The 72,089-nt window shown below is 39.2% G+C and overlaps 2 protein-coding genes across 2 annotated transcripts; both read right to left on the reverse strand.

Moving 5' to 3' along the window:
• Window positions 1–7,337: 7,337 nt before the first annotated feature.
• Window positions 7,338–12,026, reverse strand: LOC149847749 (putative cinnamyl alcohol dehydrogenase). Its single transcript, XM_089998622.1, has 5 exons — window positions 11,846–12,026; window positions 11,533–11,646; window positions 11,196–11,423; window positions 9,483–9,922; window positions 7,338–7,866 (listed from the first exon to the last, which is right to left on the reverse strand). Exons 1-5 carry the CDS (start codon window positions 11,932–11,934, stop codon window positions 7,670–7,672), a joined length of 1,068 nt encoding a protein of 355 aa, XP_089854748.1. The 5' UTR covers window positions 11,935–12,026; the 3' UTR covers window positions 7,338–7,669.
• Window positions 12,027–17,770: 5,744 nt separating this feature from the next.
• On the reverse strand, window positions 17,771–24,231 carry LOC149847750 (Pseudouridine synthase family protein). The gene is made up of 10 exons (XM_090002163.1): window positions 23,872–24,231; window positions 22,826–22,906; window positions 22,593–22,730; window positions 22,457–22,504; window positions 22,284–22,364; window positions 19,980–20,093; window positions 19,786–19,887; window positions 19,106–19,217; window positions 18,247–18,293; window positions 17,771–18,155 (listed from the first exon to the last, which is right to left on the reverse strand). Exons 1-10 carry the CDS (start codon window positions 24,229–24,231, stop codon window positions 17,802–17,804), a joined length of 1,437 nt encoding a protein of 478 aa, XP_089858289.1. The 3' UTR covers window positions 17,771–17,801.
• Between the last annotated feature and the right edge of the window lie 47,858 nt (window positions 24,232–72,089).

The raw sequence follows: 72,089 nt of genomic DNA on the forward strand, positions 1-72,089 counted from the left end.
AAGCGAAAGTAATATAATAAATTAATGAAACAAAAAATAAAAAAATTAGGTATCCCACGAAAGAGAAACACATGGAAAACCTGAGGGAAAATGCATGAGAAATGGTTTTCCATAGTATGGGAAACGTGAGGGAATAACTCATTGGAAGCGCAGTTTCTAAAGGATGGAAAACATGTTTCCAATGATTTTTTTTTGGAGTTTTCCAAACATTTTTGGAAACGCGGTGTTACACAGTGTTTCCTGATTTTTTAAATGGTTTCTTGGGAAATGTGTTTCCCGCTCTCTTGTAGCGTTTCCGGTAGCCCTGAGTTTTACACTGGAACAGGACCATGGTTAGCATGGCATCTCTAGGGCTCATAATGGAACCTCTAAACCGTAATGGTGGTTTCTCCTCGAAAAACAAAATGGATGAGTAGATCAAGTTTGTTGCCGCGAAGCTGAAGTTGTGTGTGCTCCTTGGTGGGCAAGGGAGACCAGGGGTTTTACACCAAATGAACTTAGTGAATGAGACAAATTTTCTCTGGATAACACAGAAAAGATACTCTCAAGGTGTTTGTTTCTTGTTCGTGGACTCCGAATCGAGCCTCACTTAACATTCCCGGAACACCTAGTTCTATTGGAGGTACACCACACCTATCACTGTTTACATTTAATTTAGAAATTACCAAGAAAGGAAAAGTAACCGAGGTGGTATCTCATGTGGGTCCTGTGTCAAGCTGAAGGCCCAGGATCGAATCCCTCTGCCACAAGAGGCGGTTGTTGTTTTGGTAGAGGTGCTCCTAACCCCAGCTTGCCTTAAAAAAAAAAAGGAAAAGTATATTGCAAATTTGTTAAAAACTTTTGTATGGTGTGGCAAATGAAAAAAATAAAAATTTAGCAGGCAATAATATCTCTTGAGAATTGGAACTTTTCATATTTCTCACATATTTATCAGCAACATAAATATATTTTAAAGTAAAAATAGTGCAGAAAAGGAAATAAAATATAAAACATGAAATATATAAATGTCATTTTATCCCAAGATATTGCCGATAGAAACATACATATTGCGATAAAATTGCAAAATTTTCAAAGAAAAAATAACGATATTTCTTTTTGTTTTTCACTATCCCATCTCCCATATACTTTCATTAACCCTAGCACATAATGTAATAGAATGTGGACAACTTCAGAAATCAATGGTCTAGATTGATTCATTTATATAACATTACGTACTGGATATATTTACCAGTTTTATTTGAGCTTAAACGAGCCTACTTGAGTTTTTATTCATGCTTGGAGCCCGCTTGTTTAATGAATCAAGTCCAGCATTAAACTCGAGCTTGGTTTGTTTACCTTTTTTTTTTGTCGAAAGAAACTCGGCTTGTCTAATTGAACGAGCGAGCCTGAGCTGGTCGAAAGTGAGCCGAGGTCGAGCCCTTGGTCTCATTGTGCACCCTAGACTTGGGCTGTTTGAGCTTGGCTCAGTACGTTATAGACTAGGCTTGAGCTTGGATCCCGCATGTTGAGGCCAATGTCGTGTATGAATAATTCAAACTTGAGTGACTATGGTCATTGTTGACCCATAGTAAGGAATGTGATTTATTACAATAAATATGTGTTTGATTGAGCGGACAAATAGTCTTTTTGGCTGAAAAAGGTGAGTAAAATATTTTCCATATTTAAAAAAAATTTGTGAAAATTTCTATGGCTCTATACGAATTAGCTGTTTTTGATCTCTCTCATCCTATTCTACATTCAATGGGGCGACAAGGTTTGTTCCTTATATCCTTCATAACTCGTTTATGAATAGCCAATTCATAGATGGGTTGGAGTATTATTGGAAGAACTATAACCAATCTCGGTATTTGGAGTTACTAAAGTGGTGCTGGGTGTACATTGTGTTTTTTGGCTTGTGCTTCTTGGCAGCTATCTGGCATTGGATGTGATAGGTTCCAGGATGGATGGTCCCTATCTTAAAACCGAAAACCATCCGCTAGAGGCCAGTTTCGCAAATTGCGAACCGTGAACCACCCACCTGTTTCATGGATCCAACCAAGAACCGAACCATTGATCTAGTTTGGTTCCGGTTGGATCTCGGTTACGATCTTAATGCTTACCCAATTTTCAGCAAAGAAGTTATGTTTTACCTTTTTTGTAAATGGGACTATAACCATAACATTCCGAAACATCTTGAAATGAAACATTTTTTGTAAATGGAACATCCTAAAATCATAACATATACACCATAATATTTTGAAACTTCACAAAGATCAGGCCACAGGTACACAAAGGCCTTGAGCCTGTTTATAAATGAAGTCCAGGGGGAACATCCTGAAATCTATTACCTTGTCCTCAAAGTCACAAACAAACAGAAAATTCCACAGAAAAAAGGAGAAAAATCTACTGAATGTCTATGTGAGGTGAGTAAGAGAAGCACTAAGCTCTGTGACATGAAGCCATGGGCTGAGAGAAGGAGGCTGCAGCGAAGGTTGAGGAGTTGAGGGTAGGGTTTTTTCATTTTGGTTTGGGCTGCTTTTCTTTTGGACTGAAAAGATGGGCCTTCGGGCAAATGATTTCATTTTCAAAAATATAAGTTCATATTATATATAGGACCGGTTTGGTTGGGCTGGTTGGGTGGTTCTCACCCGAAATCAGAAACTGAATCGGTACCCGTTGGTTTTGAAAAATTAGAACCAAGAACTGAACCATACCCATCGGTTACCATCCAAAATTAATCGGTTGGGTACGGTCCAGTCCGGGTTGGTTGGATCGTGGTTTTTTTGCTCACCCCTAATATGATGTATTGGGATCTAAACGTACAAGAAAACCTTTTTTGGATTTGCCCAAGATCTTTAGAATTTATTTATTTTTATCTGAGGTAACCTGCTTTGGGTTTGGTGCATTTAATATAACAGGTTTGTATGGTCATGGAATATGGGTAACAGAAAAAGTACATGTAAGTAGGGGTGGCAATTGGGTTGGGTTGGCGGGTCAACATACCTCAACACGAACCCGACCCGTTTATTAAACGGGTCGGCTGTGGCAAACACGAACCCGACCCATTTATTAGATAGATAACCCGACACAACATGGTTAACCCGTTTAATAAATGGGTCGGGTCGGGTAAACGGGTTGGCAGGTTAGCGGGCGGGTTGATGGGCCGGGTTCAGGGTTTTACATTGAAAAGTTTACGGGTTAGCAGGCGGGTTGGCGGGCCGGGTTCAGGTAAACAGGTTGACCCACCCACCTAACCCGTTTATTAAATGGGTTGGCGGGTTGGCATACCCCTAACACGAACCCAACCCGTTTAATAAACGGGTTAGGCGGGTTGACCCGTTTATGACATGAACCCATTAAAGCCAAACCCGAACCCGGCTAAGAAGCGGGTTGGCGGGTAGTGTCAGAAATTGCCACCCCTGCATGTAAGTCCTTCATAGGGCACAAAGGGTTTTGATCCTAAGGTGATGTGACCCACAAAAATGAGACAAATAGTCCAGCGGGATTATTTTTCAGTGCAACCAACACGCCTAAGTGATGCTAAGCTTATTGAGTATCAAGATAAGGTGAGAGTTGGTCAATTTTTTTGACCAACTTCAGATAACTATTAATGACTACAATATTGCTACATATTAGCTTAAACAAGGGATTATGATGCAATGAACTATATAAATTATCATTTATTATTTTTTAATAAACTATAGGTATACATTTTTTTTTTCTAAAGCTTTATTTATACAAGTTTAGCAATATGTACTCTATTCGAGTAAAGAAGGAGCTTTAGCAGTTCTCTAGTTGAATTAAGAGGAAATATAGTTGAATAGTTCATTAATTTGGCCAAGACCCTAAATTTCTAAACATCATGCCACTCTTGGTCCTTAGATTCGAGTAAGAAGGCAAGTGATCCTAATATGTGAAGATTCATGTGATTGAGATAGCATGACTTTTTAAGATTGGGGGTCGCCCGTGTGGCTAGTGGGGTGGTTGTGAAGGCATTGAGATGAAGGTGCCAGATCAAACCCTGCTGGTGCATAAGATTGGGGTAGCCCGCATGGCTAGTGGGGTGGTTGTGAGGGCACTGAGATGAAGGCACGCTTTCAGAGGTGGGCCACGTAAGGCAGAGATGGTTGTGGACCTGTGGTGGGTTTTCCTTGCTTTGGCTAGGGTTCCCCGTAGTGCATTTGATAGTGCATTCGAGACAAATAATCAAGCCCCTAGGGGGGTCTGGTAGGGATGGCAGTGGACCAGGGGAAATGGGGCCCTGGCCCGCCTCACCTCGTTTGGACCGGGGATAGAGGTTAAAATCAAAACCCGTGTGGAGATAAAGGCGAGGATGGACTTACGCTTTCCTCCGCCCCTCCCTGTCCCGTCCACGATCCCCATCTTGCTCCACCACACCCCATCCTTGATCCTTCTTTATAGATGGCAGTGGATGGGCCCCTGCCCCGCCTTGCCCCGTTTGGACCGAGGATGAAGGACATGAAACGGGGATGGAGGATAAAATTAAAATCCGTGCCGGGATAGAGGGTAGGATTTTGAGACAGCATGGGGGTGGAGACCTTGTCCCCTCCCCCCACCGCAGTCCACAGCCATCCTTAGGGTCTGACTATTTATTCTCATATTTTTAGAATACATGTAAAAAAAAATAACAAGCCTAACATGAACACAAGTCCAGGCTTGGTCGTTGAGCTCGATTAAGCGCGATAAGGCTCACATAAGATTATATATATATATATATATATTTGCAAAATAAAACCTAAAATTCATTGCCTCCAAGAGCTGAGTCTGGACAATGATGTTCAAGCTCAGTTCTGGGGTCGAGCCGAACTTCAACATATGCATTTTGAAGTGAGCCGGGTTTGAACAGCCTAGGCTCGGTTCATGTGCATGCCGAAAAAAGGAGTACGCGTGTTCAGTTACTAATAAATTAAATTTAAAAAGAATGGTTATGAAATTTTGACATTTCTAAATATGCAACATTTTGATTCTGTTTTTGAAAATACCAAAAACTTTTGGGAGCCGATGTCAGAGGAGTTGATGGATGTACAAAATGAAAGATTTTCTTGGAAGTGGTTTTCAAGAGAGTTGTGGATTCCTCAATTGTTTGGAAGCAGTAGCAAAGGATTCAGACCTTCAACTCCTGCTTCTTTGACTGTTTGCAGACCAACTTGATGTAACATGGAATTTGAAACAGTCAAGAATATGGATATAGTCGGATAAAAAACTAATGGATAAAAATTCAGATCCAGTTCATGGCATGTGAATCTCACAATAGAATCACAAAAAAATAAAAGTAACAGTGATGTTTGTGATTATGGTCCGACTCATCTCGGGTTAAGCTGAAGCTGGCCATTATCTACCATCCACCATTCCGTAGGAGATGCAATCCAATCAGGATCCAAGCATGGAAGCACAATCAACGAGGGCTCTGTTTGTCTGGTAAGAGCAGCTAGTGCACGTCACCCGTTTGGACCGGGAGGAAACGGCCCTTTCTCAGCCCGTATGAACCGAGAATGGAGAAAATGAAATGGGGATGGAGGTTAAAATCAAAATTCGTGCCGAGATAGAGGTGGGGATGGACTTATGCTTTCTCTCGTCCCCGATCCCCTTTAGGAAACCTTCCTTCTTCTTTAGGGATGACAGTGGACCGAGGGAAAATGGAGCCCTGCCCCTCCTCGCCCCATTTGGATCGAGGATGGAGGATATGAAACAAGGATGAAGACGGGGATGGAGGTTAAAATCAAAAGCTGTGCAGAGATGGAAGGCAGATTTTTGAGATGGGGGCGGGGGTGAAGACCTTATCTCCGGCAGGGGTCCACTGCCATAAATAATCCTCTATTTGGAAGGATTCCAGTGGATAGATGAATCCCTTCTAATGTTCTCCTGTTTTCAGAATCAAACTCCCTAACGGCTCTCTCCTTTATTAGGAAGCCAGTCTCATGATGGCTACATTTTTTATTTAAAGGCAAGCTAGGGTTAGGCGGACCCCTACCAGAAGCACAGCTGCCCTATGTGGCAGAGGGATTCGATCCTATGCCTTCAGCTTGACACATGGGATACCATCTTGATGGCTACTTGCCATTTGGCTATTAATTAGCTATATAACATGTAGACTCATACAAATCCTTTTTACCAAAGAAAATGTGTCATTTGATTCTTTCTGGTCACATTGAAAAAGATAATTATACTTAGTTGGAGTAGACGTCATATGTTTTTTGTTTTTGGTTATTATTTAAGGATGCTAGAAAGTTAAAGTTGAGTGGGATTAATTAATTTTTATTTCTTTCTTAATTCTATTTAGTAGATTTTTGAGCAATTTATTTTTTATTAAAGGTGAATATACCAGTTTTGAGGAAAACCAAGTAAATTTTGAATTGGGTCTTAATTTCTATGAATTAGATCAGATCTAACTCTTCTCCATGGTAATGGAGCTCATGCTGCACCAAATTGTTCTCCAAACATTATACGGATTAAGGAGGAGTTTGAATACATGAATCCTTGAGGGATTTGATGATGCTTCCAAACAATGGAGGAAGTTTGGAACTCTCTTGAAAACCATTTCCTTTGAAGCGCGAATGGATACGCGGAAAGATGAGAATAAATGAAGACTAAATTAGATTATTTTTTAAATGATACTTTATTGTAATGAACTCTTATTTTTATGCATACTTTCAGACTTATTTTAGAATACTTGTGATTGTAGTGGGTTTAATTAATATTAATATTTAATTTAAAAATTAATTTTTAAAAAGAAAAAGTCAAAGATGCAATTAAATATGATTTTAGTATTTTCTACATTCTTTGCTACTTAAATACCATGCTACGGGTTCTCAAACATGGTGAGGAGTTATGCTTTCAAACAAAAGTTCACAACTACTTCCCCCGACTTCATTTACCTCCGTTCCCAAATAGAGCCCAAGAGAAGTTGGGTTTCATCAAACTACTGTAACTGCCACAGACACCCACCGATTTCCTCAGGTACCATCCTCCCAAATGCAGCCTTCAAGATTTTATTTGGTTTTTAAAATAACACTCTTACTTGTGACTATGGGAAATTTTTCTTGAGTAGCCAATAGTACAAGAATTTGCCCAAATAAAAATAAATATCTTTTTTTTTTTTGAAAGGCAAGCTGGGGTTAAGCGGGCCCCTACCAGAACAACAGCTGCCACATGTGACAGTAGGGATTCGATCCTGAGTCTTCAAGTTGACACAGGATCCCACTTACCGCATGGGATACCACCACGGTGGTAAACAAATATCTTTCTTTGCTTGGAGAGTTCTCCAAGAGTACAATATTGGGTGCCCCACTTGTTCACAAAGAAAAAAAGTACACCAAACCAAACACTCTATGAACAGATGATCCCAAAGACATGTATTATACTCATTTCACATGAAACGTATTATAATAAGAACAAAGCAACGTGGCTTGGAACTTTGAATACCGCCACACCGACCTTTTATAAGAGAACTTTGGACACCAAGAAACACAGTACACTACATACACTTTTAAACTCTCCCACCATACTGCAAATAAAGCAAAAGAAAGAGGCAGGGTTAAGCAGACCCCCTACCGGTTATAAACTATACCATTGGGATTTGAACTTGCAACGTCTCAACACAAGGTGACGTTCACTAGCTGCTCCTACCAGACAAGCAGAGCCCCCGTTGGTCAAATTTGATGTTGTACAGTCAAAGGTTGCTAGCAGCAACGTCTATGACGAACCTGTACCTTACATCGTTCCTCTCCAACCTCTCCATTGCCTTGTTCACGTAGTCCATCTTTACGATCTCGTTGATGGAAGTCACCCCTTTCTCTGCACACAACTCCAGCAACTCTTGTGTCTCTTCCATGCTCCCTATGAAGCTTCCCGTGATTGCCCTCCTAGCTGACGTTTTACACCAGAAATTATTATTATTATTATTATTATTATTATTATTATTATTATTATTATTATTATTATTATTATTGTTATTGGTTAGGCTAAGAGAAGACTCCCACACCACAAATTGATAGACATCTTGGATTGGGAAAACCAGAAGTCCCTCTTAATTACTCACCAGGGAGTAATGCTTCCTATTGGTTTTGAATCGTGGTCGTCTCATGTCAGGTGACAAACCACAGTTGCCCTTAGTCAAAAAAAGGCAGTACCCTTGCCAAAGAGAGTGAGAACAAAAAAAAAAACCCATCGTAGTCAAAGAAAATGCACCAATTGAGCGTCAGAGTCAAGTTTCAAGTGCCTCTCCCTTTCCATTTCAAATACCTGCTTGAGGTATAAAATCACATTTTTGTCTTTTTTTTTTCTATAACTCGTCTTATATCTATGTTATTTTATGGTCTTTCTCTAAACCAGCCAACAATAAAGGGTTTTTAGTCAAGTCAATGATTTCATGACGAAGCATAACTAGGGGTGTCAATGAGTCTGGTTAGACCCTTACCAAACCCTATATATGAGGTCAGGGTTTGGTGATGAACAAAGAGGCCCCATTAGAATCCAGATCAGACTCAAAGGGTCCGTTTAATATATGAAATCCGGTATGTTTTGTGAAATTTCATACCAAACTCAGGCCTGACTTGAGTTACGACTAAGATCCACAAATTTTCAATGTAAAAAAGACAAAACATATCATTTTAAGGGTCCAGGTCTGGTTGATGTAATCCTTAAAGGATATGGGTATGGTTTATCTTATAGTATGTCTGATTAGACCCGGGTCTGAATCCGATACCAGCACCTGGGTCTGAACTAAACCCGACTAGTTGACATAAATATAAAGGCGAACGGCTAAATGAAAAAAAAAACATTACGTGGCTTTTTACAAATAGCTGATAAGTTAGGCACCTTATGTAAATTACTCTAAAGGAAAAAAGGCATCCATTGTTAAAGTCTAGAAGTTGTTTTTGCTTTTGGACATCTTTGGTCCCTTTTGGATCAACCTTCCAACTACCACCACCATTGAAGACAATTTACTAGTTAACCAACCCTATATGCTTTTTATTTTAGTCCACAAAAAATATCAATAATAGTTTGTCTGGTCTCTCCTTGGTCTTCTAGAAGATAAAAGAAAATGCTTCGACTTGCATCTTGTTTTATTAAAACAAAGTTGTGGGTGCATGTAATTTTCCGAAGGCCTTAAAATGTTTCAGTTATTTCAGATTTATTTTTAATGCCTGCATAAGGTGTAAAATCATGTTTTGTTCTTTTTTGATGAAATAATTCAACTTATGCTTTTCATCAAAGAAATCATTAATTAATGAGGACATTTTAATCACTTCTTTTGGCTAATAACAGATCAACTCACTAATTTCAGGACTAAGAATGTCTTTGAAACATGTATGAAAAAAAAACATGTGATTTTTTGTAAATAAATAAATGATGAGTTAGGTGGTTTTTTGTAAATTAGTATTTCTTTTTTATGACGAAGAACACTTGCTAAAAAACAGGCCACTTAATAGACCCCACCATCTGAACAGAAAAAGAAAGAAAGATGGAAGTATGGAACTTACCCAAAGTAACTGCAGGAGTGATGAATTGCAGGGCACCAGGCACAGCACCAATCAAGATAAGCCTACCATCTACTTTCAAGAGAGAAAGGTATGGCTCAAGTGGGTGCACTGCAGGGATGGTGTCAATGATATAGTCTAGGCTCTCTGCTGCTGCTTGCATCTCGGCTGGGTCTGAGCTCACCAGGTAAGCGTCTGCACCTAGCTGCTGCATTGCCTCTTCCTTCTTCTTCTCGGACGAGCTGATCACAGTCACATGGTGCCCAAATGCCTTGGCTACCTTCACCCCCATATGCCCCACTCCGCCCAAACCAAGAATGCCACCCTTGAACCCACTTTTCCCTAGCCCAAAGTGCTTCAATGGGCTATAAACAGTTACCCCAGCACATAAAAGAGGTGCAACTTGCTCCAGTGGTAGGTTGGCTGGAACACGGACCACAAACCTACACATAGTAAACATAGAAAATGTTGGTGCACTTTCCTCTTATAACCCACTCTTTGGTTAACTGGGAGAAATCCACCAATTTTGAGGTCGCCCCCCGGTAGGTGGGTACTAGCATTTACGTAGCCCCTGTTTCTGGCCCACCAAGAATTGTACATTTCAAGTTGAAGAGATGTCACAAGTTTCATATACACAGAGTGTGTCAAGCCCTTGTTCTATTCCTAATTGAGCTCTGCTCGTATATTTCAAGTTGAAAAAATGGCACGAGTTTGATGCCCATGGAGATGGGATGCAAACAGATCAGATCCGGATCAGTTAAATACATAAGAAAGTAGGATCTGGATCAGGTCAGAACAGCCAAAAATTATAAAAGTGTATACTGGATCCAATCTGTTTGCATCTCTAGTTAAGACTAGGGTGCCAATGAGTCAGGTTTGACTTGAACCCGACCCCTACCAAACCCTATAGGGTCAGGGTTTGGTAACAAATAAGAAGGCCTGTTTAGAATCCGGGTCAGACCCAAAGGGTCTGATTAATATATGGAGACAGGTATGGTTTGTGAGATTTAATACTAGACCCGAGCCTTACCAGAGTTCCTATTAAGATCTGCAAATTTTCAATGTAAAAATGATAAAAACATTATTTTATCGGGTCTGGTCCATGTCTGGTTCATGTAATTCTTATAGGATCCGGGTATGGTTTTTTTTATGGTGGGTCTGATTAGATCTAGGTTCGGACCCGATACCACCATCTTAAGTCAGGTTTGGGTCTGAACCAATTGACACCCCTAGTGAAGACCCATGGAGTGTGTTCCTTGCCCGAAGGTTTACTGAGAGAAAATGCTGACTCTTTCCTAATTTAATAAACGAGTAACCCGACACGACCCGCCAACCCATTTAATAAATGGATTGGGTCGGGTAAACGGGTTTTCAGGTTCGCGGGTCGGGTTGGCGGGTTGACGGATCGGGTTGTCAGGTAGGCAGGTTGGCGGGTCGGGTTGACGGGTCGGGTTGGCGGTCCGGTTGGCGGGTTGACGGGTCAGGCAGACAGGTTGGCGGGTCGGGTTGGCAGGTCGTGTCAGAAATTGCCACCCCTAGCAAAAAGGCATACTCTCTAAGATGAACTTGTGACACCTTTTCAACATGAAATATACGAGCTGACACACCTAACCAGGTGTGTGGAACCATCATGGGCTCCTAAAACCACTTTTTGTGACATATAAAAGAACCAACAAAAAGGAAGAAGGATTTGCGGTCAATGGGTTTGGATCTTACTTTTGCTCCACCACCATGGTGCTAGCAAACCCTCCTTGAGTGGGCTTCCCATCATGGTAAACGTCGTTGTACGTCCAGATTCTCTTGTTGCAATACTGCTCCGTGTTCGTTTGGCACAAAGAGCAAGACCCACAAGACCCAACTATGCACCCTACCCCAACAATTTCTCCAACCTTGAATTTGGTCACCTTGGAACCCACCTCCAAGACCTCACCCACCACTTCATGCCTGTCAAATGAATACCATCATGATTATAGTGCCCTAAAAAGTATGAATTGCATATATATGATGATATGAAAGATAAGAGCCAGAGTGGCTTGCTTTAAGGGAGACATACCCAGGGACCATAGGATAGCTTGAACCATTAAAATCATTCCTGATTTGGTGGAGATCTGTATGGCAGATGCCACAGTAGATTACCTTGAGAAGCACATCTTCTGGGCCTGTGTTTCTGTTGGGTCATCAAAATTTCAGCAAGATTTTTAGATATATATATATATATATATATATATATATATATATATATATATATATATATATATATATATATATATATATATATATATATATATATATATATATATATATATAGAGAGAGAGAGAGAGAGAGAGAGAGAGAGAGAGAGAGAGAGAGAGAGAGAGGGATCTACCTGATGGTGTAGGTAAAGGGAGCAAGTATCCCTGTTGCATCCTTGGCTGCCCATCCAGTGATGGTCCTCCCAGCGTCTGTGATGGCCATGTTATCCTCTTGTTGGTAGAAACAGAGGGGAGAGGGGAGTATGAGGTGAAAATGTATAAAGTAGACAAACCCTGTGGCCCTTCTTTGTGCGGTAGAACTGTTCTTGATGTGAAGGTTTTTATAGAGTAGAATAGGATGGTGGCCCACGTCGGTGTCGTAGAGAAAAAAGAAAGCAAACCTCAAGAGGGTGAGAAATGAAGGGCAAATTCCTCGAGACGGCCAGGTGGAGGTGGAGGTGGAGGTGGGGCTGGGGATGGGGATGGGGGCAGCCAACCCTCATCTTTCAGAGGTGCGGGTCAAGCTTGCCCATCATCCACACAAATCTACCCATGACATCTCTCTCTCTCTCTCTCTCTCTCTCTCTCTCTCTCTCTTTAGACACCTATTACTAAATAAAACATGCTATTAGATTTTTATGAATTTTTAGTATATTTTTCAAAATTCTACGTATCTATATGCTTGTTTTTATAGGAATCACTTTTTGGAACATTTGATTCCTTGATAGGTTTTTATAAGGTTTCAAAAACCAACAGCCCATAATTTTCATAATTTTAGAGGCACTAAATATCCTTTTTTCATCCAAAGTGCAAGTTGATTTCTAGTAAATCAATTGTGCTGAACACATCTATGAGGTCAAAATTTTAAATAAAAAATAAAAAATCTACTATCATGTTTCATTTAATATATATATATATATATATATATATATATATATATATATGAGAGTTACTAGAATATGAGAACTATCAGTGTTGTGAGAGGTACCTGAAGCGTACGCCTCAGAGGCGAGGCGCACGCTCAAGGTACTGAGGCGTTGCTGTGATGCGCCCCTCATCAACCTCCGACCAGTTGTGACCACCGACCACCGGAGTTGCTGTGCTGCAGCTGCTGCTCAGTCTTCTCCGACCACCGGACGACCGGCATATCCCTCGCTTCCGTACCAGCTGGGCGGGTGGTCCTTCTCTTACTGCCTCCCCTCCCACCGCTTCACTTCCATTCCAGTTGTGAGAGGCGTACGCCTCAGTACCTGAGGCGTACGCCTCAGAGGCGAAGCGCAGGCTCAACGCCTCGCTTCGCCTCATCGCATTTAACAACCTTGAGAACTATCATGTGAACCGAGCATTTAACACATTTTTTTTGCAAATCCAATCACATAGATGTGTTGATCATGTATTTTTTTATAAAAAATATAATTATTAGATTATGAATTTTATATATATATATATATATATATATATATATATATAGAGAGAGAGAGAGAGAGAGAGAGAGAGAGAGAGAGAGAGAGAGAGAGAGATCAACATTACCACTCATGAAGATCAATAAAATGTTGAACCCATGAACCGAACAACATAGAAAACAAAAACAAAAATATAGAAAAATATGATTTTATAATATTTGAAAATTTAAGAATTTATAAGCTGTTGATTTTTCAACTCTTAGAAGGACCTGGTTGTCAAGATGGGATGGTCCAAAAGTATGTCCCCACTGATTCATCTGTACAGAACACATCTATATATGGTTAGAAATTAAAAAGAACACAAAAAATTATAATCTAACATACCAACCCATATATATATATATATATATATATATATATATATATATATATATATATATATATATATATATATATATATATATATATATATATATATATATATATATATATATATATATATATATATATGTGTGTGTGTGTGTGTGTGTGTGTGTGCGCCTGTGTGCGCACACCGGGGGGGTTAAAGTTTGCTACAGACATTTGCATATACAAATAACTTACCCAACACTACTTTTTTTTCTTCAAGTCAAGATGAACCCATGGATGTGATCTAAAATGTAATTTTTTTGTTTGAATCAGTTTTTGAATTGCCGAAATCCAACCTCACCCGATATTCTGAAATGCACTGATTTTTCTTAACGTAAAAAGTTTTGGATTAAGAAAACATAAACCATGGGTTTGATGTCTTGTAAATCGATCATGCTGAACACATTTAGAAAACTAGAATGAGTCAAATCACTTGCATCATGAGATTTTGAGTACATTACAGGGACAGTTGTTTGTATTAAAATATATAAGCATATATAGAATCACTATGTTTACCTGAGTATGAATCGAGATTTTCGTGGGTTTGTTTAAAACTTCGCCATAAGGATGCGAACTACACGATCGGTTTTAAGGGGATCTGCCGATTGAAAATCGATGGCTTAGAATTTTCATAAATATTTGAGCATCCAAAAATCATATTTTTTTTTTTGTTAAAAATACGCAATCAGACAATCCGTTCGAATCAAACGGGCTGTGTCGAACACTTCTGTAGAGTTGTCGGATTCACGAAAAAGTGTCATAAATACTTATAGCAGTCTACAAAAAAAATAAAAAAAAAACCATTATAGTTGCAGGATTGGCGCTGGAAACTTAAAGTAGTGCCATTTTTTGGATTAACCAATTAGCACCTTTCTGTTGACTGAAAAATATATTAAAAAGAGGACGTGTTTGGTTCTAACAAGGAACTGTAGCTCATCAAGACATCCTGTTTGTCTTTTTTGTTATACGAAGAGAAAGATGATGGCAACTTGACACATTGGTACGTGTCTGAAAGGTATTCCAATAGTGATCGTCTTCTTTATATTAGATAAGGGTAGTTAGGACTAGGGGTTTCAATGGTTCGGGTTTGACCCGTACCAAACTCTATAAGGTTAGGGTTTGGTGATAAATAAAAAGATCCGATTAGAATTTGGGTCACCTGAAGGGTCCGATTAATATATAGAGCCGGATATGTTTTTAATTTTTAATGTAAAAACACAAAAAATATTATTTTACGGGGTATGATCCAAGTCTAGTTCATATAATCCATATAAGATCCATGGTGAGCCTAATTAGACTTGAGTCTGAACCCAGTACCATCATCTCAAATCAGGTCTGAGTCTGACCAAACCTGACCCATTGACATGCTTAGTTAAGACCTACAATCAATCACTCAATCTCTCTCCCTCTCTAAAGTGGTAGCTGCCTACCCGGTTTTGGGCATGAACTGAATGGACGTGCAGGCACACGTTCCGTGCGCTCAAAAACTCTTTAGCCGTGGTCGCAACCACCAGTAAAGACAGCAAACCACCGCTAAAAGTCCTTGGGACCGCCTACAACACACACACACACACACACACACATATATATATATATATGAGTAATGTATTCGTTAGGTCTCGCTAGGCTCCTTCAAAAATCATAGTTTTAAGTATTTTTTTCACATCTAACACTGTAGATGTGATCTCTCTAACAAATATCGTGAGAAATTGCCTGAAAGTTTAAAACAGTAATTTCTCGTGAGATTTTCAATTCTTGACAAATATTGCGATGTTTACTATTTTAGCAGATATTTATTGTGAGATTTTCAGTTTTAAATGTATTTTATTTATATTTTCCTATAAAAATTATTTATTTATATCTTTTAATTTATTTTTTATTGCCGAGATTTTTCCCAAAAAAAACACAAGATTTATAAAAAAAATTAAAATCTCCTAAGTTTTTGACTCCCAAGATTTTGCCGTTTTTAACTTTTGTCACTATGGATGTGATCTATAGGTTTTGTTTAGTGGAAACAGGCTTTTGGATCTTCGGAATCTGACTTATATATAGTTTTTTTTCGGTGATCCAAAATCAATGTTTATGAAGGTACCAGTTTTTCCTGGCTCATAAAAACATGTTTTTTTATCCACGCGTTGATTCCCATTAAATTGAGCATGGTAAACACATATAACGGTTCAGATCTATCATAAAACACTTAGAACCTATGTAGTAGAGCGAGAAACGAGGCCTAATATGTTCAATATATGAGAACTGTGAAGATATTAGGCCCCGAGATATGATAACTGAAAATATTAGAAAAGGGAGTTTGTTTAGAAAACTAGCTTATCTCGAGAAAAATTCAAGGAAGTCTGCTAGTTAAAAAAGAAAACATAAATATATTGAGAGAGATAGACTGGTTTGAGCCACGAAGTTTGTAAAACTAGAGAAAATGGAATACATATTCAATACATTAATATCGTGAGAATATATTCACTTCATAGAAGTTGATACATAACATATTAAATATTATACACCATTACCACTTCTATGAAGTGAAAATATATCCTCACGATATTAATGTATTGAATATGTATTCCATTTTATCTAGTTTTACAAACCTTCTTGGCCCAAACCAGTCTCTCTCTCAATATATTTATGTTTTCTTTTTTAACTTGCAGAGACTTCCTTGAATTTTTCTCTAGATAAACTTGTTTTCTAAAAAAACTCCCGATATTTTCCTTTGCCGAGAATATCTCAAGAACGAGATTTGTGACTATGCCCCTAAGCACATAAGAGCTTCAAATAGAAGGCGTATGAACTGAATCCTCTTCATTCAGGTAGATGGCTTACTTAAAAGTGGCCCTGAACTCCTCCCACTTCAGGTCTGTTTCAGAAAAATGGTCACATGTTTGGTCGTCTCCATTTGCCATTTAATAGGCTCGACCCAGATGTGGGCGCATCCTTGGACCTGCCCAAGAGGGCGTTATGGTCCCTACCCTCCGGGAAAGCCCTCAGCCTGGACGGTTTTTCGTCTCATTTCTTTAAAGTTTTTTTGGCAAGATTGCGAAAAAGATATATGTGAGATGATTTTTGCGCTCCACCTAAACGGAACTCTTCTCAAATAGTTGAACAAATATCCCACTTCATCCTCGTGCCCAAGGATAATCAAGCACAAGATATCTCCTGCTTCAAGCCCATCTCACTCTTAGGCAGCCCACATAACATCCTTGCAAGTTCTTTTTTTTTTATTTTTGAAAGGCAAGCTGGGGTTAGGCAGACCACTACCAGATATCTCTTAAGCCCCATGTGGCAGAGGGATTCGAACCTGGGCCTTCAGCTTGGCACAGGACCACGCTTACCACATGGGATACCACCTCGGTGGTCCGGCCACCTGTCTTACTATGGTAATATCATCTCTAATCTCTTTTTCTCAGTGTGCTTTCATTCCCAAATGTCATATCCATGATTGTGTTTTTTTGGCAAACGAAAGGGATTCATGAATCTTGCCGCAACTAAAGAGGACGGCAGCTTTGAATGGCATTTCACCAAAGATGGTGAATTCACTATCGTCTCTTGCTATAGAGCTTTAGCCGAGGTCGGCGTTTGCTGGCTGCTGAAATATTGTGTTATTGTACTCTCTTATTTTATCATGTATCTCGATGATCTCTCATCATCGATTATGTAACCTTAGATGTTCATACTAATATACTTTTCTTTATTCCTCAAAAAAATAGACTATGCCCCTAAGAAATATTTCTGTATCTAATCAGATTATTATTGATGCATCCCAAAAGCTTTTAGTGCATTACATTAAGAATTGCAATGAAGGGCAGGGGTCTCCTGCCTCTTCAGCAACATCAACTTATCCAGAAGCTGTGATCCTTCTATGCCTACCAATATACACGGTATCACAGCTCTAACAGCTGTCATTCAAAGTTTGTCCCATCTAATGATCACAGGTGTTTCTCGAATATGGAAAGATAAGCCTCCTGATTGGCTCTCTCTCACTCTCTCTAGGTAATTTTATTTTGGATCTGTTTGCAATTTGATCTATCAGGAAAAGTCCATGCAAGCATGCTACAGGCCCCAACTTTTTCCACCTACCTCTTTTTCTCATGCGTAAATTCATTCAAACCTCCCCTCATCAGAAAGGCATTTCACGGGAATGACAACCTTGCAAGAGTTCTTAGAAACTCATGCAGGTCCCATGAAACTTCATTCCCTTCCATGGGAACCAGAAAAAAAATGGAGATAACAGGCGTGTGAGAGATTGAAAGTTGGATTTCATGAATTGGCTTCAAGAGGACAAGATATCCCAACTTTTCTGCATATGGAAAGGCAGAGGAGCAACAAGATCAAGCTTCTCTACTTTTAGAAGATCAACATGTGCTGATGCCTGTAATGCCTGTAGAACCAGTGCCACATTGGGAAGAATCATCTGCCTGCAATGAAGATGTAGGGCAGGCTGCTCTTCTAGTATGCTTCCTTTCTCAAGGTCAAGACCCAGGGGAGCCCTCTGCATTGGATGTTTCTTGTTCCCTTTTACCTCATCTGGACAAAGCAAAGGCTTCCATTTCTTGTGGGCCCTCCAGCCGTACTTGTAGTCTCCTACTATGGGAGTTCCCAAAGCTTCCGCACAATGTACACGGAGCTGTCATCGAACAAAAATTCTCATCAGAGAGGACAACCGACTAGAAAATATGGAATGAGAACTAGATGGATCTATGGTTTGTGTTCCTCACTTGATGCTTTCTGCCTGTGAGTGGGGAGAGTTCTAACCATGTAAAACCTGAACATATATAAATAACAAAAGAGAAGAATCATTATAGAATTTCATTGGTCTTACAGTGTTCATCCACTACAAACTTTTTGTCCTAAAACTTGGTCTTATGATTAATTGTTTAAGTTAAATTTGAAGGACCAGCAACATATTACATCAGAAGCAAAAATACAGACTTCAGCTGCTTTTTGAACTCCATGCCTTTCATGATAATAGATAGCATGATATGATTAATACAACATTCTACCGCCACCAACTTCATTAGGACACGTAAAACAGCATTCTTAGTGAAGTCAAAAGAAAAGAAGCTATATAATATGTGCTTTCAGAGTTTCAGCAATCACATGATTATATACCATTCCACACATGGTTCCAATAAATGGATGCACTTGCAAGGAAGCATTCTTAGTTGCATCATAGACACACGCATACATGTTCTCACGTGCAAACATACTCACAAGCACATGCCACACATACATATTGAGGCACAGTCAGGATTTTAGAAGGGATTTTCCAATCCTTGGATGCATTAGCATCTTTCATCACCACAGAGGAGCAAACGAAACCAAAAGTTGAACTTACAACATTTTAGGGCCACAGCTGCACAAACACTTAATCAAGCACTAAATTGCCTCACTTTTGATTTCATCCAACACACCCAACTAGTTGCTTTCAAGAACTACAAGAATGCCACTACCCATGTATAAATGAGCACGTGTATGAATGTGTCAAAAGCTCTCCATATACATGAAGGCAAAGGATATATATTAAATCAACAGCATTATGAATAAGATCAATTGACGACAATATTAGCAATATACCATGGCTTGTAGATTTAAGCACTTGATACTCTGTTATTGCATGTTGAGATGACGTGATGTTACCATTGTCAACAATAGTTATTCGTTCAGAATTTCCATTGTCAAGCACCACCTGGAAGCCAAATTGAGCAAATGATTAACAGATTGAAGAAGGCAAGATTAAGTTCCTTCCTTTATAGCATGACATCAACAAAGATATATCGAGGACCAGATTTATTGCCGTTTGTTGCACCGAAAAACAGCTAAGGGCTCTCAATTGTCAACCAGCCCCTCTACACTCGAAAAGAGGGGAAAAGATAATCAAGCCTAGAAAGCATAACATACCAAGCAAGTACCAATGGGTGATTAAGCCAAGCAAGAAAAGGAAGCATAACACATAACCAATAACAAATTTAGCAAGAAACTGACAAAAATGAAAAGAAAAAAACATGAACACTTTCAAATGAACAGCGGAATATATTTGGAGCTTTGAACTCAGCTTTTGCAATGTTCTCAAGTTCTACATCCAGCGTGGAATAGCCAACTAAAGGAATCAGTTACACGAGATACTATGATACAAGTTCAGTACCTAATAGGCCTGAAAAGAACCATCATGCTAAGATGAACTGCGGAAGCATCCATGTCAATTGGAGATAAAATAAAAAGTTAATTGAGCTTAATTCACTAACAAAAGGTTTTACCTTTGCTAGTGGAGCAGATATTATGCCTCTTGTACGTCTTGGAGTCCCAAGGACTAGTGCCCAATACTTCTTTTGCAAGATCCTTTTAATATTTTCAGCATCCTGGACCGTGAATTATGAGCATAAATTGAGTATGACTAATTTGATGAATAAAAAGATTAATCAGTAAATTACGAGAAAATATCTCAGCATACAGTATAAGTGGCTCCAGAAGTTTTTTCACGGAAGATGGAATGCAACAACAAGGCACTTGCTTGTGTCCTACCCATCACTAAAACACCACTACTATCTCTATCAAGTCTGTGGACCTGAAATCACATGATCAGTGTCTATTCAGCAGAAAACATAATGCTACTAATATGCTGACAGAATTGAGGACAATACAAATATGCAGACAGCATGGAGAACAGAAGACGCTTGAATGAAATGATTAAAAAAAGGTACAGTGGAGTTGTTTGGCGTATCCAATGATTAAAGCAAATGTAGATGAAGTACAGTCTTGATTAAGGAGTAAAGGCCAAACATCTTTATGTAAGGCTTTTCACTTTTCTTTAGTAAACCCAGGACTCTAAATCTCTATAAGTTACCATCCCTCACACTCACTGCATATGTAGAGGAATTGCACATGGTCACAAGTCAATATATCAGCAACTTACCGTTTGCCACTCATATTGCATATCGACTATATATAGCTTATATATCATTAAATTATCGACAATCATTAATTTATCAACAACTTGGTTACCCTTAAAATATATAATAAAATCAGTAAATTTGAGGCACTAATTTAATTTCATTAGATGCAACTGTCAATTAATCTTATGTAAATAAAGAATGTTTATATACAAACTCATGTGAACTTAGATGAAGAAAAAAACTGCAAAAGTAGTTTTTTAAAAGGAAATTTTCACTGCAAAAAATGTTCAATTGAAACAAAAATGAAAAATAAAAAACTACTAAAATATTAAAACATAAAGTAAATTTAGATTATACCATGAATTAAATAAATTTAGGGGTGAAACAGAAAGGAATGACACGAGAAAAATTAAAATAATAACAATAAAGAGTGCAACCTGCTAAGATTTGCACAAAATTAAGAAGACTAGACGTCCGACCATGACAACCCCATAAAGTGAAAATAAAAATAAAAAAATATAATAGAGGGAGAATAAAAAATAGTTACTTTCTATAACAATGGATGACAAAATATCAATAAATTGAACAATCAGGAACTCGCCCAAATGAATAACTTAAAATTCAGCTTCTTAGTTCTTCCTAAGCCCATATTGTTTTGGAAGACAAAATCTGGGAAAAAACAAACAAAATAAAGGAAAATATCGTGGTTTTTATTCAAAACTTATCATGATATATCACTATACCTATTTTTTAGCTGTTTTTTGGGAAATTTATAGGTTTTGAAGCAAATGGTGATATATCGCTATATATAGCCTATATTGTTACCGTGTTGCACAATACGTATAGTAAAGTAAATCCTTGTTGTTTCATACAATGTAATGTGTTGAATAGAAAATATGAAAAAGGGATGATAAACAAAAAGCAGAAAATTATGAAATTATAGCAAAACCCTTGATTTTAATTTGTACAATGTGCAAATTTCACTAAAAAGAAAATAAAGCCCCTACAAGAATTGCAGTATGAGCCCCAGAAGACTTGCGGTATGAGAAGTTAGCTGGATGATACATGGATTAAGACTTCACAAATGCAGCATAAACAAAACTAACCCACCACCACCTTTTTAGCTTCACCCCCCATCCTCCCCCCCGCCTCCCAAAAAAAAGCAACCCTCCAAAAGAAAAAAGAACCATGAGCCAATGAGTGTATGGAAATTATTCCAACTTGGAAGACAAAATCTAAATGAACCTAGCTCTTTCCCTTACAGGATAAATTCTTGGTTTATTCATTAGAACAGAAGTATCAGATACGACTAATTCCTTACTGTGCATTTCCCAGATGAAGTTGCAATACAGTTTCACAAGGTTACAAAGATAACATGTTGATAACCATATATGCTAATGGGACCATGAATTGCCATTCCTATTTCAGTCGAAATTGGTTTCATTCTAAACATGTTGACAGGTCATGAACACCGCGCCTCTGCATTGTATTTCTGCACTTGATTTGTGACAGTTAATTGCTTTTTCTTCTTCAGTATAGTATTGTAACTTAACTGTTGACATAGCTTGAAGTTTCATTATTTCCATGTCTTATTCATGTGCTTACACTATACAATAGAGTCCTGACTCATCCGATTCACCGAGTCGACCCGCTGACTCGTGAGTCAAGGATTGGGCGATCCGAGCCCAAGTCATGAGTTTGCCAACTATGGTTCCAACAATTATAACCAAACTCCTAAATAGGCCCCTAGTTATAAATGAAAAACATGCTAGATACTGACACGTTGCAATATTGATATTTCAAAGATATAAAACTAGTATCTAGCCTCTAATCACAACCAAACAAAGGAGAGCCCAGCATACCAGCCGAGGGTTTTCTGAGCAATCATATTTCAATGATGTTGCGGCCAATGTATCCAAGCTTATCTTGATGCCAGTGCCACCCTGAGGAATAGAAACACAACCAAGAAAAACATCAATCAAGGCAAGACAAACAGGCTCATTTGAAGCTGAAGAATGAATAATTCATAACTAACCTGAACAGGCATTCCAGGAGGTTTATTCATGACCAGGATGGCTGAATCCTAGACATGGTGAAAAATATCAGCATGTTTTAACCAGCAAAAGATAAAGTATCTATAAACTATAAACAAAATGCCTTCGCTCCAATACCTTGTATAACTCAAGACTCCGTATGTAATTTATTTCATCCAAACTGCACAAATGATCAGCTTTTGAAATGGGCAAATCTTGATCATTCAGAGGGAGAAAAATCTTATCCCCCAAGTTGAGTTTATCTTTTGCTGATACCTTCGAACAATAAGCATATTACAAGGAAGACCATGTTAATAAAACACAAGAAATCATTGCATATATGAAGAAGTATCCAAATGTGTCGAGCATACCCTTTTAAGGAGAGGTCCACTAGTTCTTGTTTCTTCTTCTTCTGGAAAAGAATCATTAAGACTTACAGATTGTCGTCTGACCTGCAGTAAAGTTGAAAAGCAGAGGTTACATGTTCAGAACAAGAGGAAAATAATTAAAACCTAAAATGAAGAGTCAAAATATAAGCATGAATAAAACATAATGCTTACATGGATGTTTAGATGCACGCATTTATGCAGAAAGCTGGATAAACCAGGATATCAAATTGTGATCCACATGCAATATCCCCATCTATACATTTTTTTCATAGAAAATCCACAATATTTTGAATTTAAAAGAACACCAATCATTGCCACAATGACTGACCAAAATCCTAATCTCCCTCAGTTCCCTCATGCTACAGCAATGAAAGTAAGCCTCAGATTTTCATTAAGAAGGGATTTCTGGTAATGCATCTTGGTTCTCCCAGCTGCACACCCTACCTAAGAAAGAGATCCTGACGATTTCTAGTCCGTCATAACCCAAAGGCTCTACATGAGAACCACTACTACATGTTTCTTCATTCTTCCAAAACTTGTCCTATTACACTTTCTCACGGCCTAAACCGTACCTCCTCAAGCCTCAACATTGATGCTGCTTGATGGTACTCAAAAGCACACGCAATCCGACCACAAAAAATAACAGAAAACGCTCCATCATTTTTTTTAAACGAAAGCACACCTTCTATACTACTAAGTAACATCAGTGATGAAGCCACCACTTTCGTATGCACCACCAAGCTCGTCAATGGAGACGACAACCACACTAACGTCCCATTGTCATTGTCCGAGCATTCAATCACACCCACCAACATAAAAGAAGGGCTAGGACTTGAATTATAAGATACCCATATCATCCTTCATAGCAATTACTATGTTGTTAGTGTTTTAAATCCAATTCAGTTGGTGGGTGCAACAAACTTTTAGCCCATATACAATCTTTCACAGAGAGAGAGAGAGAGAGAGAGAGAGAGAGAGAGAGAGAGAGAGAGAGAGAGAGAGAGAGAGAGAGAGAGAGAGAGAGAGACCCGTCTCAAGCGGAAGAGCTTATGAATGAGGCATTTGGGGAGAGTGGGGTAGCAACGGAGAACCCATTTCAAGGCTGTGGTGGCGGTGGTGGTGGCGGCGGCGGTGATGGTGCTTTCACCCTTTTGCGGAACACCCACCATGGAGGCGAACTCCGCGGAGTAAGGGGGCAAAGCGAACCATTTCGACCGCTTTTTTGCCTCCCCCTCCTCCTCCTTCTTCCTTGAATTACCAGAAGTGGAGTAGGAAGAAGACCCCCACCATCTGTTCTTAATCAACGCGACCACGACGCCGATGGGTGCAACCTCTCTCGTCCCAGACGCTCCATGCCGCCTCAATAGCGGGCCGCCAGCCATCGACATTGTGTGCCCGGCTTGAGAGAGAGAGAGAGACCTATTGTGACAAAAGTTTAAAACGGGAATATAACAAGACTTTTTTATCACGCTTTTACCAAAGCAGGTTATATGTCCCCCCCAACAGGGGCCGGTACTGAGATCTCATGTTCGGGGCTTCCAAATAACGCCACGTATACGATCGAGACCGGCATGGTTTCCGATGACCGTCCGCATCATACTGCATCGTAATTTGGTGCTGCAACAAAGACTTAAGTACCCTTTACTGCCATTCGCTTTATCTTCCTCGAACTGACATAAATGCCCTAATTCTAGAAAACTGAACCGTCGGTTCGTGAAAAGGATAAAACTGCCCTCCATCGTTATCGCGCCAACGAACGTTCCGCAGAGTTTGCGCATATAGCAAGCGTTATGTTGTAGGATTCAAATAGTTCGAAACAATCCATTCTCGCTCTAAGCACTCTACCGGAGATTCTTTGCTTTCATCTGGAGTCGTCGGAGCATCATTTCCCTTTGTTCCAGAGCATCTGTTTCCATCTTACCACTGCTTACTCAACAGTTGGAATATCCAAATTCTCATCGTTTCGGTGAGTTTCGTGTAAGGTTTCTTTCTTCAATCTGAACTTTGCTTCTTATACAACGATTTGTTTCTTATGAACTCAAATATTCCGACGATTTCTAATCATGATGATCGTGTAATGTGTTGTGCAGGTTAACAATGTTTGCGCCTCATCAGATTAGAGATACCCGTCGTTCTATGGGTTGTCTATTAGAGAAGTGATCCGCCAGTCCCATCTATCTAAGGTTTTTAAAAGATACCAAAATATACTTAAGATTGAGAACGATAAAAACAAGGAAAAAGCCTTAGAATCGTATTATGCGGAGGATTATCCATCAGATATCGAGGCTGCGGATCAAAGGAAGAACTCTGAATTACGAAAGATGCAGAACAAGGATGACGAAGAGAAGGCAAAGGCAAGAAATATTGTTGAGAATTTGAAAAGAAGGCTGAGGATTGACGCACGGGCGAGGGAAAAGATGAAGAAGAATGAAGAGGAGTATCAAAGTTATGTTAGCTATTTAGTGGATGAAATTGCAGCACAATGTAAGAGGAGAGACTTGGAGCGCAGTGCAATGTTTAACAAGGCATGGCTACTGAAGAAGGAGGAGGAGAGGCGAAGGCAAATGAATAAGGAGGAGGAAAAGAAGGAACAGAATATTCCTCAGTATGAGGAAAAAAAGGAAAGGCGAATGAGGGAGAAGGAGTTTGAGGAAGCTAAGAAAATGCAAAGGCAGGAGAAGGAGAAGGAGAATGAGGAAAAGAAGGAAAGGCAACGGAAGAAGAAGGAGGAGGCAGAAGAAAAGGAAAGAGAAATGAAGAAGCAGGAGGAAGAATTCCAGGAAAGAAGAAATCAAGAACTGGAAGAGAAAGAAAGGCGGCGGAAGGATAAGGAGGAGGAAGAAAAGGAAAGGGAAAGGAAGAAGCAGGAGGAGGAAGTGCAGGAAAGGTTAAGGAAGAAGCAGGAGGAAGAGGCGAAAAGGGAGAGAGAAATGAAGCAGAAGGATGAGGAGAAAAAGCAGAGAGAAAGGAAGGAGAAGGAGGAAGAGGCAAAAAAGGAGAGAGAAAGGATGCAGGAGGAGAAAAGGGAGAGAGAAAGGAAGCAGAGGAAGGAAGAGGAGAAAAGGGAGAGAGAAATGAACGATAAAAAGGAGGAGGAGAATAGGGAGAGAGAAAGAAAGCAGAAGGAGGAGGAGGAGAAAAGGGCAAGAGAAAGGAAGCAGAGAAAGGAAGAGGAGAAAAGGGAGAGAGAAAGGAAGGAGAAGAAGGAGGAGGAGAATAGGGAGAGAGAAAGAAAGCAGAAGAAGAAGGCAGAGAAAAGGGAGAGAGAAAGGAAGGAGAAGGAGGATGAGAAAAGGAAGGATAGAGAAAGGATGAAGAAGGAGGGCGAGAGAAAGGCATGCGATGGTGGAGCCGGTAAAGATGGAGATTGAAATGCAATTGGAGGCAGTGGACCCACCAGAAAGTCCCAGGTTGGATGGAAAACAGCATAAAATAGCGACCAAGGTAAATATATTCGTTCTGTCTGTGAAGATTTAATAACATGTTTAGCGATTTTGGTATAGCGATTACTGTGTTAGGTATTAATTTGTATAGCGATTACTGTGATAGTCTGTCTGCAACCAATATTATTTATAGCGGTTAGTAAAATAGTATTTATAAGTACAAATGGAACTAAATTATAATTGATAGGAATAATATGTTATTTTGTGTTACAGGGAGTTCACAGGAGAAGTAGAGCACTAGGTGAAAAGCTCGGAGGTCGGTGTCAATGGCCTGTAGTTTTATCGTGGTATGGTCAGCTGAGTGCATATCAGAAGGACCGATTACGAAATATGCACTTCGGTGGCCTTTTGGACCAACAATATTTTGAAACTTGCTGGAATACCATGACCCACCTGGTAAATAAATGGAATGATAAGACGAACACATTCCAGTTTGATTCTTTTGAGATCACCATGACTCGAAAAAAGGGCGGTTTGTGGAGATCGGTATTTTTAAATACTTCGAAAGCAATCATTTAATTTGGCGGCGTCTATCGGAAAAAGGGCGGCATGCGAAACGAAGTATTTTTATTTATTTAAAACGCAATCATTTAATTAGCGGGCTGTTTTCGAAAAAGGGTGGGACATTAAAGGACTTTACCTTTGTATTTGACCAAGGACGGCGTTTCCGTATCTGCGTTGCAAAGGTATCATCGATATCTCCGTTCAGGCATGGCGCCGAAGAAGGGGACAATCGGAGCAGTACGACCAGCCATGACGTCCAAGAAGACGACTACGGGGCCAATACGACCCGGCACGACGCTAAAGATGATGGGAGCACTACGACCGGGCACGGGGGCAACAGAGAGGACGGTGGGAGCAAAACGATCAGGCACGGCGCCAACGGAGAGGACGATGGGAGCAATACGACCAGGCACAACGGCAACGGAGAGGACGATGGGAGCAAAACGGCCAGACACGGCGCTGAAGAAGAACACAACCACATCCACAGTACCAGCATTAGCGCTTAAGACGTATATTTTTTGAAACGCCTGAGCGGTTTAGTGAACATTTGCCTTTTCATGTCGTATTTGGACTATTGTTGTTTACTGTAGACAATAATTTCAATGTCGAATCCTGAATACCACGCTCATGGTGCACACAGTTCAACATCCACAGGCAAGGTTGGGCGGCAATGCCCTGACGAGTGCGTAGATGACATCGAGCAGATGCAAGATGAATTTGCAGTTGGGAACACTATCAGTAATTTTGTAAGTATTTAACCACTATCAATTTCTAGGTCGTTCCGGTTTGTATGTTTTGAAGTTCGTAAATTTGTGCAACCAGACAATGTGTGATTTTGTCCATTACATCCAGAGTAAGCCAACGAGCAATACAATACGCATCATCACCCCTTATTTCATGGTATGGTTGTTCCGCTGTTGTTTTCTTTGTTTTTATTACGTACTCAAGTTTCTTGATGGTTAAATCTTACTATTTCGTGCAACAGATGTACGTCCGGCGAAAGCCATACAACATTGGATTCAAAGATGCAGAACCTTGTTGGAACAACGATGATGAGTGCCTAAACATTTCGAAATTTGGAAAGGTAAGTGAACAAACCTCTTCTCCAAGGTTTAGTCGTAACATCCCCATCACGATATATCTCTGGAATGAGAAATTATTTTTTCGATTCGCATATTTTACTTCCTACACTCTGGCAAAATCCCGACCATTGGGTCCTATACGAAATGAATTTTCTGAAAAAACAACTATGGTGCTACAACTCATTGGACTGCCACAGTGGCGTAGAACGCGACGCTATGCATTTGGTAAGATTGTGGCCATAGATGAATCGTAGCTATTCGAGGTGGATCAGAGTGTAATATATTATCCCTTTATCACAGGCGGGATTCCTTAACGAGGCTGTGGGTGTCGACATTGCCGAGTGGATGTTGCTCTGTGCTGACGATGCTCCTTTACAAAGTAATGGGGTCGATTGTGGCATATTCGTAATGAAGCATATTGAAGCAATATACAATGGAATAGATGTTACTTTCCACGCTGTATAAGCTTTGTATCCGATGTTATTGTTTATTCATGTTATATATTCGTTTCACATTACATGTTTTGTTGCAAGATATTATGCCGGAAATACGCGAAGAAATATGCGAACAATTGATTGAGTTTAAAAAGAACAACAAACAAAATATGTGAAGTGAAACATATCGATTGTTCTGTCTGTATAACCTAAGGAGCTCCGCCATCACCGTTCTCGCCCTCCTCCTCGACAGCAACCCAGTCGGTGCAGTCGCGCTGAGGATGGCCAGCAGAAGCTCCACCACGTCTTTTTCCTCTCCCTAGCGAGGAGGTCTCAGCACAGCCGTCGTTCCGGTGACGGGTGTTCATCTCGTTCCGGTGACGGGTGTTCTACGAAATGTAAATCGTAATCAGAAATAGTTTTGTGTCGTATGCGCATAACCAATGCTGGTAGAAGTTGTTCTTCAGTAATGAAAAATACTGTACGAAGATAGATATTTCTAAAAATCGCATTCAGTGAACGTATCAATAAGAAAGGTTTGTTCTCAGAAATCGCTATATTGCTGAACCTACGGTAAGGTACGCCTAAGGCGATTTCTTGGGACGCGTGTGGACGTACTTTTGGATTTATTTGAGATCGAAAAATTCGGTCCAATCGCATTGATTAATATTTGGAACAGCCCCCACATTGTTCAATTTCATTAATGCGGAGTGCATTTTTACTGAAGATTTGCTTTTGGTGTTTATTCTCAGAAATCGCTGTATTGTTGAACCTACGGTAAGGTACGCCTAAGGCGATTTCTTGGGACGCGTCTGGACGTACTTTTGGATTTATTTGAGATCGAAAAATTCGGTCCAATCGCATTGATTAATATTTGGAATAGCCCCCACATTGTTCAATTTCATTAATGCGGAGTGCATTTTTACTGAAGATTTGCTTTTGGTTTAATGAAACTGACGTATATACTTGAAAACTGACGGAGGGTGATAAAATGTTTCATTAATATTTGATTGACACAACACACACTTCCACTTTGCTTCGCGAATAAGGAACCGACAAATCGATAATTCACACCGACAAATCGATAATTCCTGCGTATAGGTGGCTTTGACGCAGTTGTCGTGTCCATTTATACTTTTTTCATATGTCTGCAAGATCATAATTGAAGGAAACGTCATATGTCTACAAGTTTTCATGGTGGTAGCAGTGTAGTTGACGGTAGACCACTAAGCGTATCGCTTCGTACTATTCGTAAAATACGAAAGCTACATTAATGGCCGTTATTCACAACTTTTTTCATATGCCAGCAATAAAGCGATGTTTAAGCATACAACATTTCATAGCGATGTTGAATATTATCATTTCGAACATTAGAAGTCTTTGTTCATTAAAATACATCGCAGTCTCACTCAGCGACTGTCAACCACACCGGTTGAGCGCACATCTTTTATCAATTGTAAGCCTTTTAGATGCTCGCGAGGCCTCCTTCACTTTCTCCTCTGCAATTAGAAAGGACATCAATTTTTTGCAGAGTTCTTCGCGGAATCCGGGTATATCAACCTGCAAAAACAGATTGTAAAGTAGAAGCAATAGACATGCACTTAATCCCCAATAACAGAGGCGAAAAAATGGCATACAACGTCGAAAAAGGGTTCTTCACCATTGTATATTGCTTCAATGTACTTCATTACAAATACCCTGCAATCAACGTCATTATCTTGTAAAGGAGCATTGTATGTCGTGCGATAGATCCACTCGCTAGCATCGACTCCCAAAATGGCTTTGAGGAAACCGATCTGAGAATAATGCGACCGACAGTAAATTCATGACCCCAGTACACGACTTGTTCCTCACATAGATATTGAAACTTACGAGATGGGAAATGTCTAGCCGTAAACCACTGTCAACTTCCAACGAATTGTAACACCATAGTTGTTTTTCGCGTAAATCCATCACGTATAAGACCCAATGCTTTTCAGATTGCCATAGTGTAGGAATCAATATCTGCAAATAGATCAAAAAATTGATGTTAGCACTTGTTATGCTGTAATATTGCACTCTAGGTTTGTTTGCTTACCTTTTCACTTGACAAAAGGTCTCTGCAGTGATTACCGTTAACCCAATAAGGTATGCCATCTTGAAATCCACTAGAGTATGGCAAACGGCGTAAGATAGTCTGCAAACCCAAACATTGCTAACACTAACGATAACATACGAATCAATTGGAATAAATCAATAACGGAAAACAACATAAAATAAAACCGATATACCATGAAATACGGGCTTACGACGCATACAGTCTGGCTTGGTGCGCTGCTTTTAATATAACTGACGAAATCAGATATAGTCTGTTTGCAGCAAATATGTTGTTGTTAACGGACGTACACATGGCTTACGTATATAGACAACTGCTACTAGTTTCATACTAACAAAATTACTGATCATGTTGTATTGTGCGAATTCACTCTACATTCTGTTGATGTCCTCCAGGAGTGATTGACTAAGTTTTCGCCCAACTTCGTCGGTAGATATTCGACTGAAATGAATGCGGACATTGCAACGAACAATATTGAAATTACATTATACAGTACACAAAACACAAATCGCAAAAAACGACATGAAACAGACGAATTTTGATGAAAATGTAGACGATGTGTAGACAATATACCCATGATTCGCCATTGTTGATCGTGTAGCTATCTTCGTCTGTGTAAGTTTGTATGTTGGAGGACGGATCACCTGGTTTATGAAGAAACCGTCTGTTTGATTGTTGCTGGTTCACGAAGTAGAAGACAAACACAGCTTCTAGTACTCGTGTGACTTTTTATGACCTGAAAGATGTACTGCTCAACCAACATGATCAATGAATACTGTACGACAAATGAAACATTTATTGTTATCCGTTGTAACTGAGTAATTCGACTTCATATTCGCTGCATGGCGATTTGTGGTTATCGTTGAATAGCGATTTGTGCAGCAATACTCGGCCTTTGTAAAGGGTGTTAGTCAACGCCGATTTGCTGTGTTAAACGATACTAGTATAGATTGATAGTGAACGTTTGTTCATAATAACCCCACGGATCTAAAAAAAAACCCACGGGTTGAACCACATATCGATTGTGAGAAATTGTGATGTACCACTCACACTTGCACTTCGACTGTTAAAGCGAACAAAGTTCCCCCTGTACCAGATGAAGAGGTTGACTTACCTCTTAAGAAATGAAGTGAGGAAGAGAAAAGACACATTGAGTAGCCTTTTATTTATAATATATGGATACAACATTTCACAGGATAACAATAATGATTTCAAAAGGCAATTGGAGGTGTCACAGGAATCTCGTGTAGGCAATTAATTTAGTTGTCATGCCTCTTTGCATGCCCCGATCTCCATAATGCCGGATTTGTTTTTGCGTTTATAGTCATTTGTCACTGACGACTTGCGGTCCGTGGTTGGATTTGCTTAAATCGATAGATAGCGATTTTTTGCTTCTGCATGAAGTCGATCGATGACATCACTGTATGGCGATTTGTGGTTATCGTTGATTATCGATATGTGGCATCGCAGCATAGCGATTTGAGGGTATTGTTCGACTGTCGATCTAAGCGCGATGACAAAGGTTGTTCAAGTAAGCTTTTTTGGGGCATTGACCAAGGTTGCGCTTCATTTTATGATCCAAGTAGGCTTTCAACCGCGCAGGTGATAGCATACTTAGATCATAAAATGGAACGCAACCTTGCTCATTGGCCAAAAAAAGCTTACTTGAACAACCTTTGTCATCCCGCTTTGATCGACATTCGAACAATATACTCAAATCACTACGCTGCGATGCCACATATCGCTAATCAACGATAATCACAAATCGCCATACAGTGATGTCATCGATCGACTTCCTGCAGAAGCAAAAAATCGCTATCTATCAATTTAAGCAAATCCAACCATAGACCGCAAGTCGTCAGTGACAAATGACTATAAACGCAAAAACAAATCCGGCATTGTGGAGATCGGGGCATGCAAAGAGGCATGACAACTAAATTAATTGCCTACACGAGATTCCTGTGTCCCATACCTATCTGTCGAATGCATCAGAGCCTGTCATGAAAGAGAAAATATTAGACACTGAATTAAGTTTCACAAGAAATGCATACCTCATCGCAACATTGATTACATACCAAAAGACTTGTAAAACTGTAGCGATCGTTGTCGGAAATCTGGTCGGGAGGAATGTAGGTTTGAACGTTTAGTGGTACTTCGGCATGGTATTGCTGCATGATGGACATTACACGAGTTAGCTATTTGACAAGCTTCTCGCAATGGGAAGCAATATAATGTTTTACATACCTGTTCATTGCAAGGGCCTTGTTGTTTTTTATTACAGGTAGGTTGTTTCTTAATCCTTTTCTTGCCAACCAATTCTACTGCACCCTTTGCCCTCCGACGACTGCGATCAGAGGCAGGTTTTCTTTTGATACCCTTCGCTTCATTAATATGTCCATCATAATCAACAACGTTCACTACTGACTTGTTGAAGATAATGTTTACGCTTCGGTGCAACTTCTCAGAAGTGTCAAGCGAAACATGATTTTGACCTACGCTTTTCGATCCCATTATCTTCGTCTGGTATTCATTCGCTGCAACGGACTTAATGTGAATTAACTCCACATTTTCAAGTAACTCCGTTGCAGCTTTTCTCACACATGCATAGCCTTCTTCACTTCTCGATGCCAAATCAGCAACATGCATGAATGACCTACACAGTTGTTGGTAACAGGAGGCTATGTGGCACTTCTCGTCAACACCAGATTTACTCGCATTGTCCATAACGAGCATTTCAATCTTCGCGCGTCTGGTCCATCTTCGCATTACGTAAGACTCAGGTATTTCTTGTATCTTCTCTTGATTGAGTGCCTTTAATGCATGACAGCATAGAATGCCTTTGAATTCATACATTTTGCATGAACATTCTACCCTTCCGTTGTCAACATTGTACGTGACATGTGCTTCTTGCCTTTCCTGATGCTTTTCGCCCTGACAAAAAATATGGTATTTGTGCATATTCTCGGTTTGCACGAGTCCTTCTATTTTGCAATTCATGGCATGCAACACCTCTTTCTTGATCCATTCAAATACAGTTAGTGTATACAGAGCTGCAGGTCGCATCAATATTTCCATGCCAAAAGTTTGAGGTCGTGTATTGAAGCATTTCATGTCTTGTTCAAGCTCATTTTGTCTTAGACCGTCTACAAATAATTCATATTGTTCCATGAAACGAAACATTGTTAAACATGAATACAGAGTTTTCTTCAGGGTGGCATGCATAAATTCGGCTTTTTGTGTGCTTATCATACCTGCACAAAAGTATTGTCTTCCATATGCCAATGCCCACTTCTCTTTTTCTGCATATAAATTTTGTAACCACAGACAGTCAGTAAGGTCGTATGTCTTAATCATTTTGTCCCAATCTGACTTAAAAGTGACCTCGTCTACGCTATGAAGTACACACCTTGTAAACGTTTTGTCAAACCCTGTATTCTGATTAAATGTGTCCTATGTTCTTTGCTGCATTTTGAAAGATATGCCACAAACATAGGCGATGATGTGCATCTGGCCACACATGAAGCACTGCAGCCGCAATTGCGTGATCACCATCTGTAAGTACAGTTTCAGGATGCTTCCCGTTCATTGCCTGTGTAAATACTCTGAACAACCACTCAAAGCTTTCCTTGGTCTGGTCATACACAAAAGCACCGCCTAATATACAACTCTGTGCGTGATGGTTCACTCCCACAAACTGCGCAAATGGCCACTGTTCAGTATTAATCTTTACTGTAGTATCAAACACAAGCACATCATTGAAGCATTCATAATCTACTCTAGACTTTGAATCTGCCCAAAACATATTCACAGCATATCCATCTTCGTCCACTTGAATTGCACTAAAGAAACCATGTTCATTGCTTAATTTATTCTGTAAGTAGCGAACCAAACAACATATTTCTTCGTTCTTCATGTTATCTGTCCTCTTCCTTCTCAAGTGGTTTCTTAGATCCAAAGGAGTGAATGACACATTTTCGTGACCACCATCTATGCGGGTAAACAAATTGTATGTCTTCCTTGGTGCAATGCCGACGCTATCGGCTATTTCAGCCATTGCAGCATGCGCTACAGTTACTTTACGATGTGACCTTAGCATAGCAGTCATAAATGATGCAGATAAATCATGATTATGATCACTAATTAAAGTACGTACGATAAATTTCTCATTCAGATGTCTTCTCAAAACCAATCTCGCTTGACATCCACATCTTGATTCTGGCATGCTCCTTGTTGGATTTCCCATTGATTTCTTCCAACCTTGCTTGGAACAGACATATGTCTTTCTAACCAAGACACCCTGTGCATTTTTTGACCAAGAAAACCTTCTCACACTGAAGCCAACTTTTAAGGCATAATCATTGTAAAATTTATATGCATCTTCCTCGTTATTAAACTGCATTCCTTCTACAGGAACATAGTCACGTGTAATTCCATGTACATTCCCAGTTCCTACGGTATCAAAATCTACCTCATTATTGAATTGCATTTCTTCTCCTGGAACATTCAAGTCAAGTGTACTTCCGTGTACATTCCCGGGGCCTACACTTTTATTATGTGCACTGTCATCAAAATCTACCTCATTATTGAATTGCATTTCTTCTCCTGAAACATTCAAGTCAAGTGTACTTCTGTGTACATTCCCGGGGCCTACACTTTTATTATGTGCACTGTCATGGTAGTCTAACTCATCTTTGAATTGCATTTCTTCCGCTGGAACATTCAAGTCAAGAGTGGGTCTAATGCCTGCACTCTTCTTTTCATGTGCATTGTTAGTGCAGATGTTCAATACTTCAGTTGCGTCATAAGTATAGATATTCAATTCTCTAGATCTTTCGATGGATTCAGCTACATCGTCTTTATTACAACCTGATGATAAGCTCAACAATGTTTTAAGCAATATATCAATTTGTGTTTTGCAGCAAAATAACAAACAAATCGATATTAACTAACAAAACGGGAGTTTGTTACTAATACAGCGGTTTGAGATACAATGCATACGATGAATGAATGTAGGATACCTGATGAGGTAGAGGCCCTTCCTAGCATCTGCAAACAAGCATTCTTGTCAATAGGTCCCAGCGTCTTACAAATATCGATAAGTTTCCAACCTTCGTAAGAACAAGATCTACCTGCAATAACCAAACAATGCCTTAATGGCACACAAGACGACATGCCTTCTTCATCGATCGCATGATGAGATGAAAAGCTACTCACGCTGCCTTAATGGCACTGGTTGGAATGTTTGTGCATCATTGCTTTCTTCGATAATGCCTAACAACAACGACAAATAAAATAAGACAGTGGAATGTTTTGTAAGCAATATATCAATTTGCGTTAGCAAGCGGCATAACTTTACTACGATTTAATCAGGATGCATATAACAACGGATACCACTAGGGTTAAGCAAGTCAAAGCAACGATTTAATGCATGACAGTATCAAATCAAGTGCAGTTTGATGTTAGCTTATACTGAGCATCGACTTATCGCTTACCATGCCAATAAAATACACATGTCGTACATGCGTGTTGACGATAACGCTCTCATAATATCCACGAGTCTCTAAAGCGAGTTCAATAGAAGTCGTTGAGAGAGCAGCGATATGCATGCGAAAATCGCCCCGCCATTCGTGTAACGATGTGTTTCTGCATCCACATGTTTTCAAAGTCTGTGCACAAATATCTTACAAATACATATTACATGAAATATAATATCTTACACAAATGATATGTATGTATAGCGATTTGTAAGATATTGAAAATCGATGCGGCAGTTCAGCATAATAACTTACAACTCGACGATACAAAACCATACTATCTAAAAGGTCGATAAATATATCGCACAATAAATTACAAATCGATAAGGAAGAACTTGAGCATAATAGCAAACAAATCGATATTAACTAACAAAAATGTATCTCACAAAAACGGGAGTCTGTTACTAATACAGCGGTTTGAGATACAATGCATACGATGAATGAATGTAGGATACCTGATGGGGTAGAGGCCCTTCTTAGCATCTGCAAACAAGCATTCTTGTCAATAGGTCCCAGCGTCTTACAAATATCGATAAGTTTCCAACCTTCGTAAGAACAAGATCTACCTGCAATAACCAAACAATGCCTTAATGGCACACAAGACGACATGCCTTCTTCATCGATCGCATGATGAGATGAAAAGCTACTCACGCTGCCTTAATGGCACTGGAAGGAATGTTTGTGAATCATTGCTTTCTACCATGATGCCTAACGACAGCAAAAATGAAGAGAAGACACTGGAATGTTTTGTAACGCAAGGCAGGCACGAGAAGGCGACAGTGTGTTGTACAACAGGATAAAAAACAAGGCGGAAAGCTAGACTGGAAACGAAGGCAAAGTTTTGGTTGATAATGGGAGCAACTGTTACAGCAGATGACGCAGGAGTTTAATGAATATGGAACGTCTCCACTTTAAATGGTTAACATCAAACTTTCTGGATGGAGGACTTTTTTGTCTTTTTATCGACCCATCGTTTCACAACTTTTGAATGGAGGATATTTTTGTCATTTCCTCGAACCGTCATTTCAGGGCAGGAAAAGCAAGTAAGGGTGATTAAGTCTTTGCAACAGCACCAGAGTCCGATGCAAAGTTATGTCAACATACACGGGAATACGAGCCCCATGTGCATGAATACGTGGTGCTCATTCGATCCCCCGAACACAGACGTGGGATTCAGTGAATCATCGGGGGCGAACATACACCACCCTCGCTTTTACCAGCAAACATCCCCGATAAAGTTACTTAAAATATAAAAAATTAATAAGTTAGTGCACGTCACCTTGTGTTGGAACGTTGCAAGTTCGAATCCCTACGATGTAGTTGTATAAGTGGTAGGGGTACGCCTAACCCCAGCTTTCTCTGTAAAAAAAAAAAAGTTTAGCCGCCTAGAGTTTCAAATATTTAAGGCAAATACGCAACCTTTCGAAAAATCACCCATATGACCTCTTGAGTTGCATTTTTCCTCTAAAAATTACATATTTACCTTTAAATATAGCTACAAAAATAAAGGGATACAAAAGTGAAATGGAATGATTTAACCAAAGAAAGGTTAAAATTGTTATTTTGAAAGTTAGCTAGAATTAGGTGAATAAAAAAGCAACTCAAGCGATCAGAGCAAGTTTTGAAATGGTTAGCGGCATATCTTAAATATTTGAAACCTCTGGTGGCTAAACGTAAATTAGTCATACATTAGTGCCTATATATAAATTATCCTAAATGTAAATCTAGCAATAAAATCATGACATTTTGTGAAAACAAAAATATCGAAATATTTAAAGATGCTGCAATAAGCCAATAACACTTTAAAATGACGAATCAAATTAAGATTTTTTGGGCATATATTCAAAACAATGTAGATATACGTCATAACTAGTTATGGGGAATTGAGATTTTTATTTCTCATGTCAGATTGTTTGAAACGGAGGAATTGTTGAATCATGAAAATAGGAAGAGAATCAAGATTAACCAATTATTTTCAAATCTATGAATTGGATTCCTTCACATAGAGGTGCTAATTGAGAAATCATTCTCTAGCAAGGAGTTGGGTTTCTTTTTCTTTTCTTTTTTTGTCTTTTTTTTTTGAAAGCCTGTAGTAAAAGTGATACAAAACAAGATTGTTCCTCTCAATTCCTTCCATATCCATTTTACTTAGATTCCTAGCTACTCATTTTCATCAATCCTTCCACAATCGAAACAAACCCGTTTTGACTGACTATTTTAAAGAAAAAAGTAGGAGTAGGTAGAGAAACAATCTAGGCTATCTTGACTCGGTTTGGTATAAGCTGGATCGGGCTTCATGAAACAGGGTATGTTAGACAAACACATGACTGCCTTAACTATAGTGATAAACATCAGTTTTTAAAAAAAAATGTGAGAAATGTCCTATCTGATAAAAACGTAATTATTACTAGAAAATCATAAATTTTCTCTCAAAAATTATAATTTTCAAATTTTGAAATTTTTTCTTTTGTAAATTTCAGCTTTTTATTTTTAATTATTTTTTTGCGGATATTTTGCTACAATATGAGAAAAAATTCAATTTCTTTGGAAAAATATGATGGCACTCTTTTACCATTTTAAACATTTGTCGTTAAGGTTTTGACAGTTTGTTATGCTTAATGAATCAAGCTCAATGTGCTCAAATGCCTAACTCAAGTTCTCTGTCGAAAAGAAAATTTTATCACAAATAGCCTTCTAAACTTTTTTTTTTTAAGGCAAAAATAGCCTTCCAACTTGTCAATGACTACGTCTGATGTGTGTTTCTTTGATCTTTGTTTTAGAAACCTGTCTAGTCCTAAAGCCACTAATTGACCATTGTTTAATCAAAACAAAAGGATTAAGGGAGGGTGTTTGTTAACCACCCCCCCCCCCCCCCCCCACACACACACACACTCATGAGAAGCCACTTTTCCTTGGAAGGGACACCAAATAGGGAAAATGCTTTTCCATGAAGAGAGGTGTTGATAGGAAATATGCTTTTTTACATTTTTTTGTGAACCTCACCACATATTTTTGGAGATTTGTGTTCAATGTTTCTTAGGAAAGAGGTCATTTTTCATAGGAAAAGTCACTATGAAACAACACTCCTTAAGGGTATTCAACAAAAAGACATGACATGAGGTATTTTTATCAAAAAAATATATATATAGTTTTATACTTTGTCTACAAAGTATGTTAAGAAAAATATGTCGTATGAACGTAATAATTGACCATAAGGCTGAAGCTGCAGGATTTCAAGTGGGCGAGGAGAGTGATAAAAGGGCTTTAACCTCTTGGGTGTGGGTCATACGTAGGGCTGGCAGTGGACCAGGGCAGGGGTGAGGGACAAGGTCCACCCTCGCCCTGTCTCAAAATCCAAACCTCCATCCTCGCCTCCATCCCCGCACAGGGATGGAATTTTAACCTCCACCCCCGCCTCCATCCCTGTTTCATGTCCTCCATCCCCGGTCCAAACGGGGGCGGGGAAAAGCGTAAGTCCATCTCCACACGGGGGTAGATTTTAACCTTCATCTCTGCCTCCATCCCCGTTTCATGCCTTTCATCCCCGGTTCAAACGGGGCGAGGTGGGGCGGGGCCCCATTGTTCCCCAGTTCACTGCCATCCCTAGTCATAGGACGGGATGTCATTCTTTATTGGGGCCCACCACTTGAATCGGGGTTTCTTCTGGATAAATATACAAAGAAAATTTCTGGATTTTCTTTTACTTTGCTAACAAGGCTTTTCAGAATATGAGAAATTAAGTTGACATGTGTTGGTATTTTGCTTGAACGGCTGTAGTTATGGCAGTGGACCGGGGTAAAACGGGCCCTGCCTTGCCTCGTTTGGATCGTGGGTGGAGGACATGAAATGGGGATGGAGGTTAAAATCAAAATCCGTAGGGGGATGGAGGCAGGGATGGATTTACACTTTCTCCTACCCCGCCCCGTTTTTTTATTTCTGTTAGTAAAATGCTAAAATACTCTTTAGGGATGACACTGGACCAAAAAAAAAAGGAGCCCTGCCTGTATGGCCCCGTTTGGATCGGGGATGAAGAACATGAAACGAGGATGAAGGCGGGGATGAAAGTGAGGATGGCGGTTAAAATCAAAACCTGTGCAGAGATGGAGGCGGGGATGGAAGGCAGAATTTCGAGAAGGGTGGGGATGAAGACCTTGTCCCTTGCCCCCACCCTCGTCCACTGCCATCTCTAAATGGCTGTTTAAAGTAAGATAATATAAGATACTTCAAAAACCTATGCATGTGTTATCAATGGCTAGAATTAGCAAGAATAGGTTCCGTCAAGGCGTGTTATATATTTTTTTCTTTTTTTTTCCTTTTTGTTTTATTTTGAACAATGTTCCGATCCATCTCATGTGTATTCCTGATTGATTTGAAAGTCAGTTTGATGAGTTTATCGGGTGTTATTTTGAGTAAATCTGACCCCATGAAGGGATTGAACATGGTCGATTTGATATGGATCAATTCTTGAATAATGTTTTTTTTAAATGAAAAAATGACTTTTAAAACATAAAATTTTAGTGATTTCACAACCATTGATTTTTTTAATTGCCTAAAAATCTAGCACACAAATTAGATTCCAGTGATTTAAACTGAAGTCACCATGTAGGTCACAACTACAGGTGCTTGCCATAGTGAGACCCAGCCAGGGTGGGTCCGACACTAGATACATTAGGGCATGTTTGATGGTTTGCCCAGGATTGAACCAAAAAGATGGGACACAATACTGTACAAAGTTCAGTATTTGTTTGGACAGTACTTGAATGTTGTGTTCCAAATGTGTTGACAACTTAGATAGTCATGAAAAAAATTAAAATTCAATGCAAACTAACGAAGACTTCACATAATCAATTTTTATGCTTAATTATCATGGTAATGACTTCCTCGCTTAAAACTCAAAAAGAAGAATACTATATAGATTCTTAACATCTGAAAGCAAAATTACTCCAATTTACGACACAAGAAAAAAAAAAAAAACTTCAACAAGAAGCTTGAACTTCAGAGTAGGCAGGCAAACACATGCACGATTCTTCTTCATTCGACTCAAAAAGTTTATTAGAAAAATAAAGTCCAAACGGAGGCTGCTCAAGAGAAAGTTGCATATTTCATTGGAAGTCCATATTTCTCCATATATATATATATTTGTCATTGGAGGCCCTCAGGATGGGTCATGTTTCATTGAAAGCCCTCATCATGTGAAATATAAGGGTTATATTTGCTTTTTATTTGAGACCCTTGGCGATGGCCTCAAATCTCACAGAGGCCAACCGGCCCCGGTAGGGATGACTTGTGAATGTCACCAAGTTAACAGGAGATCAAACCGACGGGGGGACATTCTTTGCTGCAAGAGGAAACACTACAAGAAAAACGGTTTTTGCTGGCGCACAAACGGTAGCGCCATTGTAAAGTAGCATTTTCTTCCCAGTAATGGATTGCGCCACTGAAACAGTTCATACAGACTCAATGAAGACGCGAAGAAAAAAGGTGGGGTTTCTGGCGCAGCTTTATCTTGCGCCAGTAAAAACTGACTTGCGCCAAAAGTTTTGGGGGGAAAACATTTTTCTCCCTCCCGCTTTTTCATTTCTTCCTTTTCTTCCAACCCAACCCTAACTCTTTCCTGAGCGATCAGAATGATGGGAGGAGGGACGATCAGCACCAGAGCGGTGCGGGGGGTCGTCGGTGATGCCGCTGGCTGCTCCGACGATGGGAGGTGGGACGACTCGAACAGAGGAACCCTCGCTTCACGGGTGGGTTCTCGTTCCGCGTGGCGTCTGCACCAGGTCCGTTCTTCTTCTGACTTTCTCTGTTTGTTTTTTTCACGATCACTGGTTTTTCCGGTTGGTTCCTTGCTCAAAGTTTTGAGTTTTTTCCGTTTATTTTTCTTTTTGCTTGATGTTTTTTGCGGTAGCCGTCGGGAGGGGTAGGAGCGGTGGTATTCGCTGGGCAGGTGACTCCGAATGAGGCGAAAATCTTGTTAAGAAGGTTGGATCTGGAATCCCTTGTGTTCATTCCTTCTTCTGCTGTCATTTTTGTGAAAAAAGTTTTTTTTTTGGTGATCTGATGATTACTGTATTGTCCAAAACTCATGACAAGGATGCTTCAATTGTCCAAAACTCATGACAAGGATGCTTCAATTGTCCAAAACTCATTTCCCACTAAACAGACCTTCTAGATCACATCCTGTTGGCCTGCTTATTTCATTTCCATGAAAGGGAAAGGCCTTTCACGGGAAGGGACTTAGATTTCTAAAAATTGTCAGCTCAACAGTTTTCCATGAAAGTTGAATGAAGCAACTGAGCCCTGAGTGAACATGTCCCATTGCAATTCAAATCATGCCTTCTTCCAAAGATAAAACAACTCTGCCCAGTTCAGATATCTTATTCAAGTGAAATGCTCATTAACAATTTAGGCGATGAAGTAATTTGTTGACTCTCTCTCTCTCTCTCTCTCTCTCAGAGAATTGGCTTCATTCCCTAGTTGGAACACGTAATTAGGTCTGGTCATATTGTCCCAATCTGACCCTATAGATGTGCTCAAGAAAATGATCCTCTGGATTGTGTTTTGTCAACATAAAAACATGATTTTTTGAGGGGTAAAATTTTTGGTACATTGTAACCCCATAAATCTGTATATATGCCAGAAAATCATGATGTAAATGTTGGTCCCTACTCAACCAAGCATGTAGATCACATCTATAGAGTCTAATTTAAAAAAAAGGTTAATATTTGGTGCTATTGAAAGCACCAAAATAAATAGAATTATTGAGCTCAAAATCATAGTTTTTATAATTTTTTTTAGATTAAATCTTATGGATGTGATCTAGAAGGTCTGTTTAGTAGGAAATGAGTTTTGGACAATATGATTACTGTATTGTCCAAAACTCGCCAAAAAAACATGACAAGGATGCTTCAATTGCTGCACTTCCTGTTGATGAGTTGATAAAAAAGGCTGATGGATTTGTAGGAGTATTTCCAGGTATACTTTTCCAATCTGATTATAAAATCATCAATTTCATAATTACAACAGGGCTTATAACTGCCAAATTATCAACATTATTAACCTTGAGGTTTGTCTTGTGGAAACAGAGCACAAGTATAAAATTGTAAGGAAACTGCAAGAACGGAAGCATATTCTGTGTGAACAACATGAAGTCTTGTGGTGCTATGATTGTTGGAAATACCAACATGCATGAGTTTGGTTTAGGAACTAGTGCGATAAATCCACATTATGGGTGAGAGAACTAGCTGAATTATTGGTTTTAATATCCAATTCAGCTTAATCATTTATAGTGAATTATATCTGCATGTCTATTAACTACTAGCTGTTTCTATTCATGACTAGCTTAATATATATATATATATATATATATATATATATATATATATATATATATATATATATATATATATATATATATATATATATATATATATATATATATATATATATATATATATATATATATATATATATATATATATATATATATATATATATATATAATACCCGATAGGGGTATTTTGGTCTTTTTACATTGTTGTTTTTAGAAACAACTATTTCAAATAGGGTAGATTTATTTTTATTTTTCTTTTTTCTTTTTTTTTATTATGCATTGGGGGTCTCAACATAGTCGTTGGGACCCCAACGGTCATAAATATGACCGTTGGGGGCACCCAACGACGCCATGTGGGAGCCCCCAATGGCTCTCCTTTTTGCCCTTTTCTTTGTGTATAAATGGGGGATTTCTTCCCTTGTATTCTTAAGCTTGTGAGCTTTTTTGAATAAAAGTTCTTAACTTTTCTACTTGTTTGTATAGCTTTTTAAAGGCTTTTTGTATTGTCCCATAGTGGACTTCTTTCTTATTTCTCTCTTGTGCCTTCGTGCTTGTTCATTATTGGACTTTGTGAATGCATTTGCATTCTTGGGTTACATTTTCGCATATTTTATTACATGGTATCAGAGCTATACGGTTCTTGGAGTTGAAGTCATGACAACGCCCTTCCTATTTCACTCCTTTCATGTCTTGTCCGCACAATGAAATCCAAGATTGATCTCTCCTTCAAGCTCAATGGTAAGAAGTATATGATGTGGGCATCCGCAATGGAGAATAATCTCAAAGGGGAAAAGCTTTGGGGTTATGTGATGGGTTTTATTCTCGAACCTCGACTTAAGCTCACCAAGATAGAAGGAGGTAAAAAAAAAAAACTCTTGAGGAAGATATTCGCCTTAGGGCCATTGAATAACATAAAAAAATGTGGAAGATTGGAAGAGTAATCATGCAAAGATTCTTGCATGGTTCATGAACAATGTAGAACTCAATGTATGTTCTAACATTGCTAAATTTCGCAAAGCCAATGGGGCTTGATTCTTTATAAAGGGTATGTACACCTAAAAAGATCTTGCAAGAGCATATTTCTTGCCTGAAAAAGTGAGAACCATCAAACAAGGTGATTTGAGCATTTAAGATTACTATAGTGCTTTAAATCCTCTATGTGATAAATTAACACTCTTAGAGCCTAAGTGGGTTGCCATTGAGGATGTGGAACTTAAGCAAAGACAAATGAAACAAGAAAGATTTTTTCAATTTTTATTTGGGCTTCGTCTCAAATTTGAGCAAGTTAGATCCTCTCTTCTACATAAATTTACTCTTACTTCTTTGGAAGATGCTATTGCCAAAATTATTTAAGAAGAAACTCGGCTTGGCATGAGTAAGAGTGTTGATGAGGTCTTTGTCATGTCTAAACCTGACGACCATGTTAAAACATATAAACCTCCACACTTTGAGAGGTAAAGTAACTATAATGACAATAATAACTATAGTGGATGTAGAAAGATGATTGTTTGTCATCATTGTAATGAGCTAGGTCATATTAAACCCACTTGCCCCCAAGTTGAATGGAACTTTCAAGCATAAGGTTGCTTCTGTTCAAGAATCAACCACCACAAAGGAAGACGAAGGCAAGAGTGGAGATCTTAAAGATACACTTGGACAAATTTTCATGGCTTTTCAACAAATTCTCAAAGCAACATTCTCTACATGAGTGTCGCCATTGCCTTCACTTCTTTACCCGGTATGTAAATTTTGATCTTAGATTCGGGAGCATCTTTTCATATGACTTCCCATGAAAATGCTTTAACTGATGTATGCACCAATTCAAAAATACCTTGTGTCTTTATGGCCAAACAAACCTTTTTAAAAATTAAGAGTATAGGAATACTAGATTCTAAAAATTCTCAAAAAAATTGTGTTCTAAAAGTTAGAGTTGTTTCCAAACTAAACTTAAAACTTTTTACGGTTTCTCAAATTGCCAATCATGGATGTGAAATATCTTTTTCATTCAATGGTTGCTTTGTACAGGATCTCCAATCCAAGAAGCGGATTGGGCAAGGCCATAGGAAATGAGATCTTTACTTTATAGATTATTTGACTCTTCTTTCAAACTCATTTTGTACAATATGTCTAAGACAAGAGTATTGAAACTTCGTATAAAAGACTTGGACATCCAAGCTACTTTAAAATGTAGTTTTTTTTTCTTTTGGGAATAAATTTTGTAATGAAAAAGATATGACTTGCAAAGATTGTATTCTTGGAAAAATGAAATCTATTTCATTTTCAACTAGAACCTTTGTTTTAGCAATACCTTTTTAATTGGTGCACTCAGATGTATTGGGTCTATCTCCAATTATGTCCAAGGGTGGTTATTCGTATTACGTGACATTTATTAATAACTTTACTAGGTATGAATGGATCTACTTTCTTAATTTTAAATCAAAAGTTTTTTTTTAAAGAGTTTTGCATAAAAGTTAAAAATCAATTTCAAAACAATATATATATTCTTAGATCCGGTTTGGGTGAAGAATATCTATTTAATAATTTTCAAAATTATCTAAAGCTAAATAGAATTTGTCATCAAAGATCATGTCCTATAACACCACAACAAAATGGGCTAGCAGAAAGAAAACATAGGCATATTGTAGAAACTGTTAGAATATTACTTATTTCTAAAAATATCATAATTTTTTTGGGCCGAAGCTGTTTTAACCTCTACTTATTTAATAAATCGCATGCCATCATCCACCTTGAAAAATATCTCTCCTTTTGAAAAACTTCTCAACATGACACCTGACTTCAATTGATGACTTCAATTGCTTACGAGTTTTTTGTTGTAAATGCTTTGTACTTTTACACAAAAGAGATAAGTTGTCTCTAAAAGCGATTGAATGTGTTTTCCTTGGATACAGTGAAAATAAAAAAAAGATATATATGCTTTGATTTAAAAAATAATAAACTTTATATTTTCAAAGATGTGACATTCTTAGAAGATGAAAATTGTTTTGAAAATCTTGATAAGAAAGATGAAATTGACTATATGTTTTTGTATGATCTTTTTCCAACGGAAGATATGCATCCTAATGATGATTCATTGAATCATTTTGAAATAATAGATGATATACATTATGAAAATTCTAATATTGAAACATCACCAAATAGTGATGACATCATTGATAATTCTAAAAACCTTCAAGTTTATACTCGGCGTGAGCAAAATAAACCTATTAGTACCTTAGAAAAATTTTCTCAAAACAATGAATCTTTAGAAGAAACTTCTCTTAGACGATTTAGTAGAGAATTCATTCCGCCAAATAGGTTTGTGTCTTATGAAAAATTATCACCTAATTATAGGGCTTGCTTAATAACTTTACACTCCCACTATGAGCCTTTCACACTATAATCAAGCCAAAAATATTTCATATTGGATTGAAGCTATGAATATAGAACTAGATGCTTTTAAGAAAGCTAACACTTGGGAAGTAGTTAAACTCCCTCCAAACAAGAAACCTATTTGATGCTGGTGGATTTTTAAAGGTAAAACCAAAACTGATGGAACTTTATAACAATATAAAGCAAGATTAGTAACTTAAGGATACTCACAAGAATATGGTATTGACTACGATAAAACCTTTGCACCCGTAGCTAGAATGACTAGTGTTAGGAACCTAATAACTATTCTGTCAACTAAAAAATAGCTTATATATCAATTGGATGTTAGAAATGTATTTCTTAATGAAAAACTAAATAAAGAAGTCTATATGGATCTTTCGCCGGGATTTAACATTGAACAAGGAAAAACTCTTAAACTTTTAAAAGCATTGTATTGTCTTAAGCAAGCTCTCAAGGCATGGTATGATAGATTCAGTGATGTCATGACTAGTTTGGGTTTTCATTCATGCTATACTGACACTGCTCGCTTTGTGAAAAATGCAGGGACTAGTATTGTTATTCTTTTACTCTATATAGATGATATGATTATAACAGGGAATGATAAAATTGGAGTTAGTAATGTTAAAAATATGTTAAAAGATAATTTTGATATGTCTGACTTAGGAATCTTAAGATATTTTTTAGGAATTGAAGTTGCATACTCTTTCATAGGGTATATACTTTCTCGAATGAAACTTGTCTATAAGTAAATTTAATGATGAGGATAAAAATAGCCTTTTAGTGATGGTATTCTTGATATATCTGACGATTGTTAGCACAACACTCATGTGAGAGCCCCCAATGGCTCTCATTTTCCCCCTTTTCTTTGTGTATAAATAGGGGACTTCTCCCCTTGTATTCTTAAGCCTGTGAGCTCTCTTGAATAAGAGTTCTTAACTTTTCTACTTGTTTGTATAGCCTTCTAAAGGCTTTTTGTATTGTCCCATAGTGGACTTCTTTCTTATTTCTCTCTTGTGCCTTCATGCTTGTCTATTATTGGACTTTGTGAATGCATTTGCATTCTTGAGTTACATTTCCATATACTTCATTACATAATTTTAGTTCTTGTTCTATTCATGATGAATTACTTGCACTGTTTAGTAGTATTCTTTATCAATTTTGCTGTGTGCTTTGCTGGGTGTACGATGCTTAATTTTCATCACTTTTGTTTTGATCACCTATATATCTTGATTTCAATGACTACTGTAGGAGCTTCTTCAGGGATTGGAGCAGAGACAGCAAGAGTTCTAGCAAAGAGAGGATTGAGGATAGTAATCCCTGCAAGGAATGTAAAGAATGCAGCTGAAGTGAGAACTAGGATTCAAGAGGAAAACCCAGATGCAGAGATCATTGTTATGGAACTGGATCTTGGCTCATTTGCTTCAATCAGGAGATTCTGATCTGCCTTTCTATCTTCTGGACTTCCTCTAAATATCCTCATGTAAATTTGATTACTCTCTCTCTCTCTCATATATATATATATATATATATATATATATATATATATATATAGAGAGAGAGAGAGAGAGAGAGAGAGAGAGAGAGAGAGAGAGAGAGAGAGAGAGAGAGAGAGAGAGAGATTGCTCACTTTCCCATGTGCTGAGGTCGAATGAAAAGTTTGACCAGATATAACACACAAATGAATGACATACAGAAACTTATGCATACAACTCACGAGTTTTGTACAAGCATGCACATACAAAGTCCCAAACATGCATACAAGCCTATGAAGATAGGCAAGTGCAAAAGCATGCATATGTATTTTTTTTGCTTGTAGTGACAATGAAAGCTTCAGCTGTTTGCAGAAACAATGCTGGCAAATATTGCGAGAAGCTACAGTTCATGTGTTGCAGAGACTCCTCAGAGAACAAAGGATAGTATAAAGACTTCATCTTACTTGACTTCATCCAAGCCTTTCTAGACAAGTTCATGTGTTGCAGAGACTCCCAAAATCAAAGGCTATACTCAGTTTAGGCACATCATTTGATCACATCTGATCTGGTGTCAGTTGAGTTTGTTGCTAATTCCAGTCGATCTGTGCAATTTATTTTGTTGAACTTAGATCATTCCAATCTATAATGACTAATGCAGCAACTATTTAACGTTTTCTGTTATTTTGCATGCACTTGGTTGCATTCTAGTGGACCTGTTTCCATCTAGGCTATCAAAATAAATGATATGATTCAATCATATTTGCATATATGACATGTTCCAACATGCCGGACCTACTCATCATGATAGTGCTATTAATTCTTTTAATCTCCAGTCTTGGGTTATCTTCCATTTTTACTGTTTAGATCAACCACTGCTGAGCTGGCTGACTTTCACATGGAGATTACCTTGTTTATAGCAGAGGACTGCATGATAGTATGGTGTTGAAAATCAAATATATAGAATGGTCCATTAATTGACTCTTTCATCTAGCAGGCAATCTAGCTTCAACATTTTACACGTGAACAATGCATTTCAAGACACACGATCTCTCCTATGTATCATTTTATCTTGGAATGACTGCTATTTTGCATATCCCTCACATTGTAATTTTGATTGTACAGGCAAATAATATATATGGAAAGTTCTCTCAAGATAAGTCAGGGGATTTGAAGTTCCTGATTCAGAGAAACATCTACAAGTACCTTGGTATTTTGCTTGATGCATAAATCACATTATAACCACCCTAAGCAATGAAATTGAACTCTATTCAGTGTATTTTGCTTGGTGCCTCTCCAAATTTTGAACTTTCTCCATCGCGATCCTTACCATATGAGCAGCATAATGATATATTCCAAACTAGAATACATAACTTTTGTGATCTTTAATTTGAGATACACTTCTTTCAAATTAATGGAATTCAGTACGTGCTTTAATTTGTTGCCCAAAGTTAAAAGATACAAATTGCTTACGATTTTGCCACAGTTATTGAGACATGCTGGGTTGAATGACAATTGAGTTATACACAAAAATGTTGAAGTTGGAGAGCCTATTATATGGGAATATATTTAAAAAAATTGTTTTTACTAGCACAAAAACTGTGCCAGTAAGAAGTTTGCCTTTTATTGATGCAGTTAACTGTTAGTGTTTTTACTGGCGCAGAAAATGCGCTAGTAAAAAAAGGATTTTTGCTGGTGCAATATTGCGCCAGTAAACAGTTTTTACTGTCCCAGTTTTGCACCAGTAAAAGATCCTTCCATTTTTTTGAAAGATCTATACTGGCGCAGTTCTGCGCCAGTATTAACTTTTTGTTGGCGTAAATTTGCACCAGCAAAAATTTATTTTTCTTGGCGGTGTAAAGTTGCACCAGGAAAAGCATCAATGGCAGTGCCTTTTCTGGCGCTACTGCTGAAGCATTCTTGCGCCAACAAAGATTTTTGCTGGGGCTATTTGCGTGCCAGCAAAAACTATTTTTCTTGTATTGAAAGATAGGTGTACTCTTCTGTGGGCAGGGAGGACCTCAAAGGTTTTATAAAGTGGAGGTATGTCAATGTGCGGCTGGTGATGAGAGTTTTTCTTTTGGTCTATCCAAAAAAACAAAAGAAATTTAAGTAAAAAGTTTGAGATAAAAATGGCCACGTAATGTCAATGTATGTATGAGAACAAAACATGCGGCACTGAGTGCTCTTGCATGGTTTACTTACAAACACAACGAATGTGGAGAATTTCTGACCACTTCTTTAGGTGGGTGTTGACTGTAGATCTCGAAACTTTAGGAAACATATAATATTAAAGTAAGTTTTTGTCCCTCTCTGGGAAACCTGAGTGCTCTCGAGTCTAAAAAGTATCGGTAAAAAATGGCACTCTTTTTAGAGAGCTGGTTACGTAGCTTAATCATCTTCTGCAAGCATTAAAGGGTGCCATGCTATCTTAGGGTCAATATTTCTGGATGTTTCCCATTCCTGGAAAGAAGGTATATAATATATGCACAACTTTTCTAACTTAGAAATGAAGTTGTCACTACCTCCTGATTCTCTTTTGAAATGATCTAGAGCTACTGAGGAATCAATTCATAGCCAGGAATTGAACATGTCTGCCATTGTTGCCTTCATAAAATGTACGAGATTGCGCCCACGAGAGATCTGCCTTTCTCGCGAACACGGATCCCATAATTTGAAACAGGATGGGTTTCATTCTACATTCAATCCTAGCGGTCCAATCAACGGCTAGGTTTGGTCTATATTTTCACTTGGATGTGGACTGATTCTAACCATCCAGATGGTTCCGCTGGATGGCTAGGATCGACATAGGATGAAACTCATCCTATGTCAAATGATGGGATCCATGTTCCTTTCTCACTAGGGATAACCATGGTTTGTCACCTGACATGGGACAACTGTAATTTGTTTTTTTCATGAGGAATAAAGAAACCACCCCTGGAGTAAGAGGCCTGGTCTGGTCGGTACCTGCCAATCTATGGTAGCTTCTCCAGTGGCGTAAAACTGTGGCGCACTCCTCGCCTCCAAGGGCAACTATAGTTTGAAACCCACCAGAATCCTTTTTTGCCGCAAGATCAAAGCTGGGTGTAGTCACCGGTGGGCAAGGGAGACCTTGAGCGTCTTACCAACCATAAGCTTGCCAATGTGCAGTCGGTGATTGAGGGGGGGGGGGGGTGTTTTCCTTAGCTTAGCCAAAAAAAAGTTTGAAGAATCACCCACTCCATGTGCCAAAAACTTGTTGGTGTTGCTTTACACAATTTGGAGGCAAGCATCCATTCCACGCTTGAATTGTTCGTTTAATTTCCATCTTTTTATTTAAGAATTTCCTTGCACATTCAGAAAAAATTAACCAATTAACATAATTAATCATTATTTTCTTGCCCATCCAAAAGAAAACACTGATTTTCTTGTTATATATTATTATTATTTCTATTTGGCTAATGGGCCAGACAACATGGAGCACTTAATTTCATTTGTGCACGCAACTATTCAGCTTAAAATGCACTTATTTATTTATTGCTTCTGCAAAAGGAACAAAGAAACAAAGTGTTAAATCCTTTTTGTCATTCCCATGATTAAGAAGATGTCTAATACTGCTCAGAATCGTGTTGAAAGACGAAACTTTCATCACAATCATCCTAAAACATAATCTCCCATCGTCTTGATCCAAATGAATAAAATAAATAAAGACTGTCACCCTGAAGACGTCCACCACACATACATAAAATGAAAGAATAGTGGAAGGAATGAAGCTCTAATTAACATAAGTTGCAGATAGCTAATGGAGGGAGGTGATAACAGCATGTCCAACGCCAGGGCTCGGGCCCGAGTCCTTCACTGCACCAAGAATCAGACTGTCCACAACAGAACGAGCAGTCGGCGACAACCGGACCCCATGATCGCCGGCCAGCATGCGTCGAGCCTCTACTGAAGAGCACTCTAACATGAAGAGGAAGATGAGCAAGAAGAGAAGAGGAAGAAGCACCACTGTTCTCACTCGGATAGCCATCACTAGCTAGGCAATAGGCAAGTAGTACTGTAATGCTATATGAAGATTAGTGAGTATGCGTTCCTCTCCTAGTGCAACACACATATATATAGATGCTGCCTTGGCCGTTTAGAGAAGGCAATATTTGACTTATAGCTTATTTTGTTCTACCAATTCAGCCGAATCCGAGAGATTCAAACGTGCTCTGCACCATCTCAGATGCTTCCTAGCATCCGGGTGTGATCAAATTCCTTGGTTGATCTCCTTTTAAGGTTCAAGTCTAGTCTAGCACAAAGTTGAAAAGCAAAGCCTATACAAGAGATGTCTTTGACCCGTCTCGTTATTTCGGATATATACATGGTCGAGCAGAGTCATGAATGGTATAAGATGGGACCATTAGATAATCGAAGTTAGAATCAAGATCACGGTAGCTTTAAGAACTTGGCCACGAATTCGAATATCTCAGCATATATTAATTATATGCGGGTCATTCGCTGGAACCGATTCTAACAGGCTTGAAACCATGCCAACACTGTCCTGCCCGGGTGGCACAGTATAAGATGGGAGCACGAAAACTATCGAAATTAGACTTAAAATCACAGTAGCTCAGAAGACTCGGACACAAAAGTGAACGACTCGGCCAAAAATGTAAACGACTCGGCCAAAATAGTTTTATCACTCATTTTTTAACAGTTTTGAACCTCATAAAACCTCTGTAAAGGAGATTTATTTACCAAAATTGATTTGGGGGTAGTCAAGGATTATTCTTGACCAACGTTGATTGCCACCTAGCCTTAATGGCTAGACCAATGTTCTTGGATGTTTTAGTTAGTGGATGCATGTAGGGCATTCAGAGTTATTAATAGGTGATATATATATATATATATATATATATATATATATATATATATATATATATATAGAGAGAGAGAGAGAGAGAGAGAGAGAGAGAGAGAATCAATGATGTCCAAATTTTCCATCACCGTAACCGTACGATTAGTCTGGCATGGTCCATTTGTTAGAACTAACTTTTGGTTTATATTTTTTAACCCAAAAATATGATTTTATAATATTTAAAAATTTAAGAATTTATAAGCTGTTGATTTTTCAGCTCTCAGAAGGACCTGGTTGTTGTCAAGATGGGATGATCCAAAAGTATGTCCCCGTACAGAACACATCTATATGGTTAGAAATTAAAAAGAACACAAAAAAAGTATAATCCAGCATACCAACCCATATATATATATATATATATATATATATATATATATATATATATATATATATATATATATATATATATATATATATATATATATATATATATATATATATATATATATATATATGTGTGTGTGTGCGCGTGTGTGTGGGTTAAAGTTTGCTACAAACATTTGCATATACAAATAACTTACCCAACACTTTTTTTTTTCTTCAAGTCAAGATGAACCCATGGATGTGAACTAAAATGTTATTTTTTTGTTTGAATCAGTTTTTGAATTGCCGAAATCCAACCTCACAGGATATTCTGGCGATGAAAAAAATGATAGTTGTAAATGCACTGATTTTTCTTAACGTAAAAAGTTTTGGATTAAGAAAACATAAACCATGGGTTTGATGTCTTGTAAATCGATCATGCTGAACACATTTAGAAAACTAGAATGAGTCAAATCACTTGCATCATGAGATTTTGAGTACATTACAGGGACAGTTGTTTGTATTAAAATATATAAGCATATATAGAATCACTATGTTTACCTGAGTATGAATCGAGATTTTCGTGGGTTTGTTTAAAACTTCGCCATAAGGATGCGAACTACACGATCGGTTTTAAGGGGATCTGCCGATTGAAAATCGATGGCTTAGAATTTTCATAAATATTTGAGCATCCAAAAATCATATTTTTTTTTTTGTTAAAAATACGCAATCAGACAATCCGTTCGAATCAAACGGGCTGTGTCGAACACTTCTGTAGAGTTGTCGGATTCACGAAAAAGTGTCATAAATACTTATAGCAGTCTACAAAAAAAATAAAAAAAAAACCATTATAGTTGCAGGATTGGCGCTGGAAACTTAAAGTAGTGCCATTTTTTGGATTAACCAATTAGCACCTTTCTGTTGACTGAAAAATATATTAAAAAGAGGACGTGTTTGGTTCTAACAAGGAACTGTAGCTCATCAAGACATCCTGTTTGTCTTTTTTGTTATACGAAGAGAAAGATGATGGCAACTTGACACATTGGTACGTGTCTGAAAGGTATTCCAATAGTGATCGTCTTCTTTATATTAGATAAGGGTAGTTAGGACTAGGGGTTTCAATGGTTCGGGTTTGACCCGTACCAAACTCTATAAGGTTAGGGTTTGGTGATAAATAAAAAGATCCGATTAGAATTTGGGTCACCTGAAGGGTCCGATTAATATATAGAGCCGGATATGTTTTTAATTTTTAATGTAAAAACACAAAAAATATTATTTTACGGGGTATGATCCAAGTCTAGTTCATATAATCCATATAAGATCCATGGTGAGCCTAATTAGACTTGAGTCTGAACCCAGTACCATCATCTCAAATCAGGTCTGAGTCTGACCAAACCTGACCCATTGACATGCTTAGTTAAGACCTACAATCAATCACTCAATCTCTCTCCCTCTCTAAAGTGGTAGCTGCCTACCCGGTTTTGAGCAAAGCAGGTTATATGTTCCCCCCCTGAACAGGGCAGTTAGCTACATCTCATGTTCGGGGGTCCCAAAGAGCACCACGTATGTAAGCATGTGCGTCTCGTATCCCCATTTTTGTCAGCATTAATTAGCATTGGAGTTTGATGCGATTGCAAAGACTTAAGTACCCTCTCCTCCATTGGTGCAAAAAAAAATGACGGTTCTTGAAAAAGAGTGGTTGTAAAGACTTTAGTGCCCCGAAGATGATTATTTAAGACCCAGTCTCTGCACTGCAGGATTATCCGAGAAAAAAATCTCCCCTGGAGGAGGCCATGAACATCAACCCTCTCACTCTCTCTCTCTCCCTTCTATTTCTGCTTCTGTGCACATCCATTAGAAGATCATACATTGCTCCATCAAGCACCGACTGACCTGCACATTGACTGTTGTGGAGCCTGATTCAAAGTTTTTACCCTTACAGGAGGAGGGTTTGGGGGCTCATCCCAGCGTGGGTAGCATCATTCAACTCTCACTCTCTCTCTCTCCCTTCTATTTCTGCTTCTATGCATATCCATTAGAAGATCATACATTGCTCCATCAAGCACCGACTGACCTGCATATTGACTGTTGTGGAGCCTGATTCAGAGTCTTTACCCTTACAGGAGGAGGGTTTGGGGGCTCATCCCAGCGTGGGTAGCATCATTCAACTAAATGAGTTGTAAATCCTGATTCAGAGTTTTTACCCTTACAGGAGAGGGGTCTGGGGGCTCCTCTCAGCGTGGGTAGCATCATTCAACTTGAAGAGTTGTGGAGTCTGATTTAGAGTTTTTACTCTTACAGAAAGGGGGGTCTGAGAGCTCCTCCCAGTGTGGGTAGCATCATTCAACTTGAAGAGTTATGAAGTCTGATTCAGAGCTTTTACCGTTACAGAAGGGGGGTCTGAGGGCTCCTCCCAGCGTGTTTATGGCCTTTTGCCCTTACAGGAGGGGGGTCCGGGGGCTCATCAACCCTCTCACTCTCTCTCTCCCTTCTATTTCTGCTTCTGTGCACATCCATCAGAAGATCCTACATTGCTCCATCAAGCACCGACTGACCTGCACATTGATTGTTGTGGGTCCTTACTTATGAGCTGCCTCTAAATTTATTCGACTCTGGGTCCTTACTGCACTTGAAGTTGAGTCGTATTTTTTTTTGTTTGGTGGGTGGTGAGGCCCTCCTCTACTCTCTCAAGACTCTTAGCTTGAGCAATCTTTCTTTTGATGATTGTGGTTGTAATGTATTGTTGAAGTTAAAATGGGGAATAGAATGACAATAGAAATCACTGAAAATTTACAGAAATAAACTAGACTCAATAACGAAGACACCACTTTTTACGGAATTGGAATATGACCTCTGGTTAGGGAGATATGGCCCTGACAAGTTGGTCCTAATTTGGGTAGCAATTTACAGTGATTTGCTTACTGAATAACACTACAAATCGCTATAGCGATTTGCGGAAGACACTACAAATCGCTATAGCGATTTGCGAAAGAATCTACAAATCGCTATAGCGATTTGCGTAAGAATCTAGAAATCGCTATAGCGATTTACGGAAGACACTACAAATCGCTATAACGATTTGTGATTTGTAGTGTCTTCCGCAAATCGCTATAGCGATTTGTAGTGTCTTCTGCAAATCACTATAGCGTTTCATTGGAGACCCGAAAATACTAGAAATTGTTGTAGGAAAGCCCGATAATATTACAAATCATTGTTGGAAGGCCCAAAAAAAATTCTTTGATCTTCTAATGGATCCGCGCCGGAGGGGAGCCCCCGGACCCCCCTCCTGTAAGGGCAAAAACTCTAAATCAGGCACATATATAGAGAGAGAAGGGAGAGAGAGTGAGAGGGTTGGTGTTCATGGCCTTCTCTAGAAGGAACCCTTTACCTCCCTTGATTTCTTCTCTAGAGAGAGAGAGGGTTTTACAGTGTTTTACGAAGAAGGAAGATGAAGAAGATGACAATGGAGCAATGTAGGATCGTCTGTTGGATGTGCACAGAAGTAGAGAGAGAAGGGAGAGAGAGTAAGAGGGTTGATGTTCATGGTCTTCTTCAGGAAAAACTCTTTGTTTCCCTTGATTTCTTCTCTAGAGAGAGAGAGAGGGTTTTACAGTGTTTTACGGAGAAAGAAGAAGAAGACTTTGAAGAGTCAACATCATCCTCGACTTTCTGGATAAAGGACATGTTTGTCCTTTTTTTGAACAGAAAAAGAAGAAGACTTTGAAGAGTCAACATCATCCTCGACTTTCTGGATGGAGGACATGTTTGTCCTTTTTTTGAACTGTTTGTTTTTTCTTTTTTGAATGAAGGGCATTTTTGTCATTTTCTCAAACCATCACTTTATGAGAAGAATAGCAAGAAAGGGTACTTAAGTCTTTGCAACAACACCAGAGTCCGATGCAAAGTTATGTCAACATACACGGGAATACGAGCCCCATGTGCTTGTATACGTGGTGCTCATTCAAAGCCCCGAACACAGACGTGGGATTCAGTGAATCATCGGGGGCGAACATACACCACCCTCTCTGGACTGAATGGACGTGCATGCAGGCACACGTTCTGTGCGCTCAAAAACTCTTTAGCCGTGGTCGCAACCACCAGTAAAGACAACAAGCCACCTCTAAAAGTCCTTGCGACCGCCTACAACACACACACACACATATGAGTAATGTATTCCTTAAAACCCTTTTTCGTTAGGTCTGGTTAGGCTCCTTCAAAAATTTTAGTTTTAAGTATTTTTTTTACATCTAACATGGTAGATGTGATCTCTGTAACAAATATCGCGAGAAATTGCCTGAAAGTTTAAAACGACAATTTCGTTCGAGATTTTCAATACGTTACAAATATTGCGATATTTACCATTTTAGCAGGTATTTATTGCAAGATTTTCATTTTTAAATGTGTTTTATTTATATTTTCCTATAAAAATTATTATTTTTTATCTTTTTAAATTTATTTTTTATTGCCAAAATTTTGACGAAAAAAATGTGAGATTTATGAAAAAATTCAAAATATCCCTAGTTTTTCACTCCCGAGATTTTACCGTTTTTAACTTTTGTCACTATAGATGTGATCTATAGGTTTTGTTTAGTGGAAACTGGTTTTTGGATTGGCAGAATCTGACCTATATATATAGGTTTTTTCGGTGATCCAAAATCAATGGCTATGATGATGGCAACTTGACCCATTGGTACGTGTCTGAAAGGTATTCCAATAGTGATTGTCTTCTCTATATTAGATAAGGGTAGTTAGGACTAGGGGTGTCAATGGGTCAGGTTTGACCCGTACCAAACTCTATAGGGTTAGAGTTAATTTGGTAATAAATAAAAAGGTCTGATTAATATATAGAGCCGGATATGTTTTAAATTTTTAATGTACAAAAACAAAAAATATTATTTTACGGGGTATGATCCATATAAGATCCATGGTGGCGGGCCTAATTAGACTTGAGTTTGAACCCAATACCATCATCTCAAATCAGGTCTAAGTCTGGTTCTACCTGAATTTTATCCAAACCTGACCCATTGACATGCTTAGTTAAGACCTACAATCAATCATAAAGAAACCCGAGAAAGAAGTTGGTTTCCTGCTTCCATTTGGTACTTCTTAGTGAACTCCAGATAAGCCTGTGAAGGCGTATCTTTCACCTTTGATGCATCATTGTCAGCTTTCAATTGAAAGTCAAGCAGGGCAACAACCAATGCCAAAGCCAGATCACTCACCTTGTGCCATCGAATCTCCCATTGTTCCCACGTTTGCAACCCACTCATAAAGTTGAAGAGCTTATCTTCATCTGTCATGTTTTTCACATCAAGCGTCAATGCCGAGAATTGCTTCACATATTCTGGTAAAGACCCCGTATGATTGAGTTTTTAAAGGGTCTCCCGAGCCACCCATGTAGAGTTCGTTGGCATGAATTGTGCCCTAAGTTCATTTTTCTACTCTTCCCATGTAGAGATACGATCACTCTAGACCATACCACTTCTCGCACACATCCGCCACCGTAGTTGTGCGTCCTCATGGACATAAATGTTGGCCACCGTCACTTGATCACTAGCAAGGGCATGTGTTGCCTTAAAATACATCTCCATGTCTCATAAGAAGTTCTTGACACTCCATGTGCCATTAAACACCTTTAGTTCATGGACCTTAGTCTTCCTTTGTTTCGTTCCACCCGTGCTCCTGATAGCATGCTTAAACACCGCAACATCCTTCTGAACAACTTTGATGGTCCAGTGCACATATTTTTGTAGCACACTCATTCAACACTCAATGCTTTCAGCTAGTTGTTTATGTTGTGCATCAAATCCTTTTGCTTGATTCATGAGAGTAGTCATGTTCTTCGACATTGCTACACTTCATGCATCAAGTGCAGCAAATGTCTTCTCCATATGCATCGGTTGATTACGATTTCTCCAACATAGTCATAGCAACTCCCTCAAAAGCCAAACCTAGCTCTGGCACCAACTGTCATGCGTGTAACTTTTCAACTTCAAGTCTATACCACGTGCGGCTAGGGGCGTAGCTAGGGGGGGCAGGACTGAGCTGTAGCCCAGTCCTGCCTCCCCAAACAGTTAAATTTTTTTTTTTTAAAGCCCAGTCCTAGCCCTGCCTTGATTCCATATGAAATAGATTTTTATCCATTTTTTAGCCCAGACCTGACTGCAACAAATAGTTTGATTTGTTCATATGAAATAGATTTTTATTAATAATTGTAGCCATTTTTATTTTATCTCAAAAAAAAAAATTCGGGGCGCTGCCCCTGAACCCCCGACTATCACACAAATAATTTTTTTTTCTACACCCCTTTTTACCCCCCCTCACATGAATTGTAAAACCCCGATCTGGGACCTCAAGAGTCCGAGTTTGGTTGGTATTACTTCCCAGAGGGAAGAGTGCAAAGCTTATACAGAGAAAACGTGGCTAAAAAAAAACTTTTCATTTCATTCTCATAAATCAACTTTTTCTTACAATGTTCATCATTCATAACAGAATAAAAGCAATTACAATTTATTTTCAATGACAAGGAAAGTAAAAATACCAATGCTCTGCTGTAGACTGAAAAAACTGCTCCCAAGCGACTGACCTAATGCCTGGAACCTACAGTTGTAATTAAACAAAAATGGGGGTGAGTCTACAACCCAGTAAGAAATAATCATAAGTAAATAAAAAGCAATTTACAACTGTAGTGGGCTCTAAGCCCCTAGTCTTATTTTAATTCTCGATACACCACACATGTTTGTATATTTTAATTTCCCCCATTATCATTCTCAAATACTCTCTTTCACACAACTATTTCTAAGCTGGCTATACCAGTAATAGTCATCTATGGGCGTAGCAACCCTGTAGAACACCCCAATTCTACGTGTTGGCCAAACAATGAACCATACACTCCCAGTGGTCCCCAGACCACCAGGCACTGCAGTGACCACCACGGGGACCCCACCGGTAGTTAGCCGGAAGGTCAAGCTCTCAATCTCGGTATGGTTCATGCTACATCCTAAAAATGATGGTTATCAACCATCCATGATCCTCTAAAGTCCCAAACCAATGTGAGTGAAATCCTAAGTCATAACTAAGTTCACACATTAAACAATATTCTCACATTCAAAGTTCACTCGTTCTCTCACGAGTGGTGTCATGACTAATCACAACAATCTCATTCTTAATCTCATGGTGACATTAGGACTCACACCTCTCTCACTTAGCATGCAATGATGTAGTGTCTCTACATCGTTAAATCACCGGCGGCCCACTCTCCATGGTGGCTGCACTCTGGCCGCGAACCAGGTAGCCCTTGCCACAGGTCGCCACTTCCGGGATTTAAGGGGTCATGCATGCTGATCTCAAAGTATCTATTCACACGTGAATAAATTAAATGGAGCTCTCAACTAAATATGGTCTCATCACAATGCATGATATTTAGCAATCATATAAACATGTAATCACAATTCGAATTTCTTTTCATCATGCATGACATATCAAAACTAACTTGCATATCACATCAACATGCATATAAATTAACTTTAAATGTCAAACATGGAATTTATGCATGTCATGGTCTCTCAAAACTATCATGCTAATCAATAACAACATAATAACAACCACGTAAAAAAATGTTTATTTACATCTAAGATTACTTATAATATCCCTTACCTCAAGTGCTGACACTGTGCTCTCTCCGAAATCGAGCCTCACGAAGCTCTAACACTAGGATCTGGTCATTAAGGCAATATACTTTAAATCAGTTCACAAACTTCTTACCAAATTACCAAAATGCTCTTCCCGAATCTTATTCAAGAAACCACGGTTTCTGCATTTCTAGTTTGACTGAATTTCATAGACTATTGGATTCCCCCCTTCAATACGAATCCAACGCATCAAACCTCACTCGATTCCGAGTTCGGAGTGCGAAGATATGTCCATTTTACTGAAATGGATCTGACAGATCCAAATGGATCTCTTGGTACATTTCGGATTTCGGATTTCGGGTCACTTCGAGACTATTTTCTGATCCAATTCTGATCTAGATCCAAACCCTGTCTATTTGGATTCAGATCCATTTCATAACTAGATCCGAAACTGCTTGACTGGATCCAGAAAGTCTGACTGGATCCAAAATATTCTAACTGGATCCAGAACATGATCCATGCTCTCTTACTGGATCCAGGACTGTCAGACTGGATTCGAATCTGTCTGTCTGGACCTAGAGCATTCAGACTGGATCCGGGACAGTCTGACTGGATCCAGTTCTGATTGTCTGGGTCTAGATCCGAGACTGATCCAATTGGATCCAGAACCGTTCTGGTTCAGTTCAGTTGGATCCAGATCGTCCCAATCCAATCAGACCCAGTTTGGATCAAACCGGTTTGATCCAACCCAACACGGTCTGAACCGATTTTCCCCCAAGCTGGTTTGGGTCTGAACCAGTTCAACTTGAACCGGTTCACCCAAACTGGTTTGGGTTTGAACCGGTTCAACCAAACTGGTTTGGGTCTGAACCGGTTCGACCCGAACCGGTCCACCCAACAGATTTGGGTCTGAACCGGTTCACCCAAACTGGGTTGGGTCTGAACCGGTTCGACCCGAACCGGTCCACCCAACTGGTTTGGGTCTGAACCGGTTCGACCCGAACCGGTCCACCCAACTGGTTTGGGTCTGACCCTGGTTCGACCCGAACCAGTCCATCCAAACCGATTCGACCCGAACAGGTTCACCTTTTTTTTTTTTAAGAACTCGGTCTGGGCGCAACCCAGACCGGAGGGCTCGGTCTGGGTCGCACCCAGACCGACCCGGTTTGGTCCGACCCGGACCGAACTGGTTTCCCCCAACTAAAAGGGCGGAAGGGGTTGTGCCCCTTTCGATTTCTGAAGCAGAGGGTCGGCCCCTGCCGACCCTCTCTCTTCACCCATCTATCTGGGCCGACCGTGGGAGTCGGTCGCCATAGGGCTGACCGACCCCTCCCTCTTTCTCTAACTTTTTTTTTTTCTTTTTTTTTCAATAACTGTAACTCGCCGGCAGCAATGGCTGCCGGCCCCCCTGAGTTCGGATCAAAAGAGGAGAACAAGGAAGAAGATGGGGGAAGGTGGGCTCACCTTGCTGCCGCTGCCGCCGCCTCAGGTAAGTCTTCCTCTCTCTCTCGCTCCCCCTTCACTCTCAGTCTCTCTCCCTCTGTCGCTCGTTTGGTGCGGTGGAGGGAGGCTGCGTGAGGGTTTTTATAACCCTCACGCAGGGTGAGGATAACCCTCACCCCCGCGGATTTTGGGGGGTGAGGCTTATCCTCCCCCCTCCCGTTACGCGGTTTCCCTTTTGGGGAAACCACAATTTCCATTTTTTTTTTACTTAATGTTTATCCCCTCCGACGACTCTGCCGGAGGGGGGTTTTACATGAATCCTAGCTACGCTCCTGTGTGCGGCCTAGACTTTCTGAACTCAAGGGAAGCTACCAGCCTTTGCTCATGTTTAAGGGACTTGCCTGCAAGACTCCACCTTGTTGGTGTCGGTTGGCCTAAGGTATACACACACTCACTTTCACACACTTAGCCAAAAGGCTGGATGTCTTCTTTGTTTTACTTTAACACTGGAACATGAACAAGTACATGGGATTGCCTTAGGCTTTCTGCCTCAAGGCTTATATACAACTCTATAGCCACTTAGCAAAATGCAACCCTTCACATAGAAGCAGTTGCACCTATTCAACCACAAGAACGCTTCTGCTCCTTTCACACACAAGGGGTGGAGCCCCTTCAAGGGTTGAGCCCTTTCACAAGGTGCTCCTCCCCCCCCCCCCCCTTCAGGCCGAAGGGTTGCAACCCTTCCCACGCGGGGTCGCTCATCAACTCTGTAGTGTTGCCCCTCACTTCTTCACCAACATTTTGCTCATTTGCAGCTAGTCTCATCCACATATGTTGGTCTGCCCAACACCCAAATGTGCAGCTCACAATGCCACCCCACACTGCTTGGTTCCTTATGCACACTCTCATGTTAGGGTCTTACAGATGGACAATAGCTACAACATTGGAAACTCTCACTAACACCAAGGAACAAGATGCTCTAATGTTGATTGATAACACTAGCACACTTATAACCTCAAGGATGCTATGGGAGGTTATTTGCTAGAGAAGGCTCCAACCATCCCATGGCATAAGCTGCTATGGTAGAACAATTGTTAGACCTGGGGGAAATGGATAGTGTATTCAAGTTGTTTAGGGAGATTTGTCACTCAGTACTAACTTCAAAGGTTCGAAATCTCGTTGGTGAGTAAATGTCATCTTTATAAGAAAGATGGTGAATCTATCACACATTTGGTTTTCACTTGTAAAGTTGCGGATAGCACGTGAAGATTCATTGTTAAGAGATTTGGCAAAAAGTGGAACCCTATAACAGGTATGACCAACAAATTGAAATTATGGTTTAGTCGAAACCACGAGGAGCGATGGTTCCACTATTGTTGGAGGTAGTGCTTTCATATAGTGGTGTGGAAGCTATGAGTTCTTTGTAACATCATTTCGAAGGTGTGGATTGTGTTGGAAATTTTACCTTTTGAGCTCGGAGGCACATGTAAATACGTTGTCTTTTAAGTGATAGTTTTTCCATTTAGGATCAAGTCCTAAGTGCAATGGGTATTTGTACAACTACGCTCCTAGGATACAACAGAGTTTTTGCCTTCTTGCGAATGATCGTACCACACCTTGCACTGGTGAGCCCAATAACTTCGACACAGACCACCATGAGCAACCTCTTGACTAGGGTTGAATCAGGTATGGATACAAGTATCAATCTAGATCCCAACTTGGATATGGATCTTAACTAGATCTGGGCTAACTGAATCGAGACTAAACATGTTTGAACTAACAGGATATGTTAACCAAATCGGGACAAAACGAGTTTGGGCTAATTGGATTTGGGTTAATCGAATCAGAATAGCTACTAGACCTAGATCTTAATAGCAACTCGATCCAACTTAGAACTTGGAGAACCAAAAGAAGAGAGAGAAAGCAATACTCATGGAGAGAGCAGAGAGCACTCATGAGAGAGAGATAGGAGAGGAGAGCAATGAGGGATGAGAGAAATAGGAGTGGGTTATGGTTTATATAGGCCCCAACTCCAGCCCAACCATTAAGGCCATAATGGGTCTTTAAGAGGCCAAAATGTCTATATATATTATGAGTTGTAGCTGGCCAAACAACTAGCCCAAGAAGTGCCCCAAAACTAAACAGAAATAACCCTAAAAGGTCCAAGATTGACCTTGATATATCTGGGAGGAGATAATTGTCGATCAAAGTAGTCCCAGACGATGTCATCTTATTGAATGTTGTCGATCATGGACTGGTACTGTGCCACTGGAAGGAGTTCTTGACCATTGTATCTGAAAGAATTCGCTTGGGCTGGAATGTGCTGGAAGAACCAGAATTAAAACGCGTAAATGCATCCTTCAACTAAGATGGATTCTCCAAGTGAGAAACGAGTCAAACCCCGATACAGGAAAGCGAGCGTTGTCATGGCTATGAAAAGATGGTTGGTTTGTCCATCTTCTAATGAGCTGGATTATTCTGATATCCATGTAGTTTTGTCCGTCTGGGAAGAGGGTTAATCCTACAGTGCATAGAACTATTGTATTCTGAATCCTTTTTCTAGTTGTTCTTGATAACGAGCTGACTTCGACGAAGGTCCCATATTGATAGTATAACTCAAGCAGATTGACATATTCATTTTCGTCCAATTGAATTAGGGGCCAAGATCGGCGGCCTGTCATGCGAGCCAAGGAATCTCGGGGGTCCAAACCCTTGACATTGATTAGAAACTGATGTTCTAAGGGATATCTTGGCTGACCGGCTGGTTCTGGTAATCCCATAATTTCTGAAAATTCATCCATTAAAATAGCCATCTCTTCGTTAAAAGTCAATGATCAACACGACTGGATGGCTATGGACTGTTTAGACTAAAAAGATGACTTAAGTATGAAAGAAAAGCCCATAGAGATTCTGGATACGAAAGTACAAAAGCTAAAAAACAAAGAGTTATCTCTGGTATTGGTTAGATGGAGTCATCACAACAATAAGAAGGCTACTTGTGAGCGTGAATCTGACATTCGTGAGCAATTTCTATATTTGTTTTCAAGTAAGATTCGGGACGAATCTCCTTTTAAGGGGGGTAGAATTGTAAAAACTCTTTCTGACGAAGTCGTCGGAAGGGATAAAAAAAATGGTTTCCATTTAGGAAAGCCATTTCGAGAATTCGAGAAGGGGTGAAGATAAACCTCAGCCCCAAAATCTGCAGAAGGGGTGAGGTTTATCCTCAACCCCCTCACCCTGCGTGAGGGTTATAAAAACCCCCACGCATGTCCTCCTTCTGCACCTCATATCGAGAGAAACAGAGAGAGAAGGAGAGGCACTTACCGGCGATGACAACGACGGCGGCAAGGTGCACACCTTCCTTTCCTTCTCCTTCTTTATCTTCTTCTTTGTTTCTTTTTCGGGCAAAGGGGGTCGGCAGCCACTGCTGCCGGCGAGTTGCAGGAAAAAGAAAAGAAAAGAAAAGAAAATTTTTGACAGAGGAACAGAGAGAGAGAGAGAGGAGGTAGCCTGCCAGCCGACGTCGATGGTCGCCCCCCTGCCACTGAGTAACCGAGAGGGCCAACCCTGTGGTCGGCCCCCTCTCTGTTAAGAGGAAGGCGGAAGGGGGAAAAGTCAATGCCTCTTTTCTCCCTTTCTGCTATGGTTTTATCGAGGAGACCGACTCCAAGCTTCCATTTAAAAAAAAAAGATCGAGTCAGCCCTGGGTCGCACCTACACCGAGACAGGCCGATTAAAATATATATATGGTTTGGGTGAACCGGTTCGGGTCGAACCGGTTCAGACCTAACTGGATAGGATGGAACTGGTTCAAGTGGAACCGGTTTAGACCAACTTGGGTCTGAGCTGAACCAGGTTGGATAAACCTGAGTCAGGTCAAACCGGTTTGATCTAACTGGATCTGGGTTCTCAGTTTGGATCCAGTTTGATCTGGACCTGTTCTGGATCCAGACTAAATGTTTTGAATCTATTTGGACCAATCTTGGATCCATATCAGAACTAAGTCTAGATTCAGTCACACAATTCTGGATCCAATCATAGTGTATGAATCCGGTCAGACTATTTTGGAACCAGTTTGACTATTCTGGATCTAGATGAGTTATGAATCTGAATCCAAATCGACAAGGTTGTATTCAAATCAGAAATTGATCTGGATCGGATCGTAAGAAAGTCTTGTATGGTATTGAAATCCGAAATGACCAAAATACTCATTTTGATACCCGAGATCCATTTTGGTAAAATAGACATAACTTTGCACCCCGAACTCGAAATCGAGTGAGGTTTAGTGCGTTGGACTCGTATCAAAGAGAAGAATCTACTAATCCATATATTTAAGTAAAATCAGTGATATAAAAATTACGATTTTATGAGTAAATTCATTAGGGGTATTTTGGTAATTTTATAAGAGTTTTGTGAATTAATTCAAATATGTTGGTTTAATAACTAGATCCTACTGTTAGAGCATCTTGAGACTTACTTTCGATGAAAGCACGGTGTTCGCACTTGAGGTAAGGGATATTGTAAGTAATCTTAGATATAAATAAACATTTTCACGTTGCTTGTTACTGTAATGTTATAAATGATTATCATGATTGTTTTCGGGTGAGACCATGACATGCATAAACTTTCATGTTTGACATTATGAGTTGATACATGTTGTAGTGCTTGTTAGTTGTGATATGTCATGCATGATAGAAAGAAATTATATTTCAATTGCATGTCCATATGATCATTAATATCATGCATTGTGATGAGACTAAATTTAGATTAAAGTCTCATTTAGTTCATTCATGTTATATGAATGGATATTTTGAGTTCAGCATGCATGACCCCTTAAATCTCGGAAGTGGCGACCTGTGGCAAGGGCTACCTGGTTCACGGCAGAGTGCAGCCACTACGGAGAGTGGGCCGTCGGTGATTTAACGATGTAGAGACACTACATCATTGCGTGCTAAGTGAGAGAAGTGTGATTTTTAAGGTCATCATGAGATTAAGAATGAGATTTTTGTGATTAGTCACGACATCACTCATGAGGGAACGAGTGAATTATGATTTTGAGAATGTGGTTCAATATGTGAACTTAGTTATGACTTAGGGTTACACTCACACTAGTTTGAGACTCTGCAGGACTATGGATGGTTGATAACCATCATGGTTAGGATGTAGCATAAACCATACTGAGATTGAGAGCTTGATCTATCGACTAGCTACTGGTGGGGTCCCCGTGGTGGTTCACTATAGTGCCTGGTGGTCCGGGGACCACTGAGAGTGTATGGTTCATTTTCGGGCCAATATGTAGAATTGAGGTGTTCTATGGGATTGCTACGCCCATAGACGGATATGACCAATATAGCCAATCTAGTGATAGTTGTGTGAGAGAGAGTATTTGAGAATGATAATGGAGGTAATTAAAATATACAAACATGTGTGGTGTGTCTAAAAACTAAATTAAGATTAGAGGCTTAAAGCCCACTACAGTTGTAAGTTAATTGTTTATTTACTTATAATTATTTTTTACTGGGTTGTAGACTCACCCTAATTTTTGTTAATTACAACTGTAGGTTTCATGCATTAAAACAATCAGCTTGTGAGTAGCTTTTTTTTCTTCAGCAGAATATTTGTATATTTTACTTTTATTGTCATTGGATAAGATGTATTTGCTTTCTTTTGTTACGAATGATGAACAATTGTAAGAAAGAATTGACTTATGAGAATGAAATGAAAAAAAAATTGGCCACTTTTTCTGTGTAAACTTTATACTCTTTCCCTCTGAGAAGTAATACCAACCGAACTCGGACTTCTGAGGTCCCAGATCGAGGTGTTATACTTCAATTGAGAGAAAACCTCTAACCATCTACTGTCTTCAAGAGAGAGAGAGAATATTGTAGTGTTGTCTAACAATAAATCTCCATCTTCACCTGTGCTAGTTGTAGGCATTTTAAACCTCAAAACAAAATCCCTAACAGCCCTAAATGAGTTCTAGAGGGATGATGAAAATGAAATAAAGGAAATCGTTGATCAATGGAAGTGAGTAGGAATAAGTAGGTAATTTTATATCAGAGTTAAACAGTTTTTCGTCTCTATTTCAAACTGGGAGTATTAATCAAGACGCCCATCTAAGCAACTTATCAAATGGTCAGACATCTATCTTAAAAGTTTGAGAATGCAAGGGGTTATACGTAATTTCATAATAAGTTAGTCGGTTATGCATAAATTTTCCTAAAAAAAAAAAAGAGACGGCTCGAGGACAGTTGGTGCCTTGGCTGAAAATGTGTCGGCTAACGAAAGATCCAGTCCATGTGAAGTAGGGTTCAAGTTCAACCTTAGTTCACCCTTGTTACTACTGTTGTTCGAGCCTACATAGGAATGTCAATGGGTTAGTTCATGTCACGTACCCAAACCCAAACCCAAACCCAAACCCAAACCCAAACCCAAACCCAAACCCAAAATCCATGGATGAGTATAAAATATCCACTTGAATACTATTTGGATTGATCTGAACACAATCCCAGTAACATGTGGTTAGGGTTTGAGTTATGATTTTTGCCAGATCGATATCCAACTTGACTAGGGTGTTTTCTTATGTTTCTTATCTTGGATAACTGACTCACTTGTGACTTGTGAGTTTATCAATGCGATAAATTCCTAAATTTCCCATCTCCAACAAGGAGAACACTCAACACAGCCATGTGTGCTTCACTCATGATGTTCCTTCAACATGATGATTTTCATAATCAAAGAAGTTCTTTATTTTTTTTGGAAGGCAAGCTGGAGTTAGGCAGACCTTCACCAGTTATTATTCAATGAACCAATGGGGTTTGAACCTGCAACGTCCCACCACAAGGAGATGTGCACTGACAGCTCCTACCAACCACGCGATTGGTCAAAGAAGTTCTTTATACTTATTAATCAATTCAACACGCATTTTTTTCTGTGGCAGACTGAAAATGTGCACATAAAATAGGAATGCACATTTTTTTGTGTGTGCATCAGTGTTATGAGAGGCGTACGCCTCAATACCTGAAGTGTACACCTCAGAGGCGAAGCACACGCTCAAGGTATTGAGGTGTTGTAGTGAAGCGTTTCAGGCTTGAAACGCATGCTTCACTCATGTGAAGCGCACGCCTCAAGTCGAAACGTGCTTCGCTTCTAAGGTGTGCGCATCATGTTGAATGTCGTCTCTGATTCTCAATTCTGTTTCGAAAGAGATCAGAACTCCGTTTTTGTGTTTTGTTGGGTTGGGCTTTTGGTCTTATCATCCCAATCGTCGTCCGGCGTGTTATTTACCGGCCATGGCTGGCACTTCGCCGCTTTCCGGCTATCAAAGCATTGTAAATAGTCTGAAACAAAGCCTGGACGCGCCCAAGACCAGCCTCAGGGGTCTCAACAAGCCTAAGTGCTCCAAATGTGGCAACGCTGCCCGTTCAAGGTGATCTCTCTCTCTCTCTCAGCCTTATGCCCTTCTAGTCGATGGTTCCTTGTGTATTCCTACTTATTTCCCGAACGAAATGACATTTTTTCTATTCAATGCAGAGAAATTTGGGTGTTTCTCTATGTGGGGAATTGTTGTTTCTCTTGAAACCTCTGTTTCTTTTGTGTTTTCTTGCGTGGGTGGTTGTACGACCTCCTAGTCGATTGCTCTTGTCGTACTCCTGCTTATTTCATGAAAAAAGAGCTTTTTTGCTCAATTGTTGAGGAATTTTGGTGTTTTCTCTATGTGGGAGTTGTCGTTTCTCCTGGAAACATCTGTTTTTTTGGTTTTTCTTGTGTGGATGATTGTCGGTTCTTCAATTTGTTGCCTGTGTAGGCGTGGAAATCGATTTTGTGTATTCAGTGTTCGGTTGTTTATGTTCGTCGTGCAAATTGGTTTTGCTTTGACGATGAGAATCAGGTGTTTTTGGTCGATCGTGGAGGCATTTTGGGTGTTTGTCAGTGTGGGGAGTTGATTTTCCCTTGGTAGTTGTCGCTTTTGATTGTTCTTCTTGAGGCATCAGCGACGTGATTTCTTCTTTTAAAGTTAGTTGCCTCTTCTTTCTTGAGGGTCTGGTAGTGTTTGTCTGGAATTCTGTTTGCATCTTTCATGGTTGAATATTTTTTATCTGATAGGCAAAATATGAAAGATCCGGTTAATTGTTTTTAGATTGTGAGTGGTGTATCTAGAATTTAATGGGAAGGGGAGAAGTTTCATGAAGTCTTTTTTGTTCAAAAAAGACTGCTCAGTGGTTGCTGCCGGTTAATGTTTGGCAGAAAATGTTTTCATTCGTGCATTTAAGAAATCGAAAAGATTCTACGAGTTGACATCGATAAATGTTTTTTCATTTTGGTTCGTGCATGTTCTCGGGCAAGTAATAGAAGAACATGGGTTGAAGTTGATCATTGTTTTGGGGATTTTGGCTTTTATTTATTTTGGTTCATATATGTCTCTGGCAAAGAATAGAAACAACGTGTTCATATGGGTTAGTGTTGTAGAGTGTTTGTTTTACTTGAGGATTGATTGGCATGATTTATGCCTGTTTTATCTTGTCATCAAAATGGCTTTTATAAAGGGGTACACTGTCTATGGAAGTGATGGCCTAATGTGATGAATTAAGGGTGTTGTAGTTGCAAATGAGATCCATATATTTTTTTTTGCATGTAGATAAATCATCAAGTTTGCATTTTACATTGCGTTATTCAGATGTTCATGCAATGCATTTTTCAGGTGGGATTCTCGTTATTTGATAAATTGTACAAAGGTTCTGTACATTTTCCTGATATGGTTCCTCTTGATGCTCTATAGTAAATTAGTAATCAAGTGATCTTCCAGCCATTTGTGTTCTGCTTCTTGAATTCTAACTTTGTGGGCCTAAATAATACTCCTTTCTCATTCCCCAACTCCACTTCCCTTCTTGGCAACCTTGCTTTTATCTTTTCAAATTGTGAAGAAAATATGCCATATGAAATAAGCTTTTGGGAAGTAAGGTATCAACCATGTGAACATTAACATAAATTAAAACCTTTCAAACTGGATGATGCAGTGAAAACTGTTCACCTAGGAGCTCATCTAGTGCTTGGAAACAACAAACTCTGGTCTCCTTGACCATCAGTTCCCCCATGATTTATCTGAGTACAATAGTAATATGCTACAAAGGATAAAGATCTCCTAACATGTTTAAATTCAGGTAAAAGTTGTATGAAGAACTGAAAGAGAGACATCTAAATAAATGCTTCTAAAATAGTGGCATAGATTCAGATAGATATCAGTAAGAGCCAAAAGATCTGTAATGTAGACATGCCAAAAAAACAAGCTCAGGAAGTTAGACACTGTTGTTTCTGTTTGCTTGGTTAACCAATCTGCTTCTTTAGATTTAATACATATGCAATGTTAGGTTGTCTATTTATATTTTGTTTATAAGCCCATGCTCCTTGGGCTAGGAAAATTTAGTCAAATTAGTTCTTAGCGTTCTTGTATATAAACTCGTTCCATTGATTTTAAGGGTTTTCCTCTTGTAGTGAATGATTGGCTTTGTTTGTCTTCTAATGCAATTGCTAATAGTGAAATGAATGTATAATTGGTGCCTCACCTTCTCTTCTATTCCGAAACAGAAAAAGTGTGGTCCGGTGGCAGGAGCAACGCGCGTGTGTGCTTGCGTGCACCCTCACAGTGAACTCGAATAACTCATCCTTTCATTTTTTATTCACTTTTATTTTTTGGGGATTGTTTACC

The sequence above is a fragment of the Nuphar pumila genome, chromosome 1 (genome assembly GCF_984573655.1).
Source record: "Nuphar pumila chromosome 1, dmNupPumi1.hap1.1, whole genome shotgun sequence".
Classification (NCBI taxonomy): Eukaryota; Viridiplantae; Streptophyta; class Magnoliopsida; order Nymphaeales; family Nymphaeaceae; genus Nuphar; species Nuphar pumila.

Excerpts from the sequence above, each read along its gene's own strand:
- LOC149847749 (XM_089998622.1), bottom strand. The coding sequence starts at position 11,934 with ATGGCCATCACAGACGCTGGGAGGACCATCACTGGATGGGCAGCCAAG. Across the intron at positions 11,647-11,845 it reads CCCTTTACCTACACCATCAG|AAACACAGGCCCAGAAGATG; the intron begins GTAGATCCCTCT and ends ATGACCCAACAG. Across the intron at positions 11,424-11,532 it reads AGCTATCCTATGGTCCCTGG|GCATGAAGTGGTGGGTGAGG; the intron begins GTATGTCTCCCT and ends TTCATTTGACAG.
- LOC149847750 (XM_090002163.1), bottom strand. The coding sequence starts at position 24,231 with ATGTCGATGGCTGGCGGCCCGCTATTGAGGCGGCATGGAGCGTCTGGG. Across the intron at positions 20,094-22,283 it reads GCTCAGAAAACCCTCGGCTG|GTCCACAGACTTGATAGAGA; the intron begins GTATGCTGGGCT and ends ATGTGATTTCAG. Across the intron at positions 19,888-19,979 it reads CTTCTGGAGCCACTTATACT|GATGCTGAAAATATTAAAAG; the intron begins GTATGCTGAGAT and ends TTCACGGTCCAG.